The following is a 59,896-nucleotide window of genomic DNA, read 5'->3' on the forward strand; positions in this document are numbered from 1 at the left end:
TTACTTCAAAGTATATTATGCTGAAATGTATTTACTACAAGATTAGTTTTAAACTATACGTCGAGGCTTTTTTCTTCCGCCATCTCTAGTTTTTAGGGGTGTTCTATCTTCCAGAGAATGTTTAATTCACAAAAGTTCGAAGAAAATGCCAATCACAGCCTGCCTGGCCAGCCATTATATCAGCGTTCATAATCCGGTCACCACTACATAACCAGTGCAAAAAAAACATAATCGGATCATGTGTAAATAATCCGGCTGTCCCGGTTGTAAACAGGCCGTTTTCGCAATCTGGGCAGAACAGGCTGACCTGTACTTCGCAGCGGCTATTACTTCATGTATTTTGAGTATAGTACCACTTGAGTACTATTTATTATCACAAAGTTCCGGCGAGGCCTAACGTTTTTGTTACTATGTGTCACTTTCTTATTTCGTTATTTCTAGGAAACCCTCAAGAAGCTATTTTTAGCCTTAAACTGCTTTAATGTTGTTCTAATAATTGGAGCGTTGTCCTTTTCAGGAAAAAATATAAATATCGACCTAGCTATTTTTCTTATTTTGTTATAATTTTTTATTTTAGCATTTTTTAAATTTATTCTCCTTTACAGATTTATTAAATAAGTCATGATTTTGCTGCATCTTTTTTCTTCGATTAGCAACAATCCGTGCCAGCCAACTGCTAGTGCAAGCTACCTTAAGTAAATCAATTTTATCCTAGAGACCCAGCATAATTTTTCTTAACACCGGAAAATCGGAGAAAAAAATTACGTTATAATGAGAAAAACACTTATTTTAATATTTTCGAAGAAAGCTTGATTAACTAGGCTAGGGTTTTCGCATATCTTTGCTAAGAGCACAAAAGTGAGTTACCGCGAAAATCTAAATACGCTGATCCGCAAAGTTACTGCATAATTTCCAAATTGGCATGATCCGGAAATTTTCTTTATTTTTCAAAACTATGGAAAAAATTGGTTTACGCTAAACCTAAATTTACGCTAAATGTTACACAATGATGTATGTTTTTTGGACTTATTTAAGGTTTGGTTACACTTAATGTACCATAGCTTTCTCCAGAGCAGTAAGCGCTAGCGTCTTTGACATAGGTAACAAACCCTGGAGACAAGGATGTCACGGGACAAGGTATTTTCAACTCCACTCTTGAAACAAAGATAATTTTCCGTACGTGTGCTTTCTTTTTCTTCTTTTACTTCATTACAGGACAGACACAAAATTTTAAAAGCGTAAAGTGTAACATTAATATTCAGGACATTAAAAGTTACGAGATAGTTTATAACATGTGAAGTTTAAAAATATGCTTTTCTTTCTTTATTCAATCTCAAAACAAAGCTTCACTCAAACGCTCCGTTTTTCTTGTTTAGTTGACGCCAGATAAACTAGTATCTTCTTAATACGGTTCATACTCCTAATGTGGTTAAGGCTGCAAAGGTTTTAAAGAAAATAAAAAAATTGGTTGTCATTGAACCCATTTTTCATATACACCCATTTCCTAATTCGCCTTATTTTAATGCTTTAAGTCAATTGAGCTAAGTCGCGTTAATTAAATTATTTTTTATAAATTGTTATATAGGCATTCTCCTTTAATTTCCTTTGTGTTAATTTCGTGACAATAATTTTGTGCTTCGTTAATTTTCTGATTTTTCGCTTATTGGCATATCATCAGACCTGACAAAGGTATACCACAGTGATTGATGTGATTGATCAGACGGCAATATATATGACTGATGCATATATTGGTGAAGGAAATATGAAGTACTAGTGAATTCTATTATTTTGTTATGCCTTGATACTCAATATCGCCCTTGGTTCGCTGGTAGTTTACCGAATTTGTATAGCAAAAACGCTAAATGATGGGAAATTCCCAAATTTGTTTGTTTATAAATTTGCGCAGAGCCAACGTGTAATATCCCAGATGGTCAACCAGTAAGTCTAATTTTTTGATCCCTATAGCTATATATTTCGGGTGATCAGATTCATCGGCTTCAGGTTGGTTGAACATGATTCGAGTTATAGATCCGTAGCATAATGTTTGAAAATTTGTGATGACGAGATTGGTAGCTATATATAAGCTTATATTCCATATTAGACTATCTATAATTAGGCTATCAACATGGTTTTAGCTGCCTGTCACTCTTCCACCGGATAGGTAAATTTCCGTGTTTTATTTCACGATTTTTTTTATAAGCAACTTAAACTTTTGGTCACATTTCAAGTTGATTGTTTTTTAGCTAATATCTAGATCCAAAGTTGCTTAGCTAATGGTTGCAAAATTTTCTTCAAAAAAAATTCTTAGTGTTTCTATAGGGAAAATACAAGGGGAAATCACTGTTTTAAATAAAAAAAACAGCAGATTAATTAAGTGATGCAGTTTTAATTTTCTGCAAGTTTTAGTTAGCTATATCTTTTGAGTGTTTTTATTTTTTTAATTTAAAGAGTTGCTTATATTAACAATATTGTACAGAACTAGGGTTGCTTGATCATGTTCTGGTACTTAAAAATAGTAGAAGACGAAGTATTTCAACAAGATCTTTGTAATAAATTGTATAAAAGTTGAGCAGAATTAGTTACAAGAAGACTACAGGTACTGTCACACAAGCACAAATTCCTGATTCATTAAATAAAACGCATTGCATTTGTAAAACAACTGTGGCTAAAGGTAAAGTGGGATGCGACATGTCTGAAGACTGGTTTCATCCTGTTTGTTTCAAACTGGCCAAATTGCCCACTTTAAATTTAATTGCCCACGTTTGGTACTGTCCAAAATGCAACAAAGTAAAAAAACGAAAACTTAGCGAAAAATAACTGAAATTGTGCGTATGGTAAAGCGGAAAGCGAAGTATATAATTATGTGTATATATATTACCAATGTAAGAAAAATTTTTGTGAGATTTGTGACTGATTCCATTTTTCACAAAAATTTATATAACCCGATATAGCATTTGACTTTTTCATCTAGTAATGTATTTCATTTAGTACGTAGGTTGGCAGATTCAAAACAAAAAAACTCCCTTTCACTGGTTAAAACCAGACTTGAGAAATCAAAAAACGGAAGAATTGCGTGCAGCAATTGTTTCCGTCTCTGTTGGTGAGGCAATCTCATTTGGCGTAAAATCCACAATGGATAGTAAATTTCTCCTATAGGCTTTGCTTAAAAAAGGAAGAAAAATATAAATAAAAAAAAATAAAAAAGTGCATTATCAACAATACTTTTAATTGTAATTGAGCTCCTTCTTATTCTATGATTAGTTGGTGACTGACGTTTTTTGTGGTCTGGAGAAATGGAAGTCACAAACAACAATAAAACTACTAATCTTAAAGCTCTTCTGAGATCAACACACTCAGAAATGCTGCTTATGTTTTAAACAAGTGGTAGCCTAACCTCTCACAAAATGTTCATAGCAGCCATCATGATATCTTGTTTTTGGAGACCAAGTTTTATCCAAAAGGTTTTCATTTTTATCATTCTCGGCATGTCCAATCGCTTGTAACCAACCCCTACGCCTGTCACTGAGAAGAATATATAAATTATTATATGGTTGCGTTTTTACATTATTTGAACAATTTTTAACACAGCAGCTTCATGGCATCCTTGCACTAAGCCACAAAATAACTCAAATGTTTTCCCTGTTTGCATAATGGCTGCTGTTTGATGATGTGGCACCAGACGCGAGAATAGACAAGTTGCTTATAAAAAAATTGTGTATTTTTTTACTTTTCAGTGGTAAAATCCTTTATTCGTCTCTGACATTTAATTAGTGGCAAGAAAAAAGATGTACAAAGATGTATGCTGAAGAAAAGTCTCTTCCTGTCCTGTATATTTTTTCTAACAAAAACATTGTTTTTCGCTAAAAATGTTAAATAAATTCATCTATTTGTTCTGATGATTTTTTAGTTACAAAATTATTTCATCCAGTACAACAGGCCATTTCTTGAATAAAACTATGCCAGAGCTACAAAAAGCACCCGCTAACAAAATTACGATTGCTATGGTGTGCGAAAAATCGCACATATAAGCAAAATTTACAACTGCGATGTGAATACTTTAATATTTGCAAGTGTGATTCACACTTGCAAACATTCGTTATAAACGTTATTCGTTTAAACGTTATATGTTAATTAAGCTGTATAGTTGAAACAACGGTGAACGCGATGATGTGTTGGTAGATTCGCTATATGTTTTTGGCATTAAATATATTTCTAGATATTTTTGATTTTTTTTTCCCCTTTTAAGCATGAAGGAAAGGGGCCGACTTTAATGTTCTCTGTACTTTTTAAACAAATCAATCACAAAGAAATGAATGTTATGTAATCAGCGTAATAGCCTTTTTCATTGCTTTAAAATATTTTAGAAAAAGAAAAAATTCACGAGTGCGATAAAAAGCACTCGTAAATCTTTTTACGAGTGTGCGGGCGAGTGCGAGTGCGCGTGCGAGTGCGCGTGCGATCGCAGTCGTCTCAAGGAATGGCCTGAGTACAAGTATTTTTACTATATATGTAACATTTACCCTGAAACATTCTGCCATGGTAATATCAGAAAATAAACAATCCAGATAGCACCAAAATTCTCTAGTCAATCCTCATAATGAGCATTAAAAACAAATTGAATGCTTTTAATCTTTATCACTGTATCACGTTTGCTACAATGTTGGTCATTTTATTCATGACAAATTGACATAAAACTCTTAATGTATTAAATTGTAAAATATATACTGTAAATCTATTTTATTATGTTTATAGAGCCCCCGTTAGATATTAAAATGAATTAAAATATAATTCAAAATGGTGTTTGCAGAACTTCATTATGAAGATTTTGAGTTTTTTGAAAAACTTGGAAGCGGTAGCTTTGGTTCAGTATATAGAGCTCGTTGGAAATCACAGAACAAAGAAGTTGCCATTAAAAAATTATTGGCATTGGGAGAAGAGGTATACTTTGTAATATTTCTTATTTTGTATCCTTAATTTTATATGTGTAATATAACTAACTCCTGCTTATATACGATTGTTAGAAACTAAAAAACTATTAGTTTTGTTTGTTGTATAATTTTAATAACTCCACATTGGTTTTTGTCTGCTGCTGTTGTAGACCAAAAAGAAGCTTTGTTAAAGATTTTTATTTTTGAAGATATAGGAAGCTTGTGCTCTCTTAGCACTGCATTTTGTATTGTTTGATTTCAAGTAAAAAATTCCGTCCTTAGTTTTTTAAATTATGAACTTTGTCCTTATTTGAAACCTTGTTACAGCACATCTGCAGTCTTCAGGAGAGGTGTGCGATCACACGCGCACACCTTGGCACATGCCTAAATCGTTTCAGGCGTGCGATTAATCTCACGCCTGAAAAATAAATATTGAGTTTTCAAAATCAACCAATAAAATCCATTTTGTAGCGTGCAATGGCAGCCCTCGAAATAATTTTTGGAGAGTCGTCAGACAGAAGATTTCCGTCTTGGTCGGACACTTTTAGATTTTAGAAATAGTCCTGGTCCTTTTAATCCACGAGCAAGGCTATTTATAGCCAACCTAACTAATTCACTGACTCCTGATTTAGTTTAAAAGAACTACTTAGACATAAATCTTTTTTTTTCCCTGGCCCCTTCGTCGTTGGTAACCAGGTCTTACACAAGAAATCCAGCCATGCGGTTCTTAACTAAAGCAGAGGTAAATGCAAATGGAGCTCGGATGAAGCAAGTCTGCAAAGCTGCACTTACAAGCGGAATAGACATTTTATCATGGATTTAATTGTAGATATTTTCTTCATTTGACAAAACAATTGAAAACCATAGCAGGTCTGAATTTAATGGATTTTTTCTTTATGCCTGTAAAAATGAAACCCACTGGGGTATAATTTTTTTCTGTTTTTCTGTATAATTTTTTTCTGCGTTACCTGATTAACACATGCGAATCATTGCACACCTACTTAAATATTCCTGAAAAAGACTGCATCTGCATAATTGTCATACAGGTTGGATAAATCACAAAACTTATTAAAAGTACTTTAAATTATGAAATAAGTTATACCATTCTCATTTTGCCTTCTGAGCAAAAAATTAAAGATGAAATATACTGTTTTCTGTCCCTTACAAATTGCATTTTTCATGGAGTATCTTAAGACCCCCTGAAAAAGTACTATTTTGAGATTTGATGTTTTTTTTCTTTAAAAATATTAAAGTTCAACCCTCTGACTACATCTTTTCACAAAAAAAAACATATATGTATGTCGTTTTCAGTTTTTATTCCATTTGGTTGACAGGTTTTCAATCTGACCCATATGTATAATGTGCAAAATTTATTTTTGGACAAGTGGGAATAAAAAAGTCTCCTAACTTCCTTTAGAGTTGGTTCATAAATTAAAAACATTCTAGTAGTTTTTGATTCTCATAAATACAACAATTCTCACAATGAGATAACCTTCCATGTATGTTGCTTTCTTTTGATTGTCTTCTCTTTTAATAACAAAAAAGAAATTTAATTTATAACTGGTGCGATAATAAATCAGATTTGAAAAATTATATATTCAATGATTTTATCCACACTAAGGTGATATTAAACTGCATATTGTTGTCGAACATCAAAATTTCTTCGGGTGAATAAAATTGCAACAGAAATCTTTGTTAAATTTACCCTTCATTGTAAATATGTTCTTTTTTAGGCTGACGTCCTTGCTGTTTTGAGTCATAAACATATAATCCAGTTTTATGGTGCAGTATTGAGACAACCCAATTTTTGTTTAATTACAGGTTTGCCATTTTTAGCTAAATAAATATTCCCCTCAAAATTACATCTAAAATTATGTATATGTGGCAAAAATATAAAGATTTTTGCCTTTTGGGAAAATTTCTTTTAAATTTTGTTAGGGAAAGTTTGGGAACGGGTGATGACTATCTTTTTGTATGCTTATATCATCAACTATTATTTATTTACTATACTAGTTGGGTAAAATAATGCCTTTTTCACATCTAGAGGCTGTGCAAAGTTAGGGATTTCATTTTAGGCAAGAGCTACAAGTGCAGTTACACAATGCATAATGTGCAGATGAGGTAGAGCTCCCACCTACAAATCACAGTTACCTATAAGCGAGAATCAAACTTAAAATGGCAAAGTCAAGTCGCACCACTTTTTGTAACTGTTTGTGGAAAGATAAAAATTTTCAAATATTTTATCTGTATAAAGATGTAACATAAATTTTGTAGAAAAATAAAATACGCTGAATATTTTTTTTGTATGAAAGTATAAGATAAACAAATACATATCAATTCAAAAGATCTACATTTTATAAGTAAATGACATCTTTGAAATTCTATTTTCTTAATTAACGTTAGCCTAAGTCCAAACTAAAATAGATTACCTGAATAAACCATTTGACCAAGTCTGTTTTGCTTGGTAAAATTAACCATGAAAAATAGCTCAATTCTTTTTCTTGTTTCCGTCTAAGGGGTCATATATAAGACATGCACAATATAAGACATGCACAATTCTTTTTATGTGTGCTTTTTACTTGGAATAAAGCAAGATGTTTTATTTTTCATTGATGCTTATTTTTGAAATTTACCTTTTTGTTGGTTGTTAAGTTTATCTTTTCATATTTTTAGAGTACGCAAAACATGGCTCTTTACACGATTACATTGCAAAACACGAACTTGACTTCCACCAAATCTTAAATTGGTCTAAACAAATAGCTTTAGGTAAAGTACTTGTGTTTGCTTTATTTTATAGTAAAAACAAGAAGGCTTATTTCTTCTTACATTGTAATGATTGAAATGAAGTTAAGTTCAGCGCAAGTGTTTATAGGTTTATATTTAGCTTGGAATGGTTTTTCCAACCACTAGTTACAAGAACTACCAACGATCAAAATATTGAGGTGAAAGTAGAGAGAAAATAGTCCATTGTACCAAGATGGAGCAATTTTGTAACTTTTCCAGCATGTAACTTTTTCCATTGTTGTAACTTAGAACGAACCTGTTATTTTGATATTTAGGCATTAGCTATCTTCATAATGAAGCACCGTTTAAAATAATCCATAGAGATTTAAAATCAAAAAATGGTATTTATATTTTTTTATTCTATCCATATATATTTATTATGACCTTTTTTTATGTATATTGTTTTCTTTGTAGTTGTCATCACAGCTGACATGTTAGTTAAGGTAATTTTTATATTTAAGGAACTAATATGACAATTTTACGAACCGGCCTGTCACATAAGCCCTTCCTCCACCTAGCCCTTTAGAATCTGATACACAGCCATTGCAATATGCATATGCACTCAGCATTTATTAACGTGATTGTTGATCTAGTTTTCAAATAAATAAGCACACATCAGCAATTGTTTACCATTGTAAAAACATGTTGGTTTACTGTTATTTTTCATTGTTATTTGTTATTGTCCATATCTTTCAATTTCTTATTTCTTATTTCGTACCACTTTTCATTCTTGAGTTATCATCTTGTGTATGATAACTTTTTCTGTTCCAAATTTCCTTACTTCTTGTCAATTTTGCATAAGATCCGTGAATCTTGTTAAAAAACTCACTAATAGCTAATTGCTAATTTTTTAAAAAAAATAACTTCATACAACAGTCTTTTATTTATCTCTGTTACAGAAAAGCAGTAGAAACTGAATTTTTGAAATTTTATCCTCTTGATATCTTAAGACTTTTTTTTTGGGAGAACTAATTTTTGCAAAGTTTTAGAAAATTAAATCATCCAAAAAAGTTTTTTTTTGAAAGGATTTCTCTTATTAAGGTAAAATTATGTTTAGCTTTGTGATTTTGGTTCATCTCGTTACTTGGACCAAACAACAAAAATGTCAATGGCAGGGACTTTTCCTTGGATGGCACCTGAGGTAAGTAATGTGTGGTTCGTTTTGTACTTTCCTCTCTGAATAATTAATATTATACACTTAATTATTTATGGTTTGATTTATTTAATGGATTTATTTGCAAGTTTATTCTTGTTTAGGTTATACAGTCAATGCCTGTCTCAGAAACCTGTGATACATTTTCTTATGGAATTGTAAGTTGATTAGTCTTTAACCTGTAGAAAACCTATGGATTTGTCTGTTGTACGCATTCCAGTCCCTAGATTTTTTTCATTACTATTTTGTGCATTCGTTGTAGAAAGTAGTGATTTACTACTGTACAGAACTAAACACAGTTTGTGTGTTATATATCGTACATAATAAAAAACATAGCGCACACACCATTTCAACAATAGTAATTTGTGCATTCTTTACACAAATTCAGCGTGTCGGACAGACGGAATATGACTATTATTATCATAGAGACAATTAGTCTTTTAGTTTAAAGCGAAACCAGTTTCAACTTCTATAATTTTTATTTTGCATGATAGGTCCTGTGGGAAATGCTAACTCGAGAAAGTCCATTCAAAGGTATGGAAGGTGTACAAGTGGCCTGGTTGGTCGTGGTAAAAGAAGAAGTATGATATTGTTGATAATTCATATTATAAATCAGTTTATACAAAAACGCCATCTTTTCAGAAATTAAATTACATATTAAATAAGTCAAGTACTATATTTATACGTAATTCTCTTTATACAGAACAATGACAAGGTTGAAGTTTAACTGATATTTTTTTTTAAAAAAAAAAAGAAAACCCCAACACACTAAATTTTATCTTCCAAGTATATTTGCTAATGTAAGTAAGGTAATTGTTACTGAATAAAAATTACAAAAGTGTTTTCTAAATATTTTGTATTTTATAGCTGGTTAATTTTGAGCATGAAATTGCTAAGAAAATAAAAAAACGTCAAAAAATAAGGGATTTAATGCATGCAATGATAAAATAAATTCTCTTTTTTATCTTAGAATGATTATAAAAAAGACTACAGGAGTTTGAAGTTGCTGTGCAATTTGCTTCTGCAGTACTTCCTATTAAATTCCATTAGCTTCATTTTACGGCTTTTATTTAGTTCTTTGTATTTTTCAGAGACTGACCATTCCATCCTCCTGTCCTCCACAGTTTGAAAAATTATTAAAATCATGTTGGTTAACAGATCCTAAAGTAAGCAAAATACAAGAAGGTTGGTTTCGTGCATGTGTTTTATGGTGAAGTGATTGCTGACAGTTTTTTTTGAAAATTATCAAAGGGTGGACTATTAAAGTATATTATCACTGGTATATTCCCGTTTCAGCTTCGGCCTAATTTCAAAGAAATTCAAGTCACCTTAAATAATATGTGCACAGACGAATCGCTTGAATCAGAAACGAACACATTTATTCAACATAAGACTGAATGGAAACCTGAAATAGAATCAACGATGGAGAGATTGAAAAAAATGGAGCGCAATTTGACGACAAAAGAGAAAGAACTCCAAGAAAGAGAATTGCGCGTGTTGCAGAAAGAGCGACAGATTAACATTGCGAAAATGTTAAACAAAACTGATCTTAAAGATTGGGAAGTTGCTGATGTGTACATATGGATGGAAGAACTTGGAAACGAGGCTGTTGACTTGCTTCAATATGCGCAGGTTTTTCATGATAATCATATCACTGGAAAAAGGTATTGACATTTTCGAGGGAAACTTTCAGAGGCTACTAGACTACTTGCATGTAGACAGAAAAACAAAAATTTAAAAAACCTAAAACAGTCAGTTCTTTGTTTTTTTTCGCCAAAATAACTTTGTAAAAACAGCACATCAATTCATCACCAAATAAGTTTTCAGAAAATGGACCGCTTTAGAGTGCTGGAAACTGGGCTACCTTTATGTACATTTAATTTAAAAAGTCTTCACTTTAGCATTATGAGATATGTTATTGCTATAGGTTGATCAAGTTAACAAATCAAGATTTGAAAGAGATGGGAATATTATCTTACGGTCATCGTATGGATTTAATGGTAAGTGATGCATGGTGAGGTCAAAGTTGAAATTTTGTATGTAAGTGAAATTGAAGTTGAACTTCGTATGGTGGATTTTAAACCTTTCTCCACCGATTGTATGCATGGCGAAGTTAAAACTTTTTGGCATTGTTTAATGAATCATGGTTTAATTTTTGCAGGAGCAAATCTCAAAACTTAAAGAGGAATTGGAACATCTGACGCATTTTCCTCCTTTAGAACAGGTGCAAGATTATTGTTATTTTGTAGAACCTGTTACAATAAAACATTTATACCCTATGGCTCATCGCATAGACTCTGATCTTAAAAACATGAAGTATTAGTTAATTTTCAATTTGACCTTTTTTAGACTCCTGGTATTGAAAGTCAAGTATTAAATCAAAGAACAGTCCAGCTGACTTTGTTGTTTGGCAACCATTGTCGTCTTGGACCAACCCCAATGGTAAATATGCTTTGTGATAAATAATAATTTTTATTGGCTAGTCATTGCCCGCCCGCCTGTTTGCTCGTTCGGCCGCTCATGCGTTCGTTCACCCTGGTCGTTCGTTCGGCCCGGCCTCCCGTTCATTTGTTTAGCCTAGCCGCCCGTTCGTTCGGTTCGTTCGTCTTGGTTTTTAAATGTCAACTTTCTTTGTAGGACCACAAATGGAAAGTATATGTTGAGGTTGATGGTGAAGAAGTAGCTCTTAATTCAATTAAGGTTAGGAACTGTTCTGTCTTATCTTTTAAAGAAAATTCCAAAACCCTTCATATAACGAGCTTCGTGTGTGTGGTCATTTAGGATTCGTTATATCTTATACAAATAATACAAATATCAGCCTCGTATATTCGTACTTTACAAGGAGAAAGTTTTGCGGGGAGATAATTTCGCGAGGAAAAAAAACAAACGAGATTTTGGGATTTACTTTCGGGATTGAGTGATTAAATTTATTTCGCGTAAAATAATCTTTTGCGATTTTCGGTTTTTATGCATTTTTTTTACTAAATATTTGGGAATTTTGACAAATAAAACAGAAACTTGCTTACATCAAACATAAATTTTTCGTTATCATTAGAAAATATTTAGACTGATATAGTACTTGTGTTGTCAAAGAAAAATACGTAAAAAAAGCTTCCTAGGTTATTTCGTGTGTGATAAACTTTCGCGAATTCGCATGTCAGTCTTTTTTGCGGGTACTCACCTTCGCGAAAATGCCCGAAAAACGCGAAAAAACACGAAACTTTCCCCCCGTAAAGTAAACAAATCATAGATACTTAAAGGCTATGTTCATAGCCGAATAAAAATTTGATATATTATATTATAACCTTCTTACAGTTTGCTATTAGCAAATTTTGCTTTGTGTATCGGACCAATTATGTTGTTCTGCAGATGGGTAAAAGCATTATTCAGTTTACTTGATACGCGATAAGAAAATGAACACTGAATGAACAACAGCAAAATCGATTCTAGGCATATATGCTTATAGAATATTCTTTATTTTTAACCTATTAACATATTCTTATAAAGTATATTCTTATAAAAAAGGAGCGCGTATTGATGTTTACTGTTTTTGTATATATTGTCGTTTAGGAAGTGCAGCTTATAACAACTGAAGAGCAACTCACATTTACTCAGGTAAAGGCTCACAAAGAAATTATCCCAAAATTTATCCGTAATTTCCTTAACGAAATAATACTCCTTTTAATGTTAAGCTTTATTGTTCATGGTGTTAGCATCAGTCAAATCAAGGCTGTTTTTGGCGGTTAATTTTATAACTGTGTGATGCAACGAGTAACTTTAAAATATAATAATTTTCAGCCTGTCTTAGCTTTGCCTATTAGTTGTTTTTATTAGAGTGAATTTCACTGAAGCTGGATTTGTATATTCTGATATGCAATACATCAAGTCTAGTTATAGTTCAAGAATACAGGTTTCTAAAAACCACTGAACTTGCCTGGTACTCGATTCCTGTTTACCTGTACTGTTAGTAGAGAAGGGGTTTCTTTAAACAAATATTATGTATCTTATTGTTGTAGCCCCCTTATGTGATGAATACATGGAAGATTGTTGGTGACAACAACAGTCCTATATTCGTTGACTGCGTCGTGTCGTACGACGTAAGTTTTATCACGCTAGCGTGTTTCGTCTACCGGCTTTTTGTGTGAATAGCCGTTGATACAGTCAAAATATGAATATCTCTTACTACAGTCAAAACATAATTTTCTCTAGTCTTACTCATATTACCAAAATTTTTATTTTTTAAAGAACCACATAAAGAAGCCGAAAACAACCAAGCATACGCACGAGGTTCTGATCAAGGAGGGCGGTTCAGTGCTTCAGAAGACAATCGAGTTGGTTATGAAACAGTCTGCAGTTGTTTCATGTCTTCCCGATGACGGTTATTCAACTTCGTCACCGTCAATGGTATGTATTGAATTTAACACCACAGTCCTCAATAGCCTGGAAGTTGTGCGTAATTGAACTAACTTTAGAAGGACATGATGCGCTTCTTTTGTTATGCAGGCTTAACGCGACTTTTTGCTTGACAGCAAAAAAAATTGGTATTTCGGAATGATTCGCTTTTAACGACTTGTGTTTTGGCATTGTTTATTATTTCGGATCAGTTATTTTGATATTGTATATATGAAAAATACAAATACATAACATAAAGTTTTGCGAAATTTTCACAAATTGTTTTTTCGATGAATTTGCGCTGATTAATTTTTACGAATTGACAATCTGATAAAAATGAGCGACATCATTTTCGCTATTCTAAAGATTGTTTTATCTGATTAAGAAAAATTAGTTATTCTCACGGGACAAAAGGAAAAAGGAGAAGAGTCTGAGCGTGTTATGAATATTTTTATGTACTAAAGTCTCTGTGTTGTTAAACTTTTGCAAATTAGTATTTATCTGCTGTTTAAGAAACGTTTTATCCTTTAGAGCTCTACCTCGCATCGCATCACATCGTCAACTCGCTTATCTTCAAGTTCCATTAAACTAGAATCACCAGGTCTTGTAGATGAAACTCCAGCAATTTCATGGGCTAATAAAGTCAAGGGACAGTCACCGACGACATTTATGCCTCGGAAAATCTCTGAAGCTAATAAAGAAGTTCTTAATCGAAATCGTGAAATGGCTGGTGCGTTGATGTTTTATTTGTTACGCGTGTGTTATTAGTTACGCGTGCGTTATTTGTTACGCATGCGTTATTTGTTACGCTTGTGTTATTTGTTATACGTGCGTTATTAGTTACGCGTGCGTTATTTGTTACGCATGCGTTATTTGTTACGCTTGTGTTATTTGTTATACGTGCGTTATTTGTTACGCGTGCGTTATTTGTTACGCGTGCGTTATTTGTTACGCGTGCGTTATTTGTTACGCGTGCGTTATTTGTTACGCTTGTGTTATTTGTTACGCGTGCGTTATTTGTTACGCGTGCGTTATTTGTGACGCGTGTGTTGTCAAGTTTGTATGTAGCAACTTTGATCTTACAAGTTTTTTTTATAAGAACCTAGTTTATAAAAACATTAAAGATGAAATTTTGCTAAAAGTTAAGAACATGTTAGCAAGATACTCAGTAAAACAAAATAACGAGTCTAAAATTACTAAAATTTTCTGAACAGTTTTTACCCTTTTTACTATAACAATTATGTATTTTTTTGAGAGTAAAATTAAACTTCAACATCATCTATTTGAAGTTAAGTTTGATTTTGAAATTTCTTTCGTCGATAGAACGCAAATACAAACCTCGTTGAAGTTGAGGAAGTGTCAGAAAAATCAGCGCGCATTCAGCCGAAGACTTTCTTCTATCTTTTTAGGATCGCCATTGATTTTTAAAAAGAACTTATCAAGTGAAAGAATATCCCCTGGAGTATGCGTGCGTACCGGTGACAAAGACGCTTGCGTTTTTCGGCGTTTGTCGGGAACATTCGATTTTGATCCAGTCGAAACGAGTACGATAACAAATTCGTCAAGTATCCGTCAAAATTTAGAAAATATGAAGATACAAGCCAGTGACGCTACTGATGCTGGATGGACCGTCGTTAAAAATAATCGGGATCAAAAAGGACAGAAACCAGATAAGCGACCTTTCTTTCGTGGCAATTCGCGTGGCAGAGCACACGCGCGGGATAAATTTTATCGAAGTCAAAGTGACCAGTTGCCTCGCAAGGAAGGAGATGCAAGGAGGACTAGGCTAGTAAATAGTGAAGGAGACAACCCGCTCAGTAGAGGGAGGGGAAGAGCATCTTCGCGGGGAAGGGGGAGATCTTATGCAAATTATAGAGGCAGCGGGCATCGCTGAAGTCCTTTGTACGTGAGGACTGGTTTGCCAGAAATATTTAGTTCTTTTTTTCAGTTAAAGCTAGGAAATATTATTTTTTATTTTTTTATTTTATTTTTCAAATGTCTTTTTGATTTTAAACCGACATTTCTCGCTGTTACTTTTAAATTAGCTCGAAATGCTGTATAGTCGTCATGCAGCGTTTCGAGCTGATGTAAAAGTTGAAAGACCTTTTTTTATTTGATCAAGTATTATAACATTTATTTTGCTTAGCAGAGAAATTTAAGGATTTGTGGAAAATATAATGATATCATGATGATACAAATATTGTGAGCAGAATTTATTAACAGTAACAGATGTAAATATGTATATACATGAAAATCTCTTGTTCCGTATATATCTTTCTATTTCTGTATTGCACTGAAGAGGTTTAAAGGTTTAACATGCGTACGCCTGTATATTGAGCAAGTTGAGGGATTGGGTAGATTTTAAGAGTGTGGTACCCACCACCCCCTTTAAGACGTGCTTTTCAAATGACTCTAAACTCTTTTCATGAGTAGAACGTTATAAGAGTCGTTACTCCCTCTAACGGACATTTTAAAAGGCGAAAACCTGTGATTTCTGGGCATACCCATCAAAAACGTTCTAAAAAGGGGACACTCCAATTAACGTATTTTTGACCGTTTTTCTTTTAATTTTGTGAAAACTAGCAGAATTCTATGCAACTACTCCTTAAATTGCCTTTATCTAGAGACACAAGCATTAAAGATTTTGTTAGGGAATAGAACTAATATGTTTTCCTTTTGTTAATTTAGTAAACAGTAGGTCAAGCAATATTTTTGTTATGTTATCATTCTCGTAACCTTAAAAAATCCAGAAAAATCCAAAAACTATATGTATTTGCTCTTATTAACGCCTCTGATAAGCGTCTCCTATTAAACGCCGCGTCCAAAAGCTTGAATTTTAAATAAACGACGCGGCGATTATTAGAAGAAATACGCTACTCGATTGATTGAAGATAAGCCTGCAATCACCCTCGTCCCCAGGGATTAAAGCCCTTTCGATATGAGAAAAGCAAAAATCCCTGCTGGCAAGGCTAGCCTGAAAGTTCTTAAAAAGTGGACACCCTTCATTAGCGGACGGATTGTTTGTGTACCAGTCCGTTGATTGAAGAGAATGCTGTAGTAAAATGGCCTGGGGAAAAGCAACCTTTTTTCGGAATGATGTCACCTGCAAAATATAGTAACTTTACCGCCTTTTTCGTTGTTGTGGAGTTTCGAGTGTGGTTACACGAAAGAAAGTGCTGTTTACCATTCCCGTCCCTAGAGTTTTTTGAGATTAAAACCTAATCCCAAAGAGCTCTGGGGTCGAGAATGGTTTATCATTCAATTAGAGACTGATACCCCAAAAAAGTAAGTGCTTTTTATTTCTCTTAGACGACTAAAATGGCTAATTTAATTTTTTAGGTCTTCTAACAAAAACTTCAACGAAGCGGATAATAAAAACAATATAAAATCGGTCAATTTCATTGATTATTTCTTTTTTTCATTTCATCGTTTTCTCTGCTTTAGTCCTGTTCTTTTCTTCCCAGCTCTCTTTTTTCTTTGCTACCCTCGCTGAAATTGTTACAGGAAGAACTTGAGCGCAGAAACTAATACAATGCTGTTTTTCAGGGATGGTTTCAGGCCTGGCCAGGTCTCGGTGTTATTCTAACCGGTACATAATCCTGATCTACAAATTGGATCCCATGAATGAGTTTTGTTAAACTAAACATTGAGTATAATAATTCATGTAGACAAAACTACACTATACTAGGCAACCTGGCTTACTATTTTGTCCACCATTGTAGAAAGTTAGGTTTTCCCTTTGATTTTTGTCTCAAATTACCACTAATTTATTAAAAAATGTCATGTTTTTGAACTTATCAATTTTGCAGTTACAGAAATCTCTTTAATAATAGCCGTATTCAGTCTGTCTGTGTCCGCGAAAACCGCGTCCTGTTACGGAAACATGAAATTTGATATATAAAGGACGGACGACCCCGTGAATTTTTCCACGGGTTAACGACTAGTCTATATTATAATACCCGTAAGCGTCTGTTTGTCACGCAAAATGGTAACCGCAGTAGCGAGACAGGAAATGCGGCTAAGAAAGGACGGGTGAACCCGTGTGTTTATCCACGGGTTAACGAGTAGTTCCTCAAATTACTGAAGCTTTAACATTCGCAAAAATTAATTCCGCAATTTTTTGGAAAAAGTAGTCAACCGCGAAAATATATTACACAAAATAAAGCATCTTGAGACCACTCATCCGTAAAGAAAAGTTTCATTAAAATTTTGACAGCGAAGCACATAAAAATGTTTTAGTGTCCACCACTTTAAATTTTCTAACCACAACCTCGTTCCCCAGGTACTTTTTCCCTTTTATTAGGTTGATAGCGGCGAAAATTGTTGTACGCTCCGTAATAACGACTTAGAGGCTAGAAGACTCTGGGGACGAGGACGTCCAAAGCTGAAAGGGTTAAAAACTAAATATCAAACAAGTGTAGGGAGAAAAAAGATTCCATTTTTATTTTTTTCCACTTTAGTGAGTTATCAAAATATTATGAAAATGTAAAAAAAAATTACAAACATCAGAATTTCCTGCAGATAATATATATACTTACATTGCATATGACAACCTATTACATTTCGCTTTAATGTACGAAACTTTCACACGAAAAATTGGCCAAAACAACGAAGAAAGTTAGACCGCGCGAAAAGGCTTAATTAATTTTAATTTTCAAGCTTTTTTTTAGAGGACAGTAAAAATTCATATATTAGTCAATTTTAATGATTATTTTTTCTCTTTTTTTCATTTCAACATTTTTTCTACTTCGGTCCTAACTTTTGTTTCGTTCTTCTCCTCGGCTCTCATCTTCTTCTATTACGCTCACTTAAAATGTTATTTAGGAAGAATCGCAGAGACAAATACAATGCTGTTTTTCGTGTTCTTTTCACTACCGCTATAGTTTCAAAGATACCGAAGTGAAAAATCGGCAAAAGAGAAAAATAGGCCAAAAAATCGGGAAAACACGAGTATTTTATCACTGATAGCATGCTATAGTAGAACATATAATAACCCATACTAGTCATTAAAATGACTGGAAATGTTCTTGCCCGCGAAAATTTTTAAAGAGAGCTATTCGCGAAAGTTACAACCGTTATTTTTTTGATTCGCAACAGCTTCTTCCGTTTAAATATATACGTTTAAAACACTATTTAAAGAACAGGCTGTAAATCGGCAATGTCTGTTGTATTAGCTATACTATCTCTGCTATACTATCTATTCTGTAGTAGGTATACTACTACTGCTATTAATACGTTAGCATTGAAATTTTCCTAGCAGAAAACATATATAAAAAAAATATTTTACCTTAATAAATTATCAAAAAGAGATTTAAAAATATGACCATTACAGTAACTGATGCAAGTAAGAGATTGTCATTAAATTTCGACTAATAAGCGTAAAATTCCATTTTTATTTTATCCACAAATGACGTACAATGAGCAAAATGGCTCACTTTATAAGTCATAAAAATATTGAGAACACAAATTATAATCTACAAGTTCAGTTATTACGATTCTGTAAAGAAGACGTGTATATTACGTGAACTAAATCGTACCGGCTAAATCGCTTCATATTCACCTTTATTCCCTTTGATTTTATCCTTTGTAAAGATAAAACCATCCTATAAAAACAGAAGTTAAAACTTTAGTTTCGTAGAATTTTCTCTCCATTCCATTCTGTGGATATTTAAAAAACTAATAAAAAAATAATAACAAAAACAGATAAATACAACAGTAACAGCCAGTAGGATCAAAGCACGTGAGGTATTGGCGTTCGAGTCAATATCTTCTGACATACATATCGTAAGTATATTAATAATGGCTGTGAACTTAGCCATATCAATTTAATAAAATAGGTAAAAATAAAAAATAAAAATTTTGTTTATTATTGGATATTTCGGTATATTCCTCACCTCATGGTCACTAGAATGCAAAATTTTCAAATTATATACATTTACTATTATTACACTGTTAAAAGTACGCAATTATGTTGGAAAAACAAAATGCCATCTTCAAATTCGCTTTAACACTTAAACATCCGAACACTCCACTGCAACCGAACATCTCATGAACAGAAATCATACGTTCCTATTTGGAAATGTTAAGATTACCGCAACGGGGAAGAGTGACAGTGAACTTTTTATTGACGAATCACTAACCGTTAAAAAACTAAAACAAGATCACGCCATCAATGTTGCGCCGTATCCTCTGGAGACGTTCTAACCGCTTACTCTTAACATTCTCATAAGTAAATATACATAACTTGAAAATTTGGCTGATCTCGCATTTTAGTGATCACGGTGTTAGAAATACACCGAAACGTCTAGTGATGATAAAAACTTCATTTTTTATTTTTACTATACCACGAAAGAATAATGAAAGAGGTAGTTCAACCTGGAGTTTAATAGAGGCTGGGAGTTTATTATAGCACTTACTATGCAAGAACTCAAAGCAATAACTCTTACCAACCTCTACTTAAAAAACAAATTTAAAAAAACCGCATACCTTTATTTTAGCAGGAAGGTCTTTCCAAAATTCATATTGTGGTATGGTTTCTGTACCTTCGTTATGTTTGTAAAATTTAAGAAATAAAAATCCACCGACAAAGTAAACAAATAAGAGTACAAAGAATCTAAAAAAAGAAGGAAAAAATAACACTATAAATCATCTTAGATATTGACGGCCAAATTTAATTAAAATGACAGAAACATATTCAATATAATCTATTCGATATGAGCACAAATTTTTGTGTAAAAGAAACTTTGAACTTTCTTGACTTAACTAGCAAGCTCCTTCTTCAGAGTTCTGCACAGAAACGTACTAAATTATTCCATAAAAAGAAGCAATAAAGAAGCCTGTAACATCTTTATAGAGGTATCATTACCTTCTTAAACTTTTAACAAATGTGATGCTCTCTAAGAAAATCGACCACTTCTCTTTTCGTATTAAAAAATACAAAATACGGAAAGACGGCAACTTTGAAGCTTCGCAGGGACGCTTTCTCGTCATTTTAGAAGGAAATACGGCAACTTTAAAGCTTCGCAGGGACGTTTTCTCGTCATTTTAGAACGAAATACAGCAACTTTAGAGCTTCGTAGAGAGCTTTTATCGTCATTTTAGAATGAAATACAACAACTTTATAGCTTCGCAGAGAGGTTTTCTCGTCATTTTAGAACGAAATACAGCAACTTTAGAGCTTCGCAGAGAGGTTTTATCGTCATTTTAGAACGAAATATGGCAACTTCAAAACTTCGCAGAGACGTTTTTATCGTCATTTTAGAACAAAATACAGCAACTTTATAGCTTCGCAGAGAGGTTTTATCGTCATTTTAGAACAAAATACAGCAACTTTATAGCTTCGCAGAGAGGTTTTATCGTCATTTTAGAACGAAATACAGCAACTTTACAGCTTCACAGAGACGTTTTCTCGTCATTTTAGAACGAAATACAGCAACTTTAGAGCTTCGTAGAGAGGTTTTATCGTCACTTTAGAACGAAATACAGCAACTTTATAGCTTCGCAGAGACGTTTTTATCGTCATTTTAGAACAAAATATGGCAACTTCAAAACTTCGCAGAGACGTTTTATCGTCATTTTAGAACGAAATACAGCAACTTTACAGCTTCACAGAGACGTTTTCTCGTCATTTTAGAACGAAATACAGCAACTTTACAGCTTCACAGAGACGTTTTCTCGTCATTTTAGAACGAAATACAGCAACTTTAGAGCTTCGCAGGGACGTTTTCTCGTCATTTTAGAACGAAATACAGCAACTTTATAGCTTCGCAAAGAGGTTTTATCGTCATTTTAGAACGAAATATGGCAACTTCAAAACTTCGCAGAGACGTTTTCTCGTCATTTTAGAACGAAATACAGCAACTTTACAGCTTTACAGAGACTTTTTCTCGTCATTTTAGAACGAAATACAGCAACTTTAGAGCTTCGCAGAGACGTTTTCTCGTCATTTTAGAATGAAATACAGCAACTTTAAAACTTCATATACACATTTTCTTGTCATTACGATTAGGATTATGTTTACGGCAACTTTAAAGAAAAGAAAAGTTTATATTTCACAAGTTTAATAGGTTTTTAATTTGTTCATTTATTTCAAAATTCGTTTCAATAATGCGTCATGTACCTTTAGCATCGTCTGACTTTCGATATTTTGACAATCGTATCAGATCGTTTCAAACTTTTTTTTTACAATATTGTTTCAAAATTGTTTCATTTTTCGTATTAAATTATATAATCGTTTCGTGAAAAAAAAATTAAAACATTTAATTCGTTTCATAATACGATTATGAGACGATGTAAAAAAAATAATGAAGCAATTCCTATATAATGAAAATCGTTTCAATTCAATAATAAAAAGATCTCGGAGACGATCCCTTTTTTTATGTTTTCGAATTTTAAATCTACAGCGTGTTTTTAGAAATGCGTATTTTTGAAATACGTATTTTTAAAAATATAAATTCCGCATTTTTTAAAAATACGAAATACGGTTTTTTAAAAAAATAGGCGTATTTTTAAATACGCAATTCGTACTTTTAAAAATACCATAAACGGAATTCAATTGTTTTAAAAATACGAATTAAAAATAGAAGCGATCGATTTTCCTAGGGAGCATCACAAATACAGTCCCTTTAATTTTTGAAATTGTTTACCCAGGATAGTCTCTTTAGTTCCTTTTGGTACGGCTATAAACGAGGGTCCTGCGAAGGAGCTCCTACTGCATTTAAAGCTCCTATTTAAGCTAAAAAAGTTGTCCGAAGACAGCAATCGCTCCGCTGGACAAGAGCCTATGATACCAATATACTCATGCTGAACAGATAGATTCACACTTTTATAATTTCTGAGCCCAAGACCTCCTGCACTGGAAGCTAACGCTCCACCCCTACCAGTCGTGTTCTCGTTGCTTCCTTCACAAAAAAACTTTCGAATTTATTGCTATGTATTATATTATGCAGACTTGTGTACCTTTTGTTTGTAGACCTTTTGTAAAATACCACAAAAAAAATAGAAATTATAATTCAGTATTATTCATTAGCAAATTGCCTATATTCTTAAAGGGGATATAATTTTCAATAAAGTGGATACATTTTCTTGTATCTTGGCCTTCTGAGTGGTCTGGTTATTGCACATTGTTTTTCAGAATTTTTGAGGATGAAGAGTAACATCAACGAAGGAGATTTTGTAGACGCCTTAACTTATTCTTAAGTCACTTTCGCATCGCTTTTGTCCTTTAATCTTCCCAATACATTCCAAATACTTCATCAAAGCTGATGGAGAACAACAACCTTAAGTTTCACAACAAAATCAAGCCTCAATAAAGTTTTACTTCTAATCAATTAAGAAAATAGTAATGCATAATTCTATTATATACATAATAGTTTTACAAAACCATCAAGCAGCTACATTAATCCCGTCATCAGCAGTTTCATTGAAAGTAACAGAAAACTTACAAAATCACCAATATAGTGCCAACACTAACATTTCCGGGGTTTTTACTGCTTTGCTTGCAAGCTCCGTCACAAGCACATTCACTTGTTAAAGTAAAGGACTAAAAAGGAAAGAAGGTGGAAATTTAAAGAAGGAAGTAGCTAGTAATTATTTTCCTATAGCAAAATTGAAGCAATTTCACGCTTTTTATATTCTTGCAGAAGTTTTTAATATTAAAAACAACAAAAGAATTTCAATTTTGACCAGATAATGATCAAACAAAAATCGGGTTTTTATTAGTGGTTATTTTAACGTGGATGACTCGCAAATAGGGAAGTGTTCCCAAAACACTAATACGACGTTAAAGACATGTTCCCATTTAGCTGGCATTACCGCTATAGTCCAAAACGATCACAAGCGTTTTTACTAGTGCGTGCATACTTACAGGATAACTCTGATTTTGACCAGGAGCGCACACGCTTAGTAAAACAATTGTGCCTAAATTGCGCTAAAGCGGAAAATGGAATCGAGCCTTAGTGCAGAAGGCAGGAAAGAATCGTGAAACATCGATTTTTTAGAGGATAAATGGTTAAATGGCTTTTTGTCCAAGCGTTTCACAGCAGTACAATATGTGATTGAGTGTTTGCGATTTCTGATACCGAGAGATAATCCCCACGATAGATTTGAAAAAATATTTGTTTAATTTTGTTTTTTGAAACGATCTCCATACGAATTTGAAACAACTTTAAAGGGGAATTAAGCCCAAATTTTTTTTCTTCAGAATTATCTTTTACAAACCCTACATATTTTGATGGTATATAAAAACTTGAAATTCTTTGGATTTACATCCCTTTTCTAGCATAAAAGTTACCAACAGTAATCACCATGTTAAAATCAAAATAATATCTGCGATGGAGATCTATGACGTATTTTACGCTCATTTCAATTTTTTGATCTCTTCGTCTTTTTAAAAGTTGTTTACACAATGTGAACAACGTAACGATTCAAAAAAAAAAAAAAATCTGGTCCCTTGTACTTTATTTCGCTTTTTCGTTGTTGTTATTGTTTGTTTGAAAATGCTAAGTACCGTTATGTATCAACAAATTCAAAGTCAGTAACTGGTGTACCTCATTTCCGTACAACGAATCAAAGTTTAAGTTATAGTGTAAACCAGGATAAAATAATTGAAATTATTCATTAATCAAAACTTCTTTAAGAAAAAAGTTGTTATTTGAGCCTTGTGGTCTTCTCCTTTTTTATTTGTTACTCCAGGAACGACATTATTTTTAATTTAATAAAATAATCTGCGATGGTGTGTATTTTCATAACAGACCTGTAAGATTATAAAGCGAAAAGTGAGAAAATAAGGAGAAGAATGTTTTATTTTTGTGTGGCTATGAGAAATATGGTCTTTGAAAATATTTACGAGAAACATATTTTTTGAAGAAAAACTTACTTATTGGTATATGTGGAGAGTTCATTATATTTTTTCTGGTATCGTTGATGTCATATGCTGGCTGTCTCTAACACTGTGCGGTTCAAACATAAAATTTCAAAATCCTTGTGCATCGTGATGCACTTGTTATTATTCAACTAACTTGTCATTCAATAAATTAGAAAATTCTTAACAGCACTTGCATTCCATAAGAGTAAAGGAATTAAAAATAACGCAACATGTACAGGTACAACAATGCAAATTTTCAAGTCTGCTTGAATTCAATTCGTCTTTTTCTTCGCTATCACTAGATTCATAAGTCACTTTTTCAAGTTCTGCTTTGGAATATTCAGGCTTATTTATGTAACATCCTGTTACTGACGTTTCACTAGAGTCACTTGAATATTCTAGAAATAGGGGAGTCAGAGCAGGAGTTTAAATTTTTCATATCTCACTGCTTGCGCTCAGGGCAAGCTTATGCTTCTTCAGCGTAAGATACGTCACAATAAAACAGTCTCCAGAATCAGCCGCTTTGTTAAATTCGTTTCAGTTCAAAATTTAAATGGCTCTTACCGTTTGCTCATAGCAGGGGAAACTTTTATATTAAAATCAACCTAAATAATATTTATTTTTCAAATTTTATTATTAAAAAATTATTTTTTTCTACAGAAAATGTTTTTATTTCTTCCAATTTATCTTAAAATAGTTACAAATCGTTTTGTCTAATTAAAATTTCTTTGAACTACGTTTCCCAATCGTTTCACATTCGTTTTGAAATAAGCAATATAAATTCCTTTCAACGTTTTGTTAAATTCGTTTCAGTTCAAAAACGCTGTAAAATCAATTTCAACATAACACATTATCATTCATGTTTATCACACGTGGCCAATGTCTAAAGTTTGTTTAAAAAACATCAAAACAGGGACACCTACACGCCAAATGTCAAGTCTTGTACCTCTCAGAGCTTTAGATAATGGCCATCATTCGAAACTAATCCTTACTTTTTATTAAACCCTTATAATCAAGAAAATTAAAAAAATTCTTTAGGATTATCCTTTAGAACTTGAAACTTAAAACACATCTTTGTTTTACCAAGGACAGCATTATGCAAAGTCAAGAAACATACCTGATTTTTCCTGAAATCCCCCGATACTCAATTTACTTGAAAAAAAAATTAGATTGTCTGGCTATTTTCGGGTCTTTTATAATATATAGGAATTATGTAAGAACTGGAAAGTATGTTTAACAAATAACTTTTAATAACAGAAGGTTAAAATTTTGCTCTAGAACTAAAGTAATTAAATTTTAGGCACAGCATTATTTTGGACAAATTTTGATAAGGAAAAGAAAAGAAAGAAAAGTGCTGACATAGGCAAAAAAGTTATTGCTGCCATATTGTTTCTTTATCATTTATTATAAGTGTGCTAAGTTCAATTCTCTTTGGAAAAGCCCATCAAAAGTACATCCTCCACACACGAAAATAGTTATAAAATTATATTTTTTTATTTTGTTTTTCTTTCTCTGAATATTTGAATATTTTTCCAAATGTATTTTTTAATCCCAAATTGTTTATTTCAATCTCAACAGAATAATTTTTTTTGTGCTAAAGATACTTTCTCACTCCTTTGCGTTTTAATACAAGCTTGTGAGCTAGTATTAAAACGCAAATGTGTCCCACAAGAATGGAAATTTTTGCCACTCTAAGCATCAAGACGGGAGTAGTCGTGTGTTTGAATCTTATCTTGGTAACTATTTTTTCCCTTTATTTGCTTTTATAAATTTTATTTTTTAGAAAAATAAGTGTTCAAAAGCATTATTTAACTAACAAATAAAGTAAAAGTGTTTCCAACAAAGTTTACAAAAGTGAATGTAGGCAGAATTAAGGTCTCCCCAAATGCCTGGAAAGTAGTCTGCGAAAAATAAAATTTTAACAACATTACGTAAGAGAAAGGAAGACTTTTATTGAGCATCAACATTTACCGTTCCTCTTCTGGGCTTCCCTTTCGATGAATTTCTCGTTCAAGATCTTACAAATCAATTTTGAAAAAAACTACCTATAGTGTGTATGTCTTGTCTAACTTTGTAATCACAATCTAAAAGACTGCTTTTTGTAATTTTTATTCGCGAGGTTGTTTCTGTATATCATAGGTCTTGTTTCTTTATTTTCTTTGCCTGAGGGATTGGAAAATATTAAAAACCAGAAAAATGTATGCCCTATTCTACTCCGTTTGGTGCAGTAATAGCAAGTCTATAAACATGAAAACACACACACACAAATAAGAACATTCCTCTTTGTTTGTTTAAACAAAACTGAAACTTACAAAAGTGGACGAACTTTGATCAGGTTCTTTTGTTTCTATTGGTTGAGACATTTGTGGTTCTGAAGCCTTTGGGTCACATATTAACTTAACCTTTGTATACCTGAAATGATAATTAGTCACAAATTAATTATATGTAAATTTATTATATGAAATTTTTATTGTAATGTAACTTCTTATAAAAAATCAATGACGTTCGTCACCATAGCTTTAAATGTTGTCTTCTTGCAAACAAGCAATCAATGACAACTTAAATCAGGGTTCTCAGCCAAAGCTCAGAAATTAAAAAAAGCTAGTTGAAAATCTTCGGATGTACAGGTTGGCTATGAACTAAAAACCTACCTGATGTACTTATCAGGAGTAGGGTCCCCTGCGTATAGAAAATTCAAGTTGCTACCATCAAATTTTGTTGAAAATCCTTTTGCTGTTCCAGCAGAGTAGTACAATGATTTGTCTGTGTTGTGTTGACATGACTACAAAGATACACATGAACAGGAGATATTACAGCAACATCTAACTAGTCGTCACATTTTAAGACAGTTACAGGGTTTAAATTACATTATAGCGTATGTATGTTGTGATAACATTGTTAAAAAAAGTGTTCTAACAAAGCCTAAAATCACCACAAACAGCACACAACTTTTTTATGTTAGAAATTTTTTTACAGCTTTCATTACAAAACTTAAGCATGATGTATTGTGTTATAAGAAACCTTTCTATTGCCTTTATCACATTGTCAGAAATAATGTTCACAGTGGGCAGAAAGTTTCTTTAGATTACAGATAGAAAGAGCAATACTGTAGATATACTTGTGCTATATGCTTTAATAAAAAGCAATTACGTACCAAGCAATCTATACATCCTTTTTCTTGTGCTCCCTGTTTTTCTTCTGTAAACGGTGTACATGGATTGTAATCCAATTGATAATCACTACCTTGAAAACCTTTGTCTTTAAACCTAAAAATAATAATAATAAATCAGGGTGCCACTTTTACAAGATCCAAAATTCTTAACTTTCTCTAATCCATTTAAACCTCCCTAACAATACCAGTAAAATGCTTTTATCACAAGTAACAAGTGATGAAACTTCATGTAATTTTATTCAAAGACTAAATTTTATCAGTACTTGTCTGCAGTTTTAAAATTCTTGATAATCCCTGACATTCCTACAGAGGGAGGGCACCCTGTCTTTGAAAAAAACATTGTTTCACATGTTGTGTCATTTTCTTTTTCTTTTAGCATTATATATGCAAACTATATTTATATTGGCTAGTCTTTCGGCTTTAATCATTTTCTTCATGTTTACTGAAACTACTCAATATGGTGCTGCAGAAAAGAACCTGGAAACAGTTCTTCTTGGATGCCTAACCCTAATCCTGTCAAATGATGCAGCAAGATGATCGTTACTGTCAAGAAAAAACAGCTCACCAGGCAGAGTTGTTGATGTCAACATGTATTTATTGTTGTTTTGACAAAGAGCAAGACAATATCATTGATCCCGTAAATATATCTGAGAAAGTGTTGGTTTGCATCACAAATATTAGGAAGCAAAAACAAAAGATTACTTAGGGAGAAAGAATATTAGAAAGTCTTATGGAAGACGAAATGTTTGGATTTACTAATTATCGGTTGACTTTAAAAACCTGAATAACCAATCTATTTGAGAAACACATCATTGTGCTTCTCCATTTACTGTTGCCTCTTAAGACATGCTGGCACCTTTAAATCTGCATTTGATGCCGTGGATGGAAACAGTTTAATATTATTGGTTCAGAAATCTCAGACATTATTATCATTAATCACGGAATAGGGTTGTTGCCTTATCTCAAGGGTACATTGCAGTTGGGATACCCGCAAATTTGACAAAATTCTAAGTTTATTCTCTGACAAAGTAAAAATCGTAGCCAACTGTTTAATTTATGACAATAACATAGAGGAAACCATTTAGTATGCTTGGGACTTCCTCTTGATGTGACAAAGATGGCATTGTCAGTTTTGCCAACAACAACTTACAGAAAGTGGCATTGTTCCATAACAGAAACCCTTTTTGGTATTCAAAATATTTCTGTTTCGAGTTCATGGTTTGGTCTGGTCAACCAAGTTGCATGGGCGTACTCTATTGGACCAATTATAAAACCCTCCCAAGAGCTTGTCAAAGCAAACAGTACCTTCCACTAAGTCAACACATTCAACCAACTTGATATTGACCCAAAGGAAATTCTGATCAATAAAGTATCTGATGTTATCCGTGTTTTTGCTTCCAAATGATACACTTGTTTTTAACTAAAATGGCTAAAGAAAGGACTGGGGTATTTACTTTTTTAAAAATACTGCTTGTGCCCACTCTACAATGCACCTGTTTGCCGCTCTGAAGGATTGTATTGTGTATTTGCTAGCTTGCACTGTATTAAAGGAGCTAAAGAGAGGTGTTCTCTCCACCAAAGGCAAGGGTCTTGCCGTATCCGGGATTCTAAATCATGCTTAAAATTTTGTTGTGGCTGTCCAAACTTGATTGTCATCACTGATCATAAATAAATTTCAGATATAAAGAGTGAACTCTGAGGTATAAATTCATCATCCAGCACTGCACTGGCAAATGAAACATAAGACCAGATGCTTCGTCCCCTAATCCATTCAATTCAAATACACAATCGATTATTCGCAATCAAGTTAGTGCAACTGAGATAATTGAAAACCATGTCTTTGCCACACATCAGAAGGCTACCAATATGATTGCCCATAACATTGGCATTGCTCCAATAACAGACAGTAACACTCCAACAAGAACAAAACTCAGTGCATCGAATGACCTATTATACGAACACCTCATTGATGTTATTTGTGAAGGCTTTTCTACTACAAAATCAACCATAGAACCAAAGCTGAAAGAATGCTGGGAAGTAGGTGACCTGCTATGAACTAGCCAAGGAATAGTACTTTTGAACAAGCACATTGTCATGCCATAAGCCCTTCGTCAACAGTGCTTAACAACCTTCACGCTGCATATCACGGATATAACAGTACCGTATTTTCAGGTATATAACCCACGGGTTATAAGTTAATATTTACGGCTTCCATCGTTGGTGCGGATTATAATGTGGTGCGTGTAATGTGATAAGTTTTGTATTTTCTGTCATTTATTGTGAAATTTAAAGTTTATACATTCAATGAAGAAAATAGTACCAATGGGATAAAATGCGTACATTAATATAACTGCATGCGTGATCCTATATATCTACTTAATCTTACTTCAACTAAGTGATTTAACTTTTTTCACATAGTGAAAATGCTTTAATTTTCTATTGCTTGCCAGTGCTAATATTACGAGCTTTTTCTGAAACACAATTATGAAGATCATTTTTCTTTTGTGTTAAATATAATTCTAATCTATTTATATCCTTCCATTCACATTGAGCAAATTGAAATGATTTGCTTAGAGCAATATAACAGGTATCATTTTTAGGTTTAATTGACAGGTATTTTACAACCTAGTGCCCAGGACTTAATTATTAATTCCTGTTAAAAATATTGAAAAATGTTAAAATTAAAGTATAGATAATAATTTTATTTTTTATTTTCGCTACTTTCGATCAACAGGTGGCCACTAAAAATATCGAAAATAAATATAACAATAAGACACATGCAACTATGTGCTCCTCATTGCCGCCATTCATTTTACATGCTGTATTGCTGAGATATAGATAACAAAATTTTATAAACATTAGAAAAGAACGTTTCGTACATCGCTGTTACAGACAATCCGTGATAATTATGTTGTTTATTTTTATGCCAAAAAAACTTAAATATACATACAAAACAGAGATTTTACTTTAGGTTTATAACCTGATAGAATGGTTTTCTTTTTGTTTGTTTGTTTAATCGCAGGGAGCAAGAGTTATTATTGGCTGAAACTATGTCTACAAATAAAAAGAAAACAGCTTTGTCTGATATAGTACTGTCAGCATTAGCAGAAGATTGACTTGACAAATTAATTTTAATTCATTAGTATTTCAGCAATTAGAGACAAGGAAGTTAAGACTGAGAAAGTCTCGTGTATGGGGTTCACGAGTTTAAACGTCCCCCACTTGTCTCCATCATGAAAAAAACAGAACACACACACATGTTTATAAAATGATTAGGGTAAGTAAAAATACGCTAAATTTTTTTCTTAACACGATGCGGGTTATGCAAAGGTGCGGGTAATTAGAACACATCGATTGAAATTTTATGCGGTTTATACGAAGATGCGGGCTATCTGATAGCATCTATTTTATAACTCACTGAAAAAGCTGAGCTGCGGGTTATATACCAGAAATTACGGTATGTCATGTTATGCAAATCAAACAGTTTATTTGCCAGCATAAATGCCACCATAAGAAACCATCAAAAGATTGGCCTTCCAACATAATGTGAGCATTAATTTTAAGGCAAGTAACAGTCATATCTTGTCACTGTTGATTGCTTCAGTTGGATGTTCTGGATGGATGATGGATGTTCTGTGGACATGTTGAAAATAATCGTATCAATCATATCCACAAACATTTTTTACATTTTATTTACACAAAAAAAAACTTGCGAATTTTTACACCTGTTAAGTATAGCAACAATGTAATATAAATTTTATCAAATAAATATTGTGTATTAGAGAATGAGCAACAATGTAATATAAATTTTATCAAATAAATATTGTGTATTAGAGAATGCAAATTCTATAAGAAACTTTAAAATTATTAAGACACATGGTCTGTGTATCCTCACAAATAGAACTGGATTTTTGTGGCAGGCAGTCTCGCTCTCTGTGAAAACCTTTCCTTTATTGGACAGTTTCCGTAGCTCCATTTGTTTGTAGCATGTTCCTGCAAAATTTGCACTCCAACCCTCTAATCATGTTGAGCCCCCTATTTTTATTTTATTTTCTTATACTTATTTTTAACTTATATTAGTTCTTTACTATTGTATAATTGACTTTAAATAATAAAAGAATAAAAAAGCTGCTGGTTGACTGTATAAAATTTAAAAAAAAAATAATGAATGCTTTGGGAAAAAAATAGAAAAAATATTAAATCTCACCCGAGTGGCTTTAAACATAAAATAGTCTAGCCTAAGGGAAGTTCAAAAACCATAGATTCAGTTGAATAACTGCACTGATGCAAATTCAACAATTGCTAAAAATGAATCTCAATTTATTTACAAACATGCAGGAAAATGTCATTTCATGTCAGCTTTGCCAGCATTGAAATAAAGGCTGCAAATGTCATTTCTAACTTTATGGAAGACATGAATGTAATTACTTTGGAAGTCTGGCGAAAAACCCAAAACTAGTTTTTAACAAGAGGTGTTGACTAAATGTTCAATGGCGATTGATTCAGGATGGTAAATTGCTTTAAAAAAGTTTGTTATAAAAGCACTACATGAATGAAACCGATTTTTTCAGACAGTTAAATTTAATTTCTACTTACTTGATAGAATTATGACCATCAATACCCCATAATGACACAATCTTTCCCGTATCAGACCATTTGCAGCTGCAATGATCACTAGGGTCACATGTTCTTTCGCCAAGATTGCCAGCATGGGAATTATTAAAGCACAGTACAATGCAAACAAAAAATAAAGTAAATGTCCTATCCATTTTTAATTAAGTATCTATATATATAACAAAAAATAATTTTTAGCAAGAAAATTCTTTGAACAATCTCTTCTTTCAATCAGCTAATTATAATTATTTTGCGATGAATAAATAATACACAAGAGCCCATTTGTAAGTTTAAAAGAGTGCAATCAAACGTGAGTTCTGCTTCACTCTTTTTTAAAAACTTCATATTGCAGAGTCAACATGTGTTACAGAAAATAGTAGGACTCTTATTGACTCGATTCAAACAATTCATGGAGATGCATCACTGATCACAATTTATTATATGTGATCAAAAAATTTAAAAGGCCAAAATTTTGATTTGAAAGTTTGTATAGCTATTGTACAAGAACTTCAGTGAAGAAGCTTTTCTGAAGGACTTCAGGCGTTTAGACTAGTCATATTTTAATAATTACAATGACCTCGATGAAGCATGTGAGAAATTAAATAAAAATGTTAAAACTGACTGACAAACATACTCCTTTCAAAACACATAGATTTTCCGGCTTTGTTGAGGCATGGGTCACCGATGAATTAATAATAGCCATTGAAGAAATAAAAATTTTTAAAACAGAATAAATCATCAAAACAAAATCCATCATAGAGCGGAAAGCTTTCAAACAAAAAAGACACCCATTTTGCAGGACTCCCAAAAACGGCCAAAATAACTTTGGAAAACACTAAAAAAACAGGTTCCGATAAGTCAGACAATACTACCTCAATAAAATGAGTGTTTGAAAATATTGGCACAGAAACATCTCACCCAAAAGAAATTTCAAGCCTCAAAATTTTCTTCTGGTACTACAATGTTAATTTACCTGTTAGGAGACACAGTTTTCGGTGGGCCCCTTTGAGACTGAAAGTGCCTAAAAATAATTAGTTAACGCTAAAACCTAATAAAGCTACAAGCTTGGACAGAGTTGGTTCATGACTCCTAAGACTACGTTCACCAGTTTTAAGTATATATATTTATATATTTATAAAGTCTTTTCAAAAAATCTCTGTTTTACTGCTTATGTACCTAAATATTGGAAGACTAAAAGGGTCTCATCCATTTTTAAAATTGGCATTAAAACAGATCTTACAAATTATGGCCCTTTTCCATTCTGCCAATTCCTATAAAAATTTTTAAAAGTTAATGCACAAGCAAATTTCACATTGTTTTATTTCAGGACAGATGCTTGACAGTCACAGAAAACCACTAAACGTAGGATCCCACAATAACCATATATACAGTGCGATTGACGTGAGAAATTAGAAATTGTTTTTTTGGTTGGCACTTTACATTGTCTGACAATGAGTTTGATTTGGTTCTGTATGTAAGCAGAACAACTTTATCTATATATATACCTAATATGACATTAAAAATACCTTTTCCTCACCACGGAATTATGTTACTAGTTTATTTGATCCAAAAGAAAACAAAGTATATATAGTATATCTCTTTAACAATATCCGTATTTTGTCCGTGTGTCCGCGAAAACTGTGTCCCGTAACGGAAACACAAAATTTTTAAAATGCGCACCAATACCAAATGCAACATATTTTTGTCTACTTTTTGCGACAGGTAAATTTAAAGGACGGCGACCCGTTTATTCTCCAAGGGCTAAGGATTATCTCTTTAATAATAGCTGTATTTTGTCTGTGTGTCCATGAGAACCGCGTCCCCTACTGGAATCACAAAAATTTTAAAATGCGCACCAATACAAAATGTGATATATTTTTGTCCACTTTGTTGCGACGGTAAATTTAAAGGACAAGCAAACCCATGGATTTTTTTTCACGAACTAACGACTAGTCTATATTATAATACCTGCATGCGTCTGTCTGTCACGCAAATGGTAACCACAGTAGCAAGACACACAAAATGCGTCTAATAAAGGACAGGCAAACCCGTGGATTTATCCACATGTAAACGACTAGTTTGAGATAATTGTTTAAGTTAATTCTTAACAATATTAAAAGAGATTTTGCTATATATTGCATACCACTTACAAAACAAATACCGTATTTGTCAAGATAGTATGTTTAGAGTGGTTTTCCCTGACTATTTGTTCAGATTCATGTAATAAAGACAGTATAATATACACTGGTAAGCCACATGTTACCTTTTTGGCAACACTAATCGTCTAACTAGGCGGATCGTCTGCCTGGGTGTTTACCATGACTTGCCTAACTGATAGCTAGCTATAGCTAGATTATTCAATACTTGAAAAAAGTGTACAGCTATATTGATATTGCAAGTATCATCAATTTTAGTTTTAATTTGTGCATAATCTAGCTATCTAGCCAGCAACAAATGTAACTCACAAGCTCCTCAAAAGTTTGCTAAAGTGAGAGAATGCAGCTTTAGCATTCACAAGTGACTAAGACGTCTAAAGTGAGTACAAAAGACATTCTATTTAGCTAGGTTTAGAAATCAATATAACATCGCATGTGCAAGGAAGGCACCCTTTCCCACCAAGCAGTTGTTTACCGTCATGCTGTAACAGCCATACAACGTACCAAAGGTAGTATATGTGTCAAGGGGAACCACACAATAGCCAATAATGCGAGGAACAGTAATGACAGAGGTCAATCACATGACATAAGTTGACATGATCAAAGTCCAGTCCAACCAACAATAATTTTGCTTAGAAACTCATTCCTGATTCGGCTGGTGTATTCCACAGGGTAGGCACTATAACCAGGGGTCAAGTCGGAGGTCTTACACAAAACAATTTTGGCGAAATAACCTGAAGGTCTCGATAGTCCAATAAGCGAGTGAAAATGTTTTGAACGCCCCGGGAAAATATCAAAACACTATAAGTCACATAAATAAAACACGTGGTTTCATTATGAAAATTTCTACGTTCTTAATTTCTGCTGATTTTAAAAACATTATCTGGAAAATTGATTGGTGGTTAATATAAAAAGGAAAATACTGTGAATTAAAATGACATTTAACATGGGTAAGAAAACTTTTATATTTTGTTTTTATATTAAGAAAGCAAGAATTATTATAACATGAAAATATCGTCGCAAACTCAAAACATTTTTGGCGTGCACAAACATATTTAAATTTAGCTTATTTAAGAAAAGGAATTATTTCTTCCAGCGAGGATGAGGACTTCGAAGATTCACCGTTTTTTAATCGAGCAGTTATGTAAGTAAGTTATCAATATCTTCTTGTTAACTAGAAAATAGTCAGGTTGTAATAAATGTGCGGCAAATAAGTGCTTTAATATTGATGAAAGTAATGGAGACATTTTGTAAGGTGAAGGGAAAAGATATAAAATAAGTGTTTTTAGTTACGATGTAACTTTATTTCATCATAGTGATGAAATCATAGTCATAAGACTTATGACTATGATAAAATTAAACAAACCTCAGAAAACAGAGAAAATAAAAGAGAGAAAAAGTTTAATAAATACCTGATTATGATTTAAACTTATTTTAATAAGTTTTATTGGTGTGCTATTTTTTTTATTTTAAACCTAGATGGAACTTTTATCTCAAGCAGCGAAGAGAGCGATGTCGGAGATGGCACCGAAGACGACATTCGAGACGACAAAAAAAAGAGAAGGTAGCAATGACGAGGAAAATAACGACGCAGAAAATTAAATGTCAAGCTTGTCAGGTAAGACCATTCATGACTTCTGTTGAGGAATCAGTTAAAGCACGAAATTTAATTTTAGACAAGTGTGTTCGTGCGGATTCCTTGGAAGAAACAAAAAGTACTATAGAAAAATACGAGATTGAAACTGAAACGAACTATTCGATTTACCATAAAAAAACGTTTTTTGTTCTCCAGGTTGGTTTACAAGTAATACTTATCTGTAATACTCTAAAGTGACAAATTTTGCGATAATGCAATGTTGGAGTTTACCGTGTTTAGATGTTTATATGAAAGATCATAGGATCATGTTTAAGGACAAAAAGTCTGGCAACCAACAATCTTTTTACTGGTACACTATTTCTTCTCGTTATGGTGGGTATGGAGGCGTTAGATTGCGTGGCACGGAGGAAAAACGCAAGAAAGGCAAGCATGCTTTATCCGTTTTCTTATGTGTTTGTATGAAGAAAAAATGCTTCCTTTTTCTGAACAAAAAACATTAAGATCTTTAAGATGCGAAATCAAAATTTTGGCTATTGAGTTGTACTGCAGTTGTCGCATGCACCTACGACGAAGAAAACGCAGATGACATGGGCGAATATGCTCGAAATGTTTACAGTGGTTTCATCAAAAATGCGAAAGTATCCCACCAATAATTTTCAAATCAAGAAACAAAAAATATTTTTGTAATGCTTGCGTTGAGAAAAAAAAAGTCGAAAATAAAAATTAAATTATTATCTCCTTTTTTATTTGTTAACTCCTCTGAGTTTGGTAAAAGAGTGGTGGAGAGAAAAAACACAACGATGAAGTTCTTTGACTAATTTTGACGAGTAACTCGAAGAATTTATTTTAAAAGATTCGCCTCCAACTTGAGCCCTTGTTATAGTGTCTACCATTCCACCGGTCACAGCTCGCAGGTCAAAATTTTAAACATGTTTCAAATTGACATTCCGAATAATTTTAACTATTTCCAGTAGTTTTGTGGGGAAGCATTTCATGGAAGGGTCCATATAGTCTGTAAATATGTCGTATCCGACACTGTCGTATTCTTCCCCCGACGACAACGGCATGCAATGCAATTTATCAACGGCGTAATGTTGTTAATGCATAGTATAATATCTTTGTAATATACAGTAATACACTTTAGTACTTAGTAATATGCCGTATTTTACACTGTATTACTTTGCAAGATATTCAGTAATACACTGTAATAACTGTGGTTGTTACGAAGAAATAAGAAGAAGCAAGCTAGGAACGGCTCAAAAAGAGACACAACTAGTCTCAGCGTTTTTTGCCTGATGTCACAGCCTCCAGCACTTCCTTGATGGCTATATTAAGAAAGCAAGAACCCTTGGAGACGAGGTTGCCAGCCTCCGGTCAGATTTTAGCGGTCCTTATAAAAAGAAGCGCGTTATTGAAACAAGAAATCATTTTTCCTAGATCAATTTTAAGAGATTGTGCAAGACCTGATTTCCTGAAAGAGACTGAAAGTGACCAAAAGTAACAACAACTAATATAATCAACAATTGACATGAGCCTGACTAGTATAGCAAGTTTATTATGTTTACTATACATATTTTTAGCCAATATATCAATAAAAACGAACCCTAAGATTGACTTAAAACGTTGCACTAATTGTTTTCTATTAGATTAGATAAATCGACAGCCACATTGTCTTTTCTTTTTGTTTACAAAAAACACCCGCGAAGGCAGATATAAAATTTTTAGGGCAGTTAACGTGCATAAATTTTCATAAATTATAAGCAATCATATGGCCAGTTCTCGAAGTAATCAAAAAGGCAAAACGCCCTGGGAACGAGGTTAAAGATTTGGATAAAATGTTTGGATAAAATGAAATCACAAGACAACCTTGTACACGTTCTTCCCAAGAAATTTTCTGTAAAGAATAAGGGATATTATTACTTTTATAGCTTTTATTAAAGGGGTTCTCCACACAAAAATTACCATCTGAAATTGATAACAGGAATAACAAAGTAATATTTTTTGCACAACGCCACTATCTTTATCACAGAAACGAAACAAAACTTTTGTACCGAGAGTCGTCATAATTTGTTGCGATAAGCTTCCCATAGACTTTGAAGGACTGGTCGTAAATTTGAGTGGGAAATTTCCCTTTCTACTCAAAGTGGTTTGAGAATTTGCTGATGTCAGCAGATGTCGTCATTTTTTGCTGATGTCAGCAAATTTGTTGAATATCAACAGGACTTGTTTACTCATTTTAGGCATGATGAAATCTGTGACAGATTTTTTGAGGTGCTGAAGGTTTGTTTTTTTTAGCGAGGGTTTTGCGTTGAAAAGTGTCAAAGCAGTGTTACTGTACTTAAATCCACTCCCTACTCTAGCTATACAGAGAATTTTTAGCACTCTTAGCAATCTTTAAAGGCTGATCTCCATCAGGCGAATTTTGGTCGCTCGGGCTCTAGCGATTGGGATGTGAGCATGCGCATAAGGTTTTTTTTCTTAAAATTGAGCTGTTCAATGAGATGCCAAAGAAGTTAAAACAATTTCAACTTTTTCAGCGATCGTTGGTGATTTTTGAGGTCACATATCTTTGAAAGCCAATCAGAATCAAAATTATAAGTATTACGCCCAAAAAATTGTGCTAAAGTAATTTTGTGCGAAAGAATAAATATAAAATTCATGTTTTCACGTAAACCTTTTGTTGCTCAACTTACTTCGCTTTGGCATATAAAGTTTTAATAGTCGCTTGTCCACTCGGATCGCTTTAGCCCGACGGACCAAAATTTGCCTAACGGAGATCAGCCTCAACACTCGTCAAGAGATCCGCCACTGCCCCTTTATATATCCTGATTAAAATGTATGAATACACGCTGAATGTAAATACCTTAGCTACGCTATTTACCGCTCCAACATCTAAGACTCTCGATGACTGATAACATTATAACCGCTTCTTTTTATTTTTTTGATACGACATCGGAAGAGCGTTGTGTACTTAACGGGTCTTAATAATTAGGTTAAAAATCCCCTCTACTTTTTTTAATAGGCCCGTTGAAACCACTTAAACCTTCGTGCTGAGATTGAATTTAGAAAACACGTATTTTAAAAAAATTTTTATTTAAAGTGAAAAAAATACAAAATATATACACGGATAAGAAATAGAAGAGTTAAGAGTTAAGTTCATATCCCATAGAACAAAGCAAATTATCGAGTCCACCTCTTGCCCAGTAAAAAGGTATTTGTTTACCAGCTATCAAATGTGAGAAAATATCATACACACTTGGGCATAAAGTTAAATTGTCACCTCAAATGATACAAGAAGTGCATAAAACAAAAAATACTATATACATAAAATACTAAAAATACCAGTTAAATTTACAACAAAAGTCCGAACTGTGCTTTCAATTTAATTTTGTGAGCGTCACCGAGATTACTTTTTACTTCATTGTCTACAAGTTTTTTGACTGTGGAAATAGGTCCCTGCTATTACAATTTAAACTGTAAATAAAAGTCTCGCATATCAGAATGTTCGACCACGCTGGATTACCAGCCGTGGTTGCTGGTGGACATATATTATCAAACATCTTCAAACAATGGTTTTGCATTTGCCACATAGGTGTGAAAAGTATCTGTGAAACTGGCAATCGTTTTAAATTTATTTTCTCATATCATAATGGTGGATAATTTCGGATGAAATACTCACCTCGTCCAAGGGTCTTCTTAGTCAAACGTAAGCACAGGTCGAATTTATGTGTTTATGGCGCAGCATCACAGAAAAGAGCAACCAAAATGTTAAATGTTGAAAAATATCGAAAGCAAACTAAAAATATATGGTATATTTATTTTGACTTGTGACCTGTGTGACTTGTGGAATACGCCAGCCGTTCCCGATTATCATAGTGAGCGGGCAGGTCGCATTCAAAAAGTGACCGCTATAAATGAGTGCCTACTATAAACTATCATCATCATCATCATCATCATCATCATCATCATCATCATCATCATCATCATCATCATCATCATCATCATCATCATCATCATCATCATCATCATCATCATCATCATCATCATCATCATCATCATCATCATCATCATCATCATCATCATCATCATCATCATCATCATCATCATCATCATCATCATCATCATCATCATCATCATCATCATCATCATCATCATCATCATCATCATCATCATCATCATCATCATCATCATCATCATCATCATCATCATCATCATCATCATCATCATCATCATCATCATCATCATCATCATCATCATCATCATCATCATCATCATCATCATCATCATCATCATCATCATCATCATCATCATCATCATCATCATCATCATCATCATCATCATCATCATCATCATCATCATCATCATCATCATCATCATCATCATCATCATCATCATCATCATCATCATCATCATCATCATCATCATCATCATCATCATCATCATCATCATCATCATCATCATCATCATCATCATCATCATCATCATCATCATCATCATCATCATCATCATCATCATCATCATTATTAAGGAGATATAATACAATATGTTCTTTCCGTTTAAAATAATACTTTAAAAATTATTGGTGTGTTAACTCCCTTGCCACAACCCTTTTTCAGTATGTACGGGTTATTACACCACGTTTAAATTTTGTATAAATTTTATCACAATTTTAGCAACGGTAAACTCATTTTTAACAATACCCAACTTCGATTACATCGGCATTCGATTCTGTGGTACAATCCTCATTAATTTTTATAAAAAAACACCATCAATCAATTTAAATAAATCTCAAGATTTTAACTCTTTCTTATTTATGCATCAACTTCTGCTGTTGAGCTGTTCCGCACAGATTAAGTATGAAATTCGTAAAAAATGTTCATGGTTGTTGCTTTTAGACTTTTCTGTCTTAACAATGATATTAAGAACTGCGAGACATAAATTAATGCAAAGGCGGGCGAAACTTAAGTACTTGAGAAGACAATTCTTCGTAACAAGCCCGCACTCTGAACTTGTCGTTGTTTATCGTGAAATCAACCAATCAGATTGAAGGATTCAAGCGTAAATATTCCGCCTGTCTTAAAATAACGCGAATAGATAACGGCTTTTAGATGTATGTAGAGTTCTGCTTAAGCTCGAAAATATCGTCATCTTCGACATCAGTTTTCTCACAGGGATCATAACCAAGAAGTTGACGACAATTGCAAGTAGCTACGTTGTGATGTTTAATAGATTTACATTTTAAATTGGGTTTAATTCAAGTAAGTTGTGTTACCTCTGTTGTTCTCTTGTTTTATCCCAGCTGCTTTACATCCGTTTACCATCACGGTCTTCCCCTTGCCTGTTGTCTTGTGTGTGTTGAGCTTTGTATACCATTCAACGTGAAAAGGCTTTAGGTTTGTTATTTGGAGCCTGAAATCAACTTTTTCAAGATCCTTTCCCCTGTTGTATTATTAACCGTGATATTGAGCGGTTTAATTGACATTCAACCCTATTCGATCCCGGAGGTAGAGAGGAGGGAGCGCAATCCGCTCACCTTGATATTTTTTGTTATTGATTCTTTTTTGCCATGCTGTATGGTGATGAATTTATGTCTCATACCTCGAAAACTCGAAACTATACAGAAAAATATCTATGAAATTCTTATAATCGGGGAATTATCATAACTTTCATTATGATTATTCTTACGACTTAAAACTTACAGGACAAGTTTATTTCGTAAAGGATAATCTTTTCCACAATTTTGGTTACGTGATTAATCCGAATACCCGATTTTTTCGGATTGTACGCAGAAATTAGAAAAATTGTATTTTCGCGCGATTTTTGGGCTTTTTTCATGCGAAGTATGTAACGAATCGGACAATATGTTAAAAAACTTTTATTTGGCTGACAGAAACTTTAAATTGAATGCAAAAATTCTCTTTAGAACTTAAGTAATTGTATTTTAGGTGGATAGTGGTATATCAGACAAATTTTAATTTATAGCGGCCATTTTGTTTTGTTTTACAAGCGCGTAAAGTTTATTCAATTTGAACAAGCCTGTCAAAATGTATGGAAAGGGTGGCGGAATCAGACTGGTCACAATATGCTCGAAATACCCTAGACCGAATAGGGTTAAAGACATTAATTACTATCGAAGGTCCATGGTGTGGGAGATCCAATTATTGGTGTGTTAACTCCCTTGCCACAACCCTTTTTCAGTATGTACGGGTTATTACACCACGTTTAAATTTTGTATAAATTTTATCACAATTTTAGCAACGGTAAACTCATTTTTAACAATACCCAACTTCGATTACATCGGCATTCGATTCTGTGGTACAATCCTCATTAATTTTTATAAAAAAACACCATCAATCAATTTAAATAAATCTCAAGATTTTAACTCTTTCTTATTTATGCATCAACTTCTGCTGTTGAGCTGTTCCGCACAGATTAAGTATGAAATTCGTAAAAAATGTTCATGGTTGTTGCTTTTAGACTTTTCTGTCTTAACAATGATATTAAGAACTGCGAGACATAAATTAATGCAAAGGCGGGCGAAACTTAAGTACTTGAGAAGACAATTCTTCGTAACAAGCCCGCACTCTGAACTTGTCGTTGTTTATCGTGAAATCAACCAATCAGATTGAAGGATTCAAGCGTAAATATTCCGCCTGTCTTAAAATAACGCGAATAGATAACGGCTTTTAGATGTATGTAGAGTTCTGCTTAAGCTCGAAAATATCGTCATCTTCGACATCAGTTTTCTCACAGGGATCATAACCAAGAAGTTGACGACAATTGCAAGTAGCTACGTTGTGATGTTTAATAGATTTACATTTTAAATTGGGTTTAATTCAAGTAAGTTGTGTTACCTCTGTTGTTCTCTTGTTTTATCCCAGCTGCTTTACATCCGTTTACCATCACGGTCTTCCCCTTGCCTGTTGTCTTGTGTGTGTTGAGCTTTGTATACCATTCAACGTGAAAAGGCTTTAGGTTTGTTATTTGGAGCCTGAAATCAACTTTTTCAAGATCCTTTCCCCTGTTGTATTATTAACCGTGATATTGAGCGGTTTAATTGACATTCAACCCTATTCGATCCCGGAGGTAGAGAGGAGGGAGCGCAATCCGCTCACCTTGATATTTTTTGTTATTGATTCTTTTTTGCCATGCTGTATGGTGATGAATTTATGTCTCATACCTCGAAAACTCGAAACTATACAGAAAAATATCTATGAAATTCTTATAATCGGGGAATTATCATAACTTTCATTATGATTATTCTTACGACTTAAAACTTACAGGACAAGTTTATTTCGTAAAGGATAATCTTTTCCACAATTTTGGTTACGTGATTAATCCGAATACCCGATTTTTTCGGATTGTACGCAGAAATTAGAAAAATTGTATTTTCGCGCGATTTTTGGGCTTTTTTCATGCGAAGTATGTAACGAATCGGACAATATGTTAAAAAACTTTTATTTGGCTGACAGAAACTTTAAATTGAATGCAAAAATTCTCTTTAGAACTTAAGTAATTGTATTTTAGGTGGATAGTGGTATATCAGACAAATTTTAATTTATAGCGGCCATTTTGTTTTGTTTTACAAGCGCGTAAAGTTTATTCAATTTGAACAAGCCTGTCAAAATGTATGGAAAGGGTGGCGGAATCAGACTGGTCACAATATGCTCGAAATACCCTAGACCGAATAGGGTTAAAGACATTAATTACTATCGAAGGTCCATGGTGTGGGAGATCCAATCCTGCACGGTTACTTTTAAACTATGGTATGGTATCTTTTCACGTTAATTTATATCTCGTAGTACAAAATACGTCCACCTAAATGGAGATTAGCCTGCTTGCATATCTACTGTTGACAACATATGAATTATCGTTTGAAGAAAAAATAGCGTTTGTTCAGTTACACAAGTGAGATGGTGTTAAAGCAATCTAATGCGTGCTAAGAAAAGAGGTACCAGATGATATCGTACATATTATTTCTTGTAAGTAAGTTTATTCTGCGTACCTACTACTGCATATGTAAATCGCTTTATTGTCAATTGACAAGTGAATCAAAAGACGAATATGAAGAGTAAAGCGAACTCTCACGTAACGTTATTTGACTTATTGTTTTCTATTTTTCCATTTGCTGGAAGTACATATACATCAAATCTTCATGACGGGCGAGTATAATGCGTGTTAGTCATATTGAAGAAGAACTGCTTTGTTCATCACTAACACACTGCCAAGCAGTGAACTCCTTTTTTATTCCCCCGGTTAAAATGTCTGCGAATGTCCCAAATAGGGTATGCTGCGTATTTAGCATATAGGTGATTTTCATTTTTAGCATCTAAAGATGTTTTTATCTATGGATTTCATTGACGTCGTACTTCAGAAGAATAAGTTTTGTAATCCACAAATAAAAGCGTGAACAACACTTATTAAAATATGGCGTTATTGGAGATATCCCTAATTAACCTTTTTAAGAGCGATCTGTACAAACATACATGCAAAAAGGAAAGTACCAACTGCGTAAAGGCAAGTGCCTGAAGGTTGCTTTGCACTTAAATGATTGAATCTAAAATCACATAATAAAACTTTGACCTCTCTCCCAGACCGGCTGTGAGTCAAAATGGTAGCTGCGAGAAGCGATTGATGAATTCCTGTAACTACTAGTAGTGCACAATACAAATTAAACTTTTAACAATACATATTACAAGTTATATATTCTTCTATTATATTTATTAATATTGTTCTCTTTGAGAATTGATATCAATAGTTAAATAAATAATCACTGGCTGGGAATATTCAAAGGTTTGTAATTTTAACAGAAAGCTTAACGGAGCAAATCACAATATTTATGCAACAAAAAGGCTTAGTGTACATTACCAAGTGGAGAAACCCAGTAAAAGTTACAGAATCCAGATCGGAAAAACAAAACAGAATATAGTTTAATCTACCAAAGAAAAAACACAATGGAAAATAACGTAACGACAGAAAACACAACTCAAAAAACCCGTAAGAGTCGTACAAAGAAATTATTAACGGAATTTGCTGAAAACACTACAGCTCATGGCTTCGCCCAGATACCATTAACAAAAAGTACCTGGATTAAGTTATTTTGGTTGTTTGCAATCATTGCTTGCCAAATAGGTTCTTTCTTTCAAATGAAACCTTTAATATTGCGATACATAAAGAAACCTGTCATCACAAAAGTGTACCATACTACTAATACTGTACTGCAGTTTCCCGTCGTTACCATTTGCAATATGAATCCTATCAGAAAACAAGAGGCTGATGCATTATTTAATGGCAACTTTAATGTACCTAAGGCAAGTGACGTAAAAAACAATATTACTGAGCCATCATTCTCCGCAAGTGTGCAAATGTATGAAATTGCAACAGGAGAAGGAATAAATACAGAAAACAAACGTATAATACTTTCCAATTTAAGTTACGAATTAGGAAATAAAATTTTTAAGTATGGACATCAATTTAAAGATATCGTTGAAAGTTGCACTTGGATATTTTATTACGACTGCATGAATTCACGTTTCTGGAAACAATATTGGCATTGGAAGTTTGGCAATTGTTTTTCTTTTAACAGTGGTTATACTCAAGATAACACAATTATTCCTCCGTTGATGATTTCTGAAGCAAATATTCTTCGGCTGTTAATGTTAAAGTTTAATATAAATGTAGAAGAATATTATTCGCCTCTGACAGAAGATGCTGGCATACTTCTTCATGTTGGTGACCAGGATAGCGCAAAAAGTTTATCTGACGTCCACTATCTATCTCCTGGCTTTTCATATCTTATTACCATGGAAAAATACAAAAGGAAAAGGGCTGATCCGTTTAAAAATAACACTTGCATCAAGCACTATGAAACTGATTTGGGGAAACAACCAAACAATGATCAAAGAGTGATCAAGAAATACTCCAGACAAATGTGCATGGAAATTTGCGCTACTGAAACTACAATAAACAAGTGCAGCTGCTCGCCATATTGGATGCCTTCCTTGAACAGCAGTAGGCGGTGTGGTTTCAAGGATAAACAATGCGTTTCTGCTGTAAACCATGAGTTTATAACCAACAACTTGACATGTCTCAGTGCATGCCGGTTACCTTGTGAAGAAACAAAGTATGGTTTAAGCATATCATCGGCCAAGTTTCATTTGAATGAAAATGCAACGGTGGAAAAAAATAAATTGACAGCTTTATTTTCTTTCAAAAAGCCTGAAACAGTTGTCATGGAAGATGAAGAACACTACATGATTGAGAATTTATTAAGCGACATTGGTGGACAACTTGGGTTATGGTCTGGCATTTCAGTATTGACTTTAGTTGAGGTAATATTTTTCCTTGCATACAGTGTGCACATTTTCACTGAAAGGAAAGTAATAGAAAGCTAATTCAACGGAAAGTATGACATCTTCATGATGACTATATAATAACTATCTTTTGTGTTATATGTTATAACACAGAATATAGATCAAAACAAATTAATGATTTTTTATATCCTCTAAGAATATGCAAGTGATTGGAAAGCACACGACGCTTAAGTTTGAGTCAAGTATCACGCATGTTTTATTATTCAGAACGGAATAATGCAAAGCTTTACATACTCACAGAAAACAAAATAACAGAATCGATCTGTGTTTAGACATTCTTTCATACTGCTATGGTTGTATAATTGTAATTTTAATTCACCCATCTTAATTGTAATTTCAATTCACCCATCTTTAATAATTTGCATAAGTATGCAGAAAACATGTTGTCATTTTTTAGCAGAATAAGTTCCTGTTAAAGTTCTAAAAAATTGCAAGTGCACGGGAATGTGTGCTTAGTACATGTAAACCATGTCGCACATCCGAGTGGATTGCTTAAGTGCGCCCTATAGACGTATTATCCTTTTTAAAAACACTTTATCACAACGTCGGTTTAAAACAAACAAACATGGAACTGTCATTACCCCTAGGTAAAACAATTGCTCCATAATTTTACTTTGCGAAAGAAGTTTTCCTGGAGTAAGCCGATTGTTAAAAAGTTAATTGTGGTCAACAAAGTAAACCTTTTTCTTTCATTGAATTAGTAACCTGTAGCCTTTAGTCAAAGTTTATATTATATGTAGTAAAAGTTTGAGTTACCAACTGCAGTCAGCATAAGAATTATTGATTAAGAATCTTGCGCTAATCACCTTTTGTACGAAATTCGTTATTCATTTCTTTTTTAGCACTGTGACCTTATTTATTTATTTCCATTTTAGAAATTAGAAAGACATCGAAACTACACTGTTAAAACCTTTTGTAAACCAGGGTCCTTTTTTCGGAAATGTTAGCTACACAACAACTTTTCTTTTTAAAGGAGGAGCCAACAAATTTTTTTTTTGTGGCGTCCAAAAAAATGTACTTAAGGTGGCAGTAACCCTTTTAAAAATCGGATTTTTTTACATAATTAGTATCAAAAGATTGTTTTCAGACTATATATTCATTTTTTGTCTGTTATAACACACCTGTCACGATTTTATTTCATGAATAATTAATTAGTTTTGCCGAATATAACTTAAGTCTGCGCACTTGCAAAATTGTACAGAAAAAAATGACGTAATTATTAAAGGGAAACGTTAATAACAACAAGATGGCGCATTATGTAGAAATTTAAGACGATCTTCATCATGCTACACTGCACGAGCTTTAACTTTCGATAGCATTTTTGTTTTACTTGAAAATTTTCAGACATGTTTGGTGAATCATGCAGCCATGATACGGTGTGCGGAAATCTTTTTATTCGTAATATTTTTCTTTTAACAGTGTTCGATGCAACAGGGGATGCTAACAAAGAATTTGAAAAATACAAAAGGCTATTGTTAAAAAAATAAGATTGAACAAAAACAATCCGCACACCGTTTTAACAGGGTTAACTTAAGGTTCATTTAAACCAGAAGCTGATGAAAAATAACGAGATTGTAAAAAGTTGGAGCTCGTAGAAGCCGATTTTTTCTCGTTTTCTGCTGACTCAGCAATTTTAGTATTAAGTTAAAATCATTTTATAATGTATCAAGGCCTATATTTTTAAGAAAATAGTAAAACAATGGCATAAATAAAACACTGAGTAAATAATTCAGCTATTTGGACAGCTAAAAAAGGGTTACTGCCACCTTAAGCGAGAAAGAAAAAGTTATAAATTTCTAAATCCTAAAATCTACAAGATAACTACTATAATAGAAAAAAATAAGTTGTATAAATAAGTATCTATCTATCTTCCTAAAAACAATTTTACAGATTTTTTATGACTGTATGGGGTAAATATAAGTAGGATTTAGATGTCCTTACCAGTAAACATCAAAAATAAAATCCAACGATGAAGTTTGTTATGACAAGATGGCACGAAATTTAATAAATATACAGACCAGAAACAATGAACTTAGAATCGAACGCGCAATATGGAGGCTTCGGCTTTATTTACAATTCTTTATTTTCTTTATTTTTTTTTTACTTACAAATTTTTTAGTTCAGTAATATAAAATAATAAAAATATGTTCGTCACATGTCGTTCAACATTTTCTTGTATATTTATTTTTTACGTATCTTTTACGTACCTGTAACCATCACAATAAGGAGAAGATATATCCCTTTGTTTTTTTTAATTTAACCACCCGCTTGCAAATGTGTATGTATGCTGAATTATAAATAATTCACCACTCATGAGGATGTAAACAAAACTGATAGTTTTAACAGACTGTTTTATATTTTTGGTCTAGTGTGTTTTCGTTCTGCAAAGTTTTAGGTGAAAATACCATGTAAAAATTTTAATTGTTATAACTCTACGAATATTTTCTATAAACATTCTTTATTTGTTATGATGGCTGTAACATGTAAATTGATTTATTATGGAGCAGACCAAGTCATCCAGTCTGGTCTTCAAATCAACACTGGCATCATGAACATTTATTTATTTTTAACAACCTCGGAGTTCAGAATTAAAATCAGTGACTTTTTTTACTCAAGGTGCTAATTTAACGTAAAAACAAAGTTTAATGAGATGGATTTAGCAAAATTTTTGAGTTAGCTAAATTATTAAGTTCATCCACTTATTTGTGAAATGAAATCCACCCTAATTAAAACATGTAAAGTCAAGATTAACATTTTCTTATGTTCCATTAGTACATCCTAAGGTATTGAATTTTTATTGCACACCCCATTGCATTTTACTAAGACGGAACAAGTGTTCCTTTGCTGAGATTGTATTTTGACTCTACAATAAAATATTATCTAGGCCATAGGTAGTCTTGTAACTAGCAAAATAAAAATTACATTGCTGATACGTGAAGTCGGAAATATAATTCGGTTTCCTTTATCCATTTAAAAGCCAATTTCTGTGAGAATGGAACGGGTTCTGATATAAAAGAGATCATTTTAATTTTGGATATTTTGTAATACCACCTGAGACAAGAAAAATCCAAAACTTTAGGGTTAAAAATTTAATTTTGCCCGGGATATATGACCAATTTATTAATATTCAAAATTAAATTTGAGATAAAAATTTGTGTTCTTTTTGCATTTTATTTCCTCTAGGTGAATATGCCTTGATAGTCTGTAATATCAGATATAAGGCTCTAAAATTGTTGAAAAGTTGTTTGTTTGCGTTTTTCGGCATACTTTTTTAACTTGTTTTGAAGACATATTGTTTTCAAGCGTCCTCTAGTAATGTTTATTTTTTATATAGAAACTCCATTTTTCTGAAAGCACATTTGATGTACAGATTTTGAGAATTTTGGTTGGTTAAAAACATTTCAATTAATCGCAAAAGTTAAGCCAGTCCGACTTTTTAAAGATCGAATTCGACAAGTTTGAACATCCTGGAAGCATACGATTTTTACATGATACACGATCAAACTTGTCGAATTCGATTAATCGAATTCATTTAATCGAATCGTGTATCATCGCCTTAAGTAAAGACTAGTCCAATATTGTTATAAGCATAAATTTACAAGAAAGCGTATATTTCGTTAATGACTGAGCCTTGTTTTTACGTTGCCTTGTGTCATATTTAGACAGAAAAAATGCTTTCCAGACATGTAATTATTCAAAAATTATTGTATTACGTCAAAAATAAACAAATGTCACGCACGCAAATGAATGAAGATGTTTAATTAACGTATTGCAATAAACGGGCGTGGATACAGGCCAAATTCATAAAACATGGCTAAATTAATTAATGCAGATGGTATTATACATTTTATGCCTCTGGCTTTTGAAAAAACAATCAGTCCTATAATATGAACCAGAATCAGCCTCATCCTGTTCTTATTCACATCATCAAATTTCTCCAAATCTAGTATGCCTATATAGGCAAAAAAGTGTTTGTTTTGCTAATGGAGCTGTGGAGAGCAATTTGTATTTTTTACGGCAGTTATTGTAATCGCAAAAAGAAGCGATCACACGCAAAACAATTACCGTTAGCTTAAAAAAGAATATTTTAAACTCGGGGTATGTTCTTAGTTTTGAAAACAATTAGGCCCATGTTTTTATAAAATTGTTCTTATAAAAAATGTGTAGCTAAGAAAAAAATAGTAGCGACGCATGAGAAGCATATAAACCAAAATTGACAAACTGTCAAGACTTTTTGAAAATTTAGGGTGTGGGTGGAGGGGCGGACAGAGCTTCTTTAATAATTCTGCATATTTGTAGTTATTTTAGTGTACGATCTACATCTTTAATTTGTTTCTTGCCTCTGGACTTACGCAGAATTACCAAAAATGTCATCTTGTGTGCTTAATAAATGGCCCTGTTTTTTATTTTTTGTGTTAGAGCATTAATTTGCTTAATTATCTGTTACATGAAGGTTCTTGATGCGAACAAATACATGCGGTCTTAGGATTCCAGATATTACGTAACAAGAAGGGTGGATGGGTGGGTGGTGCTAGATTTCTTACATTGGGTTACAAGAGGTAGAAAGTTCGTAAAATTTGGGTGTTACGTAATTATTAAATGATCTCTAGATATTATAAGTTAACTTATATATTTTTGCGTGGGTGGACAATGACACGAGTCGAGTTTCTTGCATAACATAATCCCAAGATAAATTGCGCAATTTCAGGGAACACGTTTAAGTAAAGGTTGCTACGAGACACAAAACGTCCCGTAATATTCATTAACCGTTTTGTAAAATCCTTTTATTTATATTTTTCAATGCATTTAAATAAAATATTTAGCCGAACTATGCTATAAATACCTACGCGGAGAGTGATTTCTAAGTGCTTAATTAACTTGCTATAATATAAGCTTGCATAAAGTTCACTTAGAATTCAGAAACGATGTTACACTAACAAATTTTCGTAGTAATCGGCTTGCTAGATTTATTGAACATAATTTCGTCACGAGGAATACACCATTTAAATTTTACTCGAATACCTGATTTTAACGAACAAAGTATTCTTGTAAGTGGACCGTTGATTCAATCAGCGAATACCACTGACATGCGAAAGGTGCTTTTTTGGAGGTGTATAATAAAAAGTCAGTGTAGAAATTGGTGTTCACCATTACAATGAATGGCGATGTTGTGAAATCATCTTTGAAGGCCTGACAGTTCTAGATAAATTCCATATGAACTACTTTACCGTTTATCTATCTCGGCTTAGCCTTTTTGTTTAGTTTATTTACAAAATTAAATCATAGGCGTGTGGAAACAAAAGCTTTTTTAAGTAAATTTATGATCAATTCTTGATAAGTAAATTTCAACAGATAATAATTACATATACCATTTCTCATCTTCAGCGTTTTCCTGCTTCATTGTCTGACAAGTCATTATCATGATAAAAAAGCGAAAAATAATCAATTTCGAAGACATTTAAGTGGTGCAATCAGTGGTTGCTATTTTTCCATTCTAGTTTTGCGAATATGCTCCATTATTGCTATAGAATAGAAAAACCGTATAGACATAAGCACGATATTGAAGAAAATTTTCAGTGGAGACGTGCGGTATCTTTTGTCACAACGAGTGTCAACATTATTTTGAATGTAATTGGTTAATGCGAGAAAGGTTCAAATTATATGTATCATGTTAAGAGCAATTCGAAACATATTGAGTGCAAGTTCTTTGTATTTCTGTTGCAGAACGCAAAATTTGTTTTCTAACTTTGGTAGAAAATTTCCGTAACGATGAATTAATCTCTTTATGTAAGAGTTTTAACAGTTAATTTAACAATCATAATAATAATTAGTTAAAATCATCTCACTTTTTGACACAAGTTAAACTATCTTTAAAGTTCATTTTTCCAAAGATTTGTCTTGTTTTCGTGGAATTAAGCGCTTCCTTTTTTAAAAAAGTTTACGTATTACAGGACGATTGAGAATAGCGGAACTGTCTTATGTTTTGACTAGGTCATTGTCTGCAAATAGAAAGAGGAGAGTATTTTATTAAGATTGATCAGCAAAGAATGCAATACTGCAAATTTGCTGTCAGAAGATTTCTTTGAACCCCATCCAGCTACAAACCTATCAAGTTCTTTTTGTTAGTCTTATAGATTTTATTCCAACACATGTCTTCATAACAGTGAACAATAATTTTGGTATCATAGCTCCCCCTCTAAGATGTTTAAAACTCATAACATTAAACATTAATTATTTTGGTAACATAGCTCCCCTAACAACATTAAAAAAGAAATTAATTCGATTACTAAGTTTTAAAAGACGCCACGAACTTCATGATTAACCGGACTACTAAAGGTTTTTCGATTCATGTTTTTTATTTCTGTCTTATCAATACACATAACTATATCTTACTTTGAGGGAGAAGGGATTTACAATAATTCTTCTAGCTTTTAACGCTAAAGCATGAATATTGCGCCTTGATGGAGTCAAAGATCCTCATGTAGTTTTTTGGTGTTTTGTCCATTCTTTTTGTTTTGCAATAGTATAATTACTCCAAGTTATCTATTTTTTTAGTAGCTTGATATTTTTAAGATTTTTGAAATTCTATAAAGAAAATATAGTTTCCGCATAATTCAAAAAAAAAAAAAAAAAAATGCCTACCAGGCCTTTGCTTGCATTTCCGAACTAGGGAGATTGTACTATCTCCTTGGTAACTTCTGATCCAAAGATAAGTCTACAACCAGGCATTGAAATCGCCCAAGCAGAAATGGGTTAAGCAAAACGTCTGTCGTGTTGAACATGGATATACTTATTCCAGCGGTATTTTTTGTCCTTTATTATTAGAAAATTTATTATTATTTAAAAAGAGGTGGTCATTAATACTGATATGTGTTTTATGAAATAAATTTTAACGTGTGACTCGTCTCAGCAGTTTTTCTTCGATAAAGTTTAATTTTTTTGAAAGCTTACTCATATTTATGCTTTTTAATCATAATGTTCGTTGTAGCTAGTTAAAATACCTCTGTCCTAAACATCTTTCGTTAATAGTCATGGTACTTACGGAGTTTTTATATTTTTTTCTATTATTAGACATGCATGCCATACCTCCCACACTGCTTAGAGTCTTAGATATTGGCCGTTACTTAAAACTACCCCTGAGGTTTCTATTCTTATAATGAAATCCTTACAACAAGGAATTTTGTTAGGATTATCACCCTTAGAACTTGAACCTTATTTCAACAGGAATCATTCAACAAAAGTTGGACACGTTATTAAAGCGAATCCCCGATTTTATTGAGCACAAAAATCAAGAATAAGTTTTCGAGCAATTGTTAGGAATTATATAAAAACTTACAATTTGCTAAAAGATATTAAAAACTTCGAACAAAATGCTAAAATTCTTTCTAGAACTAAAGTTATTGAACTTTAGGCAACGACCTCCCCTACCCCCGCCCGAGAAAATTTCAGTTTATTTAGGGTTAAAGAAAAATAATGGAGTCAATCAACATATTTTAATTAATTGCAATGTATGAATTTAGATGAATTATTAGATAAATATAGATGTGAGTCGTCATAAAGAAGCAAGTAGATGGGAGAAGGGGATTTAGTGCTGAAATTGACTTTCCACAATCCCTTTTGATTATTGAGAAAACAGTATTTGCGCGCGTAATTTATGTACTAAACATTGTGTAGCACCTACTTTTTTTAATTAAAAAAAATACTGGTGGATGTTTAGGGTGTATTAGAATGTACAAAATTAGCAGACATTGTCAGCTTGTCCGCTCTATAAAATCAATTCTAGCAACATGAACTTTTAATCAGCTGCCGTGCCCATAGCTGTTCGTCCCTTCTTTATATAATGCTGTATTAGAAATCAAGATCCCGCTAATACTTTTTGAAAAAAAATTCCAAAAGGTATTGGCGGGTATTATCTACTTGCTTCAATAAATAAGTAAATAAAACCCAAGGCTTACATCATTACACATTAAACTGCAACACTACACTTGGCTTCTACTGGCTGATACGTATTAAAAAATGTTAACGTCATTGCAATATAAAGAGGAAATGTTTATTTTACAATGCAATGGCTTCCTAAGATGGTGGAGCTTTCTTGCAACGGTTATGATAAGAAAATCAATGCGTAACGTATCTGTCATGTAAATTCAATTACATAAAGTGAACGATAGATTACGAATTATTGGAGAAATGTCAAATCAAGTTAATATGAATGCAAATAACGATACATCAATTAACGAAAACACGAAAATCGTAACGACGAAGTTACGTTAAACATTTTCACCTGCACATCATGTGACGCAAGAACATTTCATACTTATCAAAGACTGAATCAACATCTACGAACATGTTTAAAGAAAGCTGGTAAAACTGATACGATTTCCAGTCAGTCTATAACATCAAATCTCGATAGCCGAATTCAAACGTAGACCATAATATAATGCGTTTTAAATGGGGAGGGAGAGATGATTTAATTGTCCCAAAACAAATAGATGTTGCGTATGAAAAATTTGTATACTGGAAAAAAATGTTTATGTTACCAACCGGTGCTGCTGGAAAGAAATATATTACAGAAGTAACAAGACTTATAAATGCATGGTTATATGATTCGCCAATTAAAAATATTGCGTTTAAAGCAATACACATTATGCCAGGCCTCTTACTGCAGAAGCCTTGTAAAACATCAAAGTCCAAGGATTATACAGCGTCGTTTGAAAGAAGATTAATATTGTGGGAAAGTGGCGATTTCAACGAGCTAGTTTGAAAGGGAAACAATTCAAAAGCGCCTAAAAAGTGTATCACTACCAGAATCCATAGAAGTTATTTCAAAACAGTTCCTAAAGCAGATGGAAAAAGGAAATATCAACGGAGAATTAAAAACGCTTACAAACAACATGCAAAATGGTATTCTTCCGCTCGACAACAAAATCCTGAAATTGATTCACCAAAAAGCATTCAAAACCCAAAGAAGCAGATGCAGATATATTAATACACGGAGAAAAACCAAGAGTGCACCCAGTGATATACGATGTCATTGATGAGGAAATGGTAAGAAAGGCTGCCTTAAGATCTAAAGGAAGCTGATTTAAGAAATGCTCTTGCTGAAACTACTAAAAAGATTTGTGTTCAAAAGGTGGAAGTTGATCAGATTAACAACACCACGTCACTCGAAGCTTTAATTGCCAGCAGACTAATACCCCTCCAGAAAAATCCGGGGTTGAGACCTATTGGTGTAGGGAGGTATTACGAAGAATAGCTGGAAAGGTGGTGATGGAAGTGGTTAAAGAAGACGTAATATCTCTGTAGTCTCCCTTCGGTTGTGCGGAGGACAAGATGGCGGCTGTGAAACGGCAATACATGCAATGCACGACATCTTTAAGAATGCTGAAACAGAAGCTGTGTTATTGGCTGATGCTAATAACGCCTTTAACTCGATCACCAGGGAAGCTTTATTTTATAATATTGAGTATTAATGTCTATCAATCTCCACGTTTGGTTATAATTGTTATGTTGTTCCTGCAAGATTGTTTGTTATTGGTGGAAGAGAATTGAAATTTCAAGAAGGAACGAAACAAGGTGATTGGACTGCTATGGGGACATATGCAATAGGCTTGACAACATTGATTAATGAATTGCTTGAGTTTCATGGAAATGTAAAATATGTAGCATTTGCAGATGATTGAACAGGTGCAAGAGAGCTGATATCATTAAAGTTAGGTGGGACAAACGTAATCTAAATGGTCCAAAATATGGTTATTACCCTAAACCAATCAAGTCTTTCTGATTGTTAAAGGATCAGTTTTGGATGAATATGTTAAAGTGATTGTATCTTCTTGGATAACTCAACTAAAACTACTATCAAATGTTGCAGAAATTCACCCACAAGGAGCATATTCTGCTTATATTAATGGCTTCCAGCACAAATTTAACTACACGCTACATCTTGAACCAATCAAAGAGGTGTTGGAGTTTATTCCAGCAATCACTGCTGGATATGTTTGTTTGGCTTCTGAACGCAAGCTTTTATCCCTACCCTTAAGATTCGGAGGATTGGGATTAAACATTTTAACTGAAATCTTCATAGCGGTGTAAAATGGCTGCAGAGAAGTTGCTGTTAAACTCACTGAAAATGTCATCAACCAGTGCGGCAATTTTGTAACCAACAAGTACAATGTACGAAAAATACAACCAGCATTTCGAATGCGCAAGGAAATTTTCACAAAACAAGGCTTGATGACTTATGAGCTGCATTGAGTAAGGCTCAACTTAGATCTAACAAGTTAGCTTGTGAATCTGTTAGTTATGCTTGGTTAACTGTCATTCCAGTTAGCGAGTCAAATTAATTCTTAAATAAAGAACAATTTTGGGACAACATCCGTTTAAGGTATTGTTGGGCAATTCCTGGTTTGCCTGCAATGTGTGCGTGTGGTTGCAATTTCACAATTCAACATTTAATGTCTTGTAAAAAGGATGGTTTTGTCAGCTTACGCCACAGTGAAGTACGGGATATCACTGCACAGTTATTAAAGGTAGTTTGTAATAATGTAGGAGTGGAACCAACACTACTGGAAATGAGTGGGGAATCGTTATCAGCTAAATCAGCTAAAGTAATAACGAAGTTCGTTTAGACATCTCTGCGTAAGGATTTTGGATAAGGGACTAAATGGTATTTTTCGATGCAAGGGTGTTTAACCCATGCACCAGGAGGTACTCTAACCAAAGTGTTAAGCAATGTTATGCCAACAACAAGAAAGAGAAAAAACGTCAATATAATGAACGCATAATGCAAGTTTTACGCCTTTGGTATTCACAGTTGATGGTGGGATGGGACACAAATGCAAGGTATTTTTTGGTGCAGATGATATCTTGTAAACGTAATTTACAACAATCTGTCGTAGCGAGTTGGATTAAAAAAATGAATTTAGCTTGTGAGGATCTAGCTCAATCGCGAGGAGAGTTTCAAATGACATTGAAATTAAATCTTTGATTCCACCTCTTTCCAAATAAACAATTTCAAGAGAAAGTTTAAATTTAAATATTTTTACATGTATTTACAAATGCCATAATATTTAATTAAGATATCATGTATCCAATTTAAAAAAAATAAAATGCCATTAAAAAAAATGATTATTTGGGTTATTTGGCACACGTCTTAACCCTATTCGGTCCGGGGTTTTTCGAACATACTATGACCGGGGGGGGGGGCGGATTCCGCCCCCCCTCAATAACTTTTCATAGAGTTGTTCAAATTGAATCAAACTTGGCACACTTATAGTACGTCATAAAAGGAACAAAATGGCGCCACAAAAAATTTGCTTGCGTCAGCACATTTTCTGTGACGTCATCAAAAGCTCGAAAATTGTTAAAAATGCCACTATCTGCTTAAAATATAATAACTTTTGTTCTAGAGCGAATTTTTACATTCTGTTTGAAGTTTCTGAAAGCTAAATAAAAGTTATTTAACATATCTTCCGGTTTTTACATGGATCGGATGAAAAATTGCCAAAAATTGCCCGAAAATCCGTTTTTTTCCGATTTTCGGGTAAAATCCGACAAAATCGGGAAATCGGATTAGTCACGTGTTCAAATTACTCCAAATGATTCTTCTTGATGAAACAAAGTTGTGTTGCAAGTTTCAAGTTCTAAGGATAATCCTAACAGGAGTTATTATATTTTCCCCATTATAAGGATTTCATAGAGATTTTTAGGGGTAGTTTCGAGTAATGGTCAATATCAAAGCCTCTGAAAGGTATAGGACCTAAAAAATTAGCATGCAGGTGTCTAATAGATAAATGTTGAAACTCAGTAAGTATCATAGCCATATAACAAAGCAATCAGGAGTTATTAAAAAAAAACCGTCAGGGGGGGCGGAATCCGCCCCCCCCCGGACCGAATAGGGTTAACGGGATTTATCTGCAAAAGAGTTTATGATCAAACTTTGTATATCTGTTGTTTTTATATTCTGTGGGGCGTAAAGAAAAGCTGAAATATCAAAAAAGTAACACAGCATTTTTGTGTCTAAAAATTTGTTATGACACCCAGAAAGAAGCAAAAATAAGTTAATAATTCTAAGAAAGAGAATATTTTCACACAAGGTTATTCATCTTTTGTTGGCAAAAACATCATGTCTTTTAGTTATGATGAAAAATGCCCCTATATGTTTTTAATACACCCTAAACATCCACTAGTCTGTCATCTAATTCCATTTTTGTTTACGTATATTGTGCTATAAATGTATTCCATTTGTACGCATTTTCGTCCTCAGAGCTACCTGAGTCTGATCAAGTTAGCAATTTTACTGCTACGAATCTAAAAAGGATGTTCGTAATAAAATGTTAAAGTTTTTATAGGAGGGAAGGGGCGCAGCTCTCTGTCCATTTAAGTTTATTATTGTTCTCCTAATTATATCGTTCTTGTGCAACTCGCAAAGCAACGTGACCAACTATCGTTGAGTTTTACAAGCTATACCATATACCAAGAAAATGTTGTCACATGTGCCATTAATGAAGCACATTGTGCTGACATGTTTTCCAATGATTTTAATATTATTTATTTATTGAATTAAGGCTAAAGAAAGTACGCCGTGGTTGGTTCCTGTAAATCTACGATTAAGCGCTTGGATGCATAATTAGTTTTCGAAATTCCATTTGCAAGCAAGGGAAGGAGTGTGTGTGAATAATTCTTCTTTTTTAAAAGGGAGGGGGAGGGTCTACTCATGCAAGACAAAAATTGGAACAAGACGAATATTAGTACCATTTCCAAAAAACAGTTACTTATTTAGTACTCATTCAGAGCAAACAACATAAAATAAAGAGAATGCAGGCTATAACAGCTAGATCCTTTTTGGTGGTCTCTCTTCCTCATTGGTTCTAAAGATTAACATTTGCAAAGGAACTCAAAATATTGAAATAAAACTTTTCCTTGTGACTAAAAATCCGAATAAGCGCCAGATTCTTAAGGCGAAGGGTGTGACCGCTTTTTGAGGATGTGCGCCTACTTAAAGACGGAGCTTAAAAAAAAAAATTCCGATAGTTTTCATGAATTTGTTTTTCAATGTGAATTTAGCTGTAAGTTTTTATGTTTGATTAATATTGTCATCAATATGTCTTGTATAAACAATTACCTTATTTCTACCAATTACTGCACGTATTAAATTAACTTTAGGCAGGGGTTACATAAATTTTGGTACATAAATTACGCGCGCCAGTACTGTTTGTTTTTCAAAAATCAAAAGGAATCTACATACTTTTTCATGACGACTCACCTCTATATTTGTCTAAAAATTCATCTAATTTGATGCATTGCAGCTAATGAAAAATGTTGATTAACTCAAATATTATTTTTAGACCCTAAATAAACTGGACTTTTTAGGCGAGGGTAAGGGTAGGGCGTAGTGGGTAGGCTTATGTTCTGATCGGTATATCCAAATGACATTAAACTCAGCACACTTATAGTAAGTTTTACAAAAAAAAATTGTGGCAATAAATTTTTGCTTATGTGAGCACTTTCCTTGAAATTTGCCCAAAATACCACTAACTGCCTAAAATTCAATAACTTTAGTTTTAGGATAAATTTTAACATTTTGTTTAAAGTTTCTGATAGTAAAATAGAAGTTATTTAGCATATTTTCAGTTTTGATATAATTCCTAACATATGCTCGAAAACCTTATTGTTGATTTTTGGGTTCACCAAATAATTCGGGCACTCACTTTAATAACGTGTCCAGACTTTGCTAAATGATTCCTGTTGAAAAAAAGTTTTAAGTTCTAAGGGTGATAATCCTGAAAAATTCCTTTATCATAACGATATAAAGTTCAGGGGTAGTTTCGAATGATGGCCACTACATAAGACTCTGAGAGGTATGGG

At 33.1% G+C, this 59,896-nt stretch overlaps 3 protein-coding genes across 4 annotated transcripts; 2 read left to right on the plus strand and 1 right to left on the minus strand.

The window, feature by feature from the left end:
- Positions 1 to 1,544: 1,544 nt before the first annotated feature.
- On the plus strand, positions 1,545 to 15,527 carry LOC130621888 (mitogen-activated protein kinase kinase kinase 20-like). Of its 2 annotated transcripts, XM_057437256.1 has the most exons (20): positions 1,545 to 1,938; positions 4,753 to 4,938; positions 6,662 to 6,749; positions 7,602 to 7,694; positions 7,988 to 8,053; positions 8,127 to 8,155; positions 8,770 to 8,853; positions 8,970 to 9,023; positions 9,360 to 9,446; positions 9,957 to 10,031; positions 10,162 to 10,529; positions 10,793 to 10,865; positions 11,027 to 11,089; positions 11,215 to 11,307; positions 11,503 to 11,565; positions 12,436 to 12,480; positions 12,882 to 12,962; positions 13,111 to 13,269; positions 13,789 to 13,987; positions 14,667 to 15,527. In XM_057437256.1, exons 2-20 carry the CDS (start codon positions 4,795 to 4,797, stop codon positions 15,149 to 15,151), a joined length of 2,349 nt encoding a protein of 782 aa, XP_057293239.1. In that variant the 5' UTR covers positions 1,545 to 1,938; positions 4,753 to 4,794; the 3' UTR covers positions 15,152 to 15,527. The 2 variants fall into 2 exon arrangements, with proteins under 2 accessions (XP_057293239.1, XP_057293240.1); XM_057437257.1 differs by lacking the exons at positions 1,545 to 1,938; positions 4,753 to 4,938; positions 6,662 to 6,749; positions 8,127 to 8,155 and having other exon boundaries at positions 7,619 to 7,694.
- Positions 15,528 to 17,673: 2,146 nt separating this feature from the next.
- On the minus strand, positions 17,674 to 32,101 carry LOC130621810 (uncharacterized). The gene is made up of 7 exons (XM_057437161.1): positions 31,890 to 32,101; positions 27,276 to 27,387; positions 26,773 to 26,903; positions 26,434 to 26,533; positions 22,701 to 22,798; positions 19,744 to 19,870; positions 17,674 to 18,860 (listed from the first exon to the last, which is right to left on the minus strand). The coding sequence occupies exons 1-7, from the start codon at positions 32,060 to 32,062 to the stop codon at positions 18,798 to 18,800; spliced, it is 804 nt and encodes a 267-aa protein (XP_057293144.1). The 5' UTR covers positions 32,063 to 32,101; the 3' UTR covers positions 17,674 to 18,797.
- A 12,513-nt stretch (positions 32,102 to 44,614) lies between these two features.
- Positions 44,615 to 46,534, plus strand: LOC130621350 (degenerin mec-10-like). Its single transcript, XM_057436642.1, has one exon. It carries the CDS (start codon positions 44,615 to 44,617, stop codon positions 46,052 to 46,054), a length of 1,440 nt encoding a protein of 479 aa, XP_057292625.1. The 3' UTR covers positions 46,055 to 46,534.
- The last annotated feature ends 13,362 nt before the right edge of the window (positions 46,535 to 59,896 follow it).

This window comes from Hydractinia symbiolongicarpus, chromosome 12 (assembly GCF_029227915.1).
Source record: "Hydractinia symbiolongicarpus strain clone_291-10 chromosome 12, HSymV2.1, whole genome shotgun sequence".
NCBI classification, from domain to species: Eukaryota; Metazoa; Cnidaria; class Hydrozoa; order Anthoathecata; family Hydractiniidae; genus Hydractinia; species Hydractinia symbiolongicarpus.

Coding starts and splice junctions, on each gene's coding strand:
- LOC130621888 (XM_057437256.1), top strand. CDS start 4,795: ATGGTGTTTGCAGAACTTCATTATGAAGATTTTGAGTTTTTTGAAAAA. Junction 6,750..7,601: donor CAATTTTTGTTTAATTACAG/GTTTGCCATTTT, acceptor TCATATTTTTAG/AGTACGCAAAACATGGCTCT. Junction 7,695..7,987: donor GTCTAAACAAATAGCTTTAG/GTAAAGTACTTG, acceptor TTTGATATTTAG/GCATTAGCTATCTTCATAAT.
- LOC130621810 (XM_057437161.1), bottom strand. CDS start 32,062: ATGGATAGGACATTTACTTTATTTTTTGTTTGCATTGTACTGTGCTTT. Junction 26,534..26,772: donor ACTCCTGATAAGTACATCAG/GTAGGTTTTTAG, acceptor TTATCATTTCAG/GTATACAAAGGTTAAGTTAA. Junction 22,799..26,433: donor ATCAAAGTTCGTCCACTTTT/GTAAGTTTCAGT, acceptor TTTCCTTTTTAG/TCCTTTACTTTAACAAGTGA.
- LOC130621350 (XM_057436642.1), top strand. CDS start 44,615: ATGGAAAATAACGTAACGACAGAAAACACAACTCAAAAAACCCGTAAG.